This window comes from Urocitellus parryii, unplaced genomic scaffold (assembly GCF_045843805.1).
Source record: "Urocitellus parryii isolate mUroPar1 unplaced genomic scaffold, mUroPar1.hap1 Scaffold_37, whole genome shotgun sequence".
In the NCBI taxonomy this organism is placed as follows: domain Eukaryota; kingdom Metazoa; phylum Chordata; class Mammalia; order Rodentia; family Sciuridae; genus Urocitellus; species Urocitellus parryii.
The window spans coordinates 7421528-7493616 of record NW_027553327.1 but is presented as its reverse complement, the minus strand read 5'-3'; the positions used below and the strand labels follow the sequence as shown (position 1 = coordinate 7493616).

At 34.3% G+C, this 72089-nt stretch overlaps 1 protein-coding gene across 1 annotated transcript; it reads left to right on the top strand.

The window, feature by feature from the left end:
* Positions 1-17020: 17020 nt before the first annotated feature.
* Positions 17021-59480, top strand: LOC144252109 (cysteine-rich secretory protein LCCL domain-containing 1-like). Its single transcript, XM_077794662.1, is given in 14 exon segments — positions 17021-17278; positions 39903-40021; positions 40354-40486; positions 41483-41598; positions 42270-42370; positions 43973-44113; positions 44296-44355; positions 44464-44531; positions 44744-44874; positions 46929-46972; positions 47069-47141; positions 52550-52625; positions 56779-56915; positions 59429-59480. Coding segments are annotated over 14 exon segments (1509 nt in total).
* Positions 59481-72089: the final 12609 nt, after the last annotated feature.

The following is a 72089-nucleotide window of genomic DNA, read 5'->3' as shown; positions in this document are numbered from 1 at the left end:
TGAGTTTTGATAGCAGCCATTAAGAATTCTAATTCTTGGGGCTGGAGTTGTGGCTCAATGGTAGAGCACTCACCTAGCCTATGCGAGGCCCTGGGTTTGATCCTCACAATCATATGCAAATAAATAAATAAAGGTATTGTGTCCAACAACAACTAAAAAATATTTATTTTTTAAAAAAGAACTCTTGATTATTTCTATTCTGTCTCCCCCTCCATCACACTATCATCTTGTCCAGCAATGTTGAAGTACTCAAGAGGTTGGTAGGTATACAGGAGATGAGTTTTAAGTTATCGATCGAGTTTAGAATTACAGGGATATATTTACAAAATTCACATTTCTTCTAGGTATAGTAGATAATTGCCAGCTGTCTGCATTAGAAATGGATCATTTGATCAACCTTGCTGGACAAAAAATGAAATATCTTTCTATTCTCTGCTTGGGAATTATTACAATTATTATTGTTGTCATATAAAAATGTCATAAATACTATTCATTCAAAGAATAAAAGATCAGGTATTATAGAAGTGTTTCTTGTAGTAATCAATAAATATGTTATTTTTCTAAATCAGCCTGTACTCCTTTGCAGGGTGTATTAGTCCTTTTAAAAGTGTACTGGTCAACTTTTTGTCACTCTAACAACATACCTGACAGAGGCTTCATAAAAAGAAAAGAGGTTAATTTAGCTCACAGTTTTGAAAGTCCAGGGGCATGGTGTCTGAATCAGCTCGGTGTCCCTGGAAGATGGCAGATGGTGGACATCTGTGGTCAGAGTGCTTGTCTGGGCAAGCAGTTATATCTTGAGCCAGGAAACAGAGAGAAAGAATGGGAGAGGCAAGGCTTGTTCCTTTTATATAAACTTTCCCATGAGAACTCAAGGGGTTGCATGAGAGCTATCTTCCAAGAAATCACTGCCAATGACCAAGGACCTCTTACTCAGCCCCACCTCTTTTAGGTCTCACCTCCTTCCAGTAGCACTAACCCTGGGGACCAACTATTTAACACATGAATCTTTGTGGGGACACTGTCAGACCATAGTCAAACCACAGGACAGGCTAATGTATTTACATGGGACTTTGATCAAGAGCTGGCATTTCTGTTGGACTTCTAGTCTCCTGCATGGCAAGGTCAATATACTGTCAACAAATTTTAATTGAATGCTTGTTAGGTTCAAGACACTGTACTAAGAAGAAATGGTGACTTTAGGATTGCTAGTCCCTAATCAGAAGAAATTGCTTTTTTCTTCTAAAACAATTTGTAGCCTTGCATAAACCAAATTATATATATCACATTTGACCATCATGACAACTCTCTGCTGGAGGTGTTACTGGACCTCTTCTTAAAATGAGCAAATAAAGACTCTGCAAGCCTCAGTGAGCTTATGGGACTTTGTGAGTTCATGATGCTCATGACTCGAGTAGGCCTCCTCCTCAGACTTCCCACCACCATCTTCCTTCTGATAAAACAAGTAGGAGGCCTTTCCAGAAAATTTCTTGGAGTGTATCAGGTCTGGCTGACTCTCTCAGTTGCTAGCTTTGAACAAATCTATTGGTGCCTCTCAGTTTCTGTTTCATTGCATGTTAAGTGGAATAATAACCATTTCCTCAATTTTCTGTGAGCATTTATAGCAATACTAAGAACAAGACCTCTGGGAGGACAGTGCTACGAGATGAGGGGAAAAAAGGCAAAAAACACCCAATGTAAAGGCTATCCTCTTGGACTGGATCTCTCCACCTCTATATTTCTGTGTCTCAAGTTAAAGGGTCACAGATGCTGACAATCTTCTTGGTATCTATCTTCCCTTATTGCATTTTTCTTTCTCTCTATCATCCTTCTTAAAAGTAAAATCTATTTCAAGATGATGTGTCCTTCCCATGCATTTTTTAATCATTTATTTACCCATACATAAATTTATATCAGTATTGACATGTTCTTAGCAGAGTTCTTGGTCTGTAGCATGTCTCAACAATGTCAGTGTGAAAATTCATCTTTTCTACCTTCTGGTCAAAATTGATATCACAACCAGGTGCAGTGGTGCACACCTATAATCCCATCAGCTGAGGAGGCTGATGCAGGAGGATTGTGAGTTTAAAGCCAGTCTCAGAAACAGCAAGGCACTAAGCAATTCGATGAGACCCTGTCTCTAAATGAAATACAAAATAGGGATGCAGATGTGGTTCAATGGTCAAATACCCCTGAGTACTTCCCCTCACAAATTGATATTGTCAATATATAGATTAATAACGTCCTCCATTATCTTAATTTTCATTTCTTTCATTAGTAACAAGGCAAAACATTTAATAAGTTTATTAGCTATTCAATTTTCTCACTCTGTTTTTTTTTTCAGCATTTGCCCTTATTAGATTGGGTCATTTGGGTTTCCTCTAAATTATTTTTGAGATTATTTGCTTATTCTGCATAAAAATCTGTCTGTGATTTGTCATTTAACTGTATTTACTTTTTAAATTAAACAAATTATACTTTTTTTTCATAGCTAAGTAGATCAAGTTTTCTTTTGGGTATTATGCTTTTTTTCTGTCTTGTGCAAGAAATTCTTTCTTTGCTTGGTATTAAAAAGATATTCCCCCATATTTAAATTCTATAAGTTTAAGCCCCATTCCCATACTAAGGATATTTAATGGAAACAGCATTGTTCTTGTGGTATGAAATAAATATATCAGTTCATCTTTCCACAATGAAGACAATATCTTATAGCACCATTTGTTGAATGGTCCAGTCCACTTCTTTCTACAAATGCCACAACTGTTATATATCAAGTTTTCAAATACATGTATGTTTATATTGTGCTGATACATTGGTCAGGTAGCCAATCCCTGAACCAACAAGCATGTTTAATGACAGATAGATAGGATGTTTTTAGTGGAACATAACTAACAAGAGGTTCTACAGCCAACCATGTGGATACCATTGACTGTTTTTCCTTCAGATCATACTTGAGGGTTGTAGACACATCACTCTGGGAGAAACTATCATGAGATAGTTTCCTAAAGACTATAAAGACTGACTCCCTATCAACTTAGTGGCTTTTCTTAGTCTGACAAGCACTTTAGTGGGCAATAAAATACTTTTAAAAGGACACCTGAAAATGATCCATCATAGCTACCACATCACTAGTCATGGTGCTCAGTTAAAAGGATGATTTCTGAAAAAAGATAAATTTAGAGGGGTTATAATCATAAAATATCTACTGGAAGTGCCTCTAACTAAAACAAATTCCACCAAGCTTTGCTGGCTACAGTGCTCCAACAATGGTAGAAGGCACTGCTTTTCCTAATAGTTGACCTTTGTTCATGACTTGATCAGAATAAGAGGAGTCATACAAGTTGTCTACTTTTTTATTTATTTCATGACGCAACTTGTTTTCTACTTTATCTAGAATTCAAAATTCTGGAATTTTTTTGAACTCACAGAATCATTCCACATCTTCACATCCCATCCAGAACAATCCTAGAAAGGGAGAGAGCTGATGTTTGCATGGATGCACTTTGTTTTGTTTTGGACTCAGAAGGTAAAAAGAGTATGTATTTGATATATGAAAAGAATTAAAATCCTCCAATACATTATGAAATCTCTACTGTCATGAACTAGGGTAAATAAAAACCAATTGATATATCTCGGAAAACCTCTTGCCTACACAGAGCAATGAAGTAAAACCCATTGGCTCAAATTTTAGAGTTAGACATTAATCTTATCAAAAGCTATATTTCCCTAGTGATTGCTATGACCCTTATCATTTTCTATAAGCACTTGTGGAAGTTGAGGTATCTGGTCTTTATAGTAGTCAAAAGGCCATCATTCTATCAAGACTTGCCTGAGAACTTCATCTGACATATCTAAAGTTGAATCTCAGATTTAATTTAAAATGGTAAAACCATTTAATTGGAAGCCAAATAAAACAGAAGTTTCTATAATTATGATTTTAAACATTCAACTTTTAGATGCAATAAATACAAAGTTGATAGGTTGGATTTCATTTGTAAATGTATTCCTCCATTTAGAAAATGAATGATTTGACCATAAAAACACAGAAAAGGGCATAGAAATCTCCATGTGTGCTGAGTTCTTCATTTTTTAATTCATTAAGTTATAGTGGTTAAACTGTGACTTTATCAGTGTGGAGTCCAGAAGTAAAGGTTATTTCTTGTATTGGAAATCTAGAAATAGCAAATGAGCTAAAAAGAAAATTGTGTTAGTGAAGTTGGCAAAATAGATGGAAATAGTTCCTCAGAATATGGAACCAAAGTGGAGAGTTGTCCTTTGCAGGCATGATGGCCTTTGAGTATACCATATTTAATTAAATGGGCATAGTAATGAAGTAGATATCCTGAACATGTTTTGTCTTTGGAGATATTATCTTCATTGGTTAAACCTCAAGACTAAACTGACCTTTGGCTTTTACTATTCTCTCATAGTTATGAAAGGTCATGATTCCAACATTTGAGAACAGACCAAGTCAAACTAAAATTTCCTGACAGGAGGTTCTTAAAATTAGTGAAAAATTTAATTTTTAAAAATTAACAGTGTTTTATCATTAGTATATACATAAACACAGTGGTGAATACTCATTTCTTTTATCTGAACTTACTTTTAAATAAGCATGAATAAAGAAAAATTACTTTTAAATGTGCCTTTTTCATCTATGATTATGCCAGTAATAATTTGGAATTGCTCATTTTTATAATCACCCAAAGGTATTTACCATCTTATTATAAAATGGATAAATAAGTAAAGGTTAAATGATGAATAAAATACATTTCCAGAGGTCTGTTGAAACTCTCTGTAGGTATTTTCATGCTGTTGATTACCAATGGAAAACAACCAAAGTCATGAAGACTTATGAATCAGTAAGTCATAATTACAAAGTATTCATCAATGCCAAGACAGAGCTACTTCTGTATAAGGACATTGTATTCTCCCTTCAAGGGTCACAGTGGCACAATGATGCCAGGTTTATGCCACTAAATGAAGATCAATTGCAAAGGAAATTTGCCCAAATGAAATAGCTAAAAAAGAAAAGAGTCCAGAAAACAACTCTTAGTTAAATGAGGATTTAAGGTCTAAACCTGTTAATATTAAAATTAACATGGAGGGTCAGAATCAAGACATTGTCTTTCAAAGAGGATAGTGAAAAGGCGGAATAGTGGATAGAATAGTCAAAAGGAAAAGAGAGAGTACACTGTATAGCTTTAAATTATTTTTCTTCATGTTTGCATTCCTCTAATTCTATTCCTATCCTTGAGGTTAACAAAGGGAGCCAAGGGCAGACTTCAAACAAATTGTGAGAGGCCAGAAGTGGAACAGGAAATTTGGCTTGATAAAGTAAAGGCAATTTGTTCAACATGTGGGACCAGTGCTTCTTCTTGTTAATGGATGGTCTGTGAGCTGAATTGTTTTGAACAGATAAGCTATTAATTTAAAAGAGAAATTGAATCTGTCTTATGGGATTTGCAGAGGTAATCATTTTTCTTACATGTTCCTTTCCAGATGTTCTTTTTATAACTACAGGCAATCTTAATTTTCACATATTCCCAATGTATAATTAAAGTTACAGTTTCACCTCAATTTGAAGTATTAAATATTGAATAAACTTGGATCGATTACTGCTTTGGCAAGCAGGGAAACATGTCTTGAATTCTTCTGATTCCTCCTCCAGCCGTGCTGTCTGCCATCTGGATGTTAGCCACTCTTCAGGTCTCAAAACACATACACCTACTTCGTCCTTCCTGGCACAAACTTGACCCTACTTTTCAGAACACAACTTCCTTTATATAATATTCTTGAATGCAGAAAGTCTTTGTACTTCATTTTGTCTTTTCTATATCAAGAAATATGTCTCACATGGATTTGACACTATATAATTCCTGTTGTTTGTTTCTTCATACAGTGAATATGCCTTTTGCACCCCCAGACTCTTCTAAATGCAAGAATCCTGCTCATTGAACCATTGAACCATTCTTTCAAGGTTGTTTTTTTCTTCCCTTAATATGTCTTCTTTCTTAAAATACTGTGTAACAATAGCTTAGAATTGACTTAACAGAGAGAGAGAGAGAGAGAGAGAGAGAGAGAGAGAGAGAGAATTTTTTTAAAAAAATTTTTTTCAGTTTTTGGTGGACACAACATCTTTATTTTTTATGTTATGTGGTGCTGAGGATCAAACCCAGCGCCCCGTGCATGCCAGGGGAGCACATTACCACTTGAGCCACATCCCTAGCTCCAAAACATATAATTTTTAAATCAAGAAATTCATTATGAAAGTGATAGAATTCTTCCAATGAAGAACAATCTCTAGTCTTAGATAATTATGGTGTAGCATGATACAACTTTTTACCCACCATCTTCCTGTTATCGTAAAAGTTGGATCACATAGGTATAATTATTTGTATTAATTTTGGTAAGAGACACCAATCAACATTTGTAAAGACTTATAGAGAAAGAATGAAAGAACAAAAAATTAAAAGAAAGAAAAGAAGAAACATTCTCAATTGACAAGTCACTGGTGAGGATATTTATCCATGAGTACAATTTAAAAACATTGAAACAAAATGCTTGGCATACAGGTTCTGTATTAGTTGGCTACTTCTCCACTTCTCCTTACTTCCAATGTCCTTTTTGCATTTACAAAAGATTTTTCACTTGCACCTTAAAAAATAGAGCAGTGGGGTGGGACAGGTGTGGCAGGGATGGAGACATTCTGGTGGAAACATTTGCTCTGAAGAAAAGATTTATCATCAAATTCTGTTCAGTTAATCTCTCTGAACCCCAATAATATTTATTTCACAAAGGCAATATAAGTTTGGTACATTAAATATAGTATTTATCAGTTAGCCTTGGACTGAGCTATTTTGTAAGGCAGACAGCATTAAACTCTTAGGAGCTTAGAGAAATGGTATTCAGGGATCCGAATAGTCTTGGCTGACCTCAGGTAGAATAGGTTGGACTCTAGGGTTTAGGTCAATTCAGACACAAACAATCTAAAAGAGCCATAGCTACCTGGAAATGTGCTTCTCATGACAAAAAGAAATTCCAAGTACACAAATGGAAACTTCCCTGTCCCCAAAGGAATTAGTTTGATAGACAATCCATCCCTTCTTTCCACATTCTATAATGCAAAGCAAGTTACAAGGCTGAGCCCTGCCCCTTGCGAAGTAAATGGCAAGATAAAGAAGATTTGCAGGCAAATAATTCAATCTATGAATTATTTCATGAATACTTTAAAGCTACTTCCTTAAAAAAACATATTTTACCCATAAATTCTAGCAAGTACATGTTACACCTAATTGTGCTTATTATGTGTTTAGATTGCTAAAATATTTATTCTAGGGCTCAGTTGGTAGAGTGCTTGCCTTGCATGCACAAAGCCCTGGGTTCAATCCCCTGTACCACCAATAAATAAATAAATAAATAAATAAATAAATAAATAAATATTTTCAATAAAATAATTTCTATTTTTAAAATTCCTAATATCTGGATCCGCTGTATAATATAAAATTCCAATGAAAGCCTGGATTTTCTTAGGTCTAAAAAACATGGTTTTAATCTCTAGCAATTAGAGAAATGCGTATTGCAACTATACTGAGGTTCCATCTCACTCCAGTCAGAATGATAATTATTAAGAATACAAGAAACTATAAATGTTGGCGAAAATGTGGCGAAAAGGGTACACTCATATATACTGGTGGGACTTCAAATTGGTGCAACCACTCTGGAAAGCAGTATGGAGATTCCTCAGAAAACTTTGAATGGATACACCATTTGACACACTTATCCCACTCTTTGGCATATACCCAAAAGACTTTTAAAATCAGCATAATATAGTAATGGGCTATGTCAATGTTCACAGCAGCTCAAGGAACAATAGCTAAGCTATGGAACCAACCTAGGTGCCCTTCAACAGATGAATGGATAACGAAAATGTATTATCTATACACAATGGAATACTCATAAAAAGAATTACTTTTTTACTCAACCATAAAAAGAATGACTTTTGTTGGTAAATGAATGGAACTGGAGACTATCATGATGGTTAAAATAAGCCAGTTCCACAAAATCAAAGGATAAATATTTTATCTGATATGTGGATGCTAACACACAATAAAACATGGAGGAGAGAAGGGGGATAAAAAGAAAGGAAGGGGATGGGATTAGGAAAGAAAATAGAATGAATGAGACATAACTTTCCTATCTTTATATATGAATACACAACCATTGAAACTCCACATCATGTACAACCACAAGAATGAAATCCTAATTAGAATAGGATTATATAGGATTATTATACTCCATGTATGTATACTATGCCAAAATACACTCTACTGCCAAGTATATCTGAAAAGAACAAATATAAATAAATAAATAAATAAATACAAAATTTAAAAAGTGAATAAAAACCCATAGTTTTACAGTTAACTTTGGCTTTCATTGAGTGTTTTCAGGTTTATATAGATTTTAGAGTATAGGTAGAATACTTCTAAATAGGTATGTTTCTTGGGAGAAATCAGATTGTAGATGCAAAGAAAAGGAAAAGAAAGAGAGATACGTGCAGCAATTAAGAGAGATGTTATAATTTGGGGAAGAATTTGGGCAAACAGCACAAAGTTAGGAATATTTAAGAGGCAGAGAAATAGTGAGAATGGGTATCCAAATAAGGGTACAACATGAAGTAAGATGAAAGCAGAAGTAAAGGGCACGTTCTGCAAACTACACAACTGCAGAGCATTGAGTTAAAAACCATTTCAGATTCATGTATGAAAGCGTGTTTAAGCATATTTTCTATTTATTCATGTGCTTATTACCTGTTTATAAAATCATTAGTTACCAAAGCTTTTATTTTGTAGTTATTTCATTCTTTTAGAACCAAAGAATTTCTAAAGTCTGTGTTAATTCTTGGGCTTTTCCTCAGGAGGATAGTTAGAGGTAACATTGCAAATATAAAGTTGTCCATTTTCTTCCACATTTTCCGTGTTTTCCCTGCAACCTACCTAGTTAAACTTAAATTTTCTTAATCTCTCCCCTGCTATCTATTAAAGAATGAGTTTAAGGTTCAAGTACTACATGAACATGCACACATACAATTTTTAATTGGAGAGGATATATATTTGCTAGACACTAGGAATTCTCTTTCACTTTTGGTAAATATCATTCTTTAAAATCATCACTAAAAGTGAGCTGCAGGGGTTTTCTTCCAACTGTTTCTTCATGGGCTAACTAATGACAGTTGAGAAAGCTTTCATCTTCCTTATATTGGGATGAAAAGCCCGTCTGACATTAATTCTGCACATGAAAAGGTGAGTACTTTTCCATTTACAATGTCTGCCTTTCAGCTGCCCTTCTTGGTAAACCTGACAGGCAACCTCTAACCCAAGTACATTGTCAAGTCCTTTTGTGGGTCCAGAAAGAAAAGCGATCATCAAAAGATAGAGCCGCTGCTAGATTTCTCTTGCCAACTTGAATGTATTTTAGAAACACTCCTTAAATTTTAAAAGGTTTTATTATTACCAATTGTTTATGGTATTTGGATTGGGAGAAATTAAAATATAGTTCTTTTACTTTTTTAAAAAAAAGTTTTTAGTTATAGATGGACACATGTATTTATTTTTATCTAGTGCTGAGGATTCAACCCAGAGCCTCACACATGCCAGGCAAGTGCTCTACCACTAAGCTACAACCATGGCCCCTAAACATACAGTTCTTTAACCTGGACGGAGAATTTCATATCACTGAATAGCTCTTTTCAGTTTTCTATCTATGGCTTTTGTTATGACTTAAAATCTACAGAAATTAACACTAAGAAAATGGCAGATCTTCATATCAGCCATGAAGAGATGTGTGGCAATATTATCTATCAGCTGATAAAAGATACATTTAAAAAAAATCAATGAAATAGAGCATCATTCTGAAATATAATTTGATTCTTCCATCAATAGGAACCATTTTCTTAGGAAGAACGTATAGAAAAAAAGATTTAGGAAAAAAAGACTATTCCTTTCTCTCTCTCTTTTTAGAGAAGTATGTATATTTTTTATTTTTATTGATTTTTTAAAAAATAAATGACAGCAAAATGCATTACAATTCATATTACACATAATATAAGCACAATTTTTCATTTATCTAGTTGTATATAAAGTATGTTAACACCAAAATTCCTGTCTTTATACATGTAATTTGGATAATGATGTCCATCACATTCTACCCTCATTGCTAACCCTCTGCCCCCTCCCTTTCCCTTTCACCCCTCTGCCTTATCTAGAGTTCATCTATTCCTCCCTGCTCCCCCTCCCTACCCCACTATGAGTCAGTCACCTTATATCAGAGAAAGCATTTGGCATTTTTTTTTAATGTAAAAGTAAGTTTAAAGTTGTTACTTCTCTACACACTAAGAAATAGGTTGAGTTTCTAGCTTGTAGCATCAACGTAGGTCTCAGCACTCACATTTTTTTAAATAATTCAATTGATGAAGCATCATTATATCTCTAATTGCAAATACCAATGATTTTTTTTCTATCTTTGAATTCTCAAATTTGACTTTAAGCATAAAAATAATTCATGAAGAGTTTTACAATGATGATGGCAAGTAATGTAGACTTTTTAATGTAAACATTGTAATCTTAAATATTCTTTGGTTACATTATAACACAAAAAATTCATTACAAATGGATTAAAGTCTTGACTTACAATGTAAAATAATAGAATTAGAAGATAAAAATGTGTACTTTTTTTCATTACTTTTGGATAGGCAAATGTTTCTCTGACAGATCTGACACAGCACTAACTATAAAGAGAAAGCTTAATAAATTGAAGTTTCTTGAAATTTGGATAGATATTCTGTTAAGAGACAGAGTAAAAGGCAAAAAATGGAGAGGAATAATAATAAAATACATGTACCCAACACTTGCAAAAAATTCCTACAAGTCAATAAGAAAAAGCTATACAACTCACTTTATCTACTCAAGTTCTAAATAAGCATATTTTAGCATCCAGCTGTTCTCCTCCTAACTATATAGCCAATATTAAAAAGCATAAATGTGTGTGCCAAAAGACACAATATAACAATGGTCGTAGAAACATTGTGTTTAATTATGTTTAACAACCTTAATATTCAACAACATAATGAATAAATAACTTGTGGTATGGTCATCAAACAAAAATAATAAATTACTGTTATATAAAACAAAATGGATATATCTTACAAATATATTGAATGAAAAACTCTAAACACAAAAGATATACAATGGAATCATCTGCTCTATTTTTTTTGTGTGTGTGTGTATGTGGGTGCACACATAATACTGGGGATTGAACCTAGGATCTTGTACATTCCAGACAGGTACTCTATTAACTGAGCTACATCCCTGGTCACAGAATTACTTGCTCTGTGATTTCACTTATATAAAGTTTTAAAGTAAGCAAGACTGGTTTGCAAAAATAAGATTATAAGTTATCTTTGGAGAGGAAAGAGGCATGAAGGAGGGTTCTGGAGAGATGGTTATGTTCTCTACCTGTAACTGAGTGGTCTTTATACAGGTGTGTTAAATTTGGAAAATTTCATTAACTGCATACTTAAGATTTTTTTCACTTTACTGCATGTGTGCAACATTTTAATAATGAGCTTTTAATAATCAACTATACATTTTCAATTAAAATAGAAAGGCTTTGTGTGTTAAAATTTTGTCATGTAATATAAATAGAACATTCTAAAATATTGCATATTATATACATTCATATATCTTAAAATGACTGCTTTTAATAGGAATGAAAACTGTGTCCTACAATATGCAGAATTGAAAACTGTTTTGGTTGTGAGAATAAATTCACTACACATGACCAAAAATTTTAAAGATTTGTTAAGAATCATGTGTATAGCCAGTTACTTCTATTCAAAAGTTTAATGCTTACAACCACACAACACTTTTATTAAAGCCCATTGACTTATAAAATAGCAAATACAAAGTCTCTCTTTAGTTTTGATTGTAGTAATACTTTTTCATTATTGAGTACTTTCTACTTATGTTATTGTTTTAAGTGCTTCCACATATTAACTCATCCTAATACACAAAGTGACAATGTGAGATGGCTATTTCCCTTTAAAAACGAAGAATCTAAGGCTTACAGAGGTCAAGTATCATACTCAAGACCCCATGAATTTAAGTAGCTTAGTTTACATTCTATGTCTTAATATATTGTGCTACACTGCTACCTCCTCCCAAACTAACTACCATGAGGATTTTATTCTCCCTGTAGAGATGGACTTACCAACTATGTGGTGAGAGAAAAGTCTTGATGTCATAAAACTATATACAATGAATGAAATGTTTAAAAATGATTATATGCTCACTTTTGTAAGTGCAGAAATTAGAAAACACACATAGGAAAAAACATATTTAAAAATAACATCTAACTGTGCACATAACAGCATGAAGAAAATATGATGTTGATAGAGGAAGAAATCATCTCTGTAGAAATGTATTCTGCTAGAATGCTTTATGCTGCAAATAACTGAATTCTGAAATCAACATGCTTCAGATGTTCATTAGCTCTTACAGCAAGAACATGGAGGGAAGGTGTACCGATGATGGGTTAATGTCATAGAGATTCAGGCTACATCTGCTTTCATGTTTGAGCAGGGTGATATGTCTCTGCCTTCAGGTTATCTCTCTTCTTGGTATACTGCATCTTTAAATTTCACAAACTTATATATAAGCATCTAAAAAGATACTTTCTCTTTTTGCATTTCTTTTTATTATTTATTTATTTGTTTGTTTGTTTGTTTATTATTTATTTTTAATTAGGTACATATGACAGCAGAATGCATTTTGACTCATTGTATACACACAATTGCAGGACAACTTTTCATTTCTCTAGTTGTACATGATGTAACACCTACGATACTAATGAACATCTCATTCCACCATCTTTCCTGCTCCTATACTTCCTCCTCTCCCCTTCCTCCCCTTTGCCCAAAGTTCCTCTGTTTTTCCCATGCCCCACCCCACTCCCTGCCATTATGGATCAGTATCTACTTATGAGAGAGAACATTCAGCCTTTGGTTTTTGGGGATTGGTTTACTTCACTTAGCATGATATTTTTCATCTTCAACCATCTACCTGCATATGCCATAATTTTATTCTCTTTTAATGCTGAGTAATATTCCATTGTATGTATATGTGATATATATATATATATATATATATATATATATATATATATATATATATATATATATATATCACAGTTTCTTTAGCCATTCATCTATTTGACCCAGTTATCCTACTCCTACTCCTAGGTCTATACCCAAAGGACTTAGAATCAGCATACTATAGTAATGCAGCCACATCAATGTTTATAGCAGCTCAATTCACAATAGTTAAACTGTGTTTATCAAAACAAAAATTTGAAACTATGTCAAATAACTATATAATTGGGAGCACATTTATTTTCCTTAAGGAATTAATTTTGTACTAAGGCAAACCACTGTTATGCATCAACTGTCATAGAAAATTTATCATAGCTAAGTTAATTTAAAAAAAAATATTTAATTGATGATTTTTTCTTTTCAAAATAACATCAGGAATAACAAGATTTATCACTGAAATGTTAATGTTTAACATGGGAATTATATAAAATCATTATTTTATATCAAAATATGACCTGTATTACCCCAATTGAAAGCCAATAAAAACATTGAGTTAAAAGTGTCTTTTTTTTTCTCTTGCCTGGAGAAAGTTTGGAATTAAAATCTTAAAACTAAATTTTATTTTCTTTAATGCAAGCATTTTTGAGTCAGGTTTGTCCATTGTGTGGAAAGGTTTAAAACTGAAATTTTCAAGGATTATACTTCATTTAACTTAATTTCCGTATTATCTTAATTTCCTTTTTCCCAATTTGAGTTTTCTTTGAAAGTACTTCAAGTAATATTATTACTTTTAATGCTTTTTACTCAATACTTGTTTTATTTCCAATGCCATGTAAAAGTTGCAGTATAGAAACAGGATCTTTTACTGCTGTAACAAATGATTGCTTTTACAAATGATTTTTTTTTAAACCATGGACTTTGGGGATCTTCCATCAGTTTGTAGAAGGATATCAAGTTTTCTGAACCTAGTGCATGAGAACTAAAAATAATCATTTGAAAAGTATACATTTAACAGTCCTTTTGTCCTTAAGTTGCTATAAAATTGTGAAATTATACCTATGGAAGACTTATGTGCACCAGAACCTGACACCTTTCTCACCCTTCAGATAAATGATGCTTCCTCTTTCTTCCTGTGAGAAGAAGCAAAGTCTCATGAGGCTTAAAGCTGAGCTTTTCAAATTTAATTTAAAAAGAAGTGTAGTTGGATGGTGAAGACAGGCAGCCATTGAGGTATGAGTTACTAGAATGTTTTACTTTAATCATATGCTGGATACTCCTGTATTTAGACATTGAGATTATAACTCAATACAAAACGGAGAAATGGTAAGTGAATTAGAGCTAGAGAGGCAGTTCACTAATAGAGTGCTTGCCTAGTATATGCAAGGCTCTAGATTTTATCTGCAGTACCACCCCTCTTTCCAAAAGTAATGGGATGGTGTATTAAGAATTGTAATGCAAAAATAAATAAATAAATAAATTTAAAAGAATAAAAGTTACAAACTGTTTTTGCACTTAAACAAACAAACAAACAAAAATCGTGCCTGTAGAAATCACTGTATTCAGCAGGGTGAGCCTGTAACATTATGGATTGTAACCTATTAATGTTCTTACTCTAAATTACAACATAGACAACAGGGAGACTCTCTTTCATTGTCTATTCTAGGACTGGAGTTTGAATTTGTGTCAACCTAGTACTGTTTAAATTAACTGCTGGTACCCTTTATATTAACTCCATAAGTATATACATTAATAGGAAGAAAAAAAATTCTGCTGTCACCGTGGGAAGGCAGTGATGCATATATGATGGGTGAATTGTGGCTCAGTTGTCAGGCAACCTTAACCACCCATAGCTCCATCATTTTATGAAACCCATTCTCCATCTGGACCTCATAAAGACTTAATGGAGCCAAAAAGAATAACTTCTCTATTCTAGATACTAGCTCCTGAAACAGATGCTGACCCCTGCAGAAAATGAAAAAAAAAAGTCTTCCTTTCCCCATCCCTCCCCCAGTTCTCCTTTGTGTCTCCATTTAAGGTGTGGATAACCCCCCACCTCTACCCGCTGTTCTCAGGCAGGGCAGCTACGTTTCTGTAAAGGCTATTGAAGCATTTTAGAATCTCATCAGAAAGGAACTAAGAAGAGGATCTTTGAAAGTAGAGGAGTCCATAGGGGCGGGAGGAATTGGGGGGCCTCCTCACACACACACCTCCCAGGATTCAGTCCGTTCCCCTCCTTGGTCTCTGAGGTCCAAAGCTCGCCCACGAAGGCTGGGCGCCCTGGTTTCCCCGCTCCAGGAGAAGCGGGGCGGGCTGCTGCTGTGCTGCAGCGGGCTTTGGGCCAGGGCCGGGTGAGGTGGAGGTGGGATGGGCGAGGAGGAGCGCTCACATCACGTGCGCACGCAGGGACCGCAATAAATGCCCGCGAGCTCGAGGGAGGGCGGAAGTGCTTGGCGCCTGGCTCTGCGCGCCCAGACTGCACCCGGCAGGAGCGCGAGGTCGCTGTGAGCCCTGCTGGTGTCCCCGCCCCTTGCTCCTGCAGATAACGCTTAGAGACGCTTGGGCGCCCACCATGGCAAGTTAAAGAAGCAGCTCTCTTTCCGCCCCAAAGCTCTTGCTCTAACTTGGAGCGCTTTGCCTGCTACTTCTTCCAGGTTTAAAGGGAACCGAGGAGTCAGAGTCTCGCGTCCCCCTGTAGTCAGCGCCCTCCTTGCTCAGGGACTCGCTGTGTCCGGGTCTCTCCCGAACAGGGCTGTGTGTTTGCAGTGGAGTGTGAAGACTGGATGCGGCTGCAGAGGCCGGCTGTCCTGCTGTGCTCAGCTCCTGTAGGAAACTTCACACTGGAGAGGTAAGGGCGTTTCTAAAACGCATCATTCACTGGTCATACTGCTACCTTTTTCAAGCTCCCCTTTTCTTTTTAACTCTAAGTAAGAATAATAAAAAGCCAACTTGTTAAGAATGGTTCAGCATGGAGGATAGGTAGGCTACTGAGAAAGCAGTGGCTGTGGAGATGAGCGGGATCCTGTTCTTGTAAGTGACTTTGTTGGTTTCACCACCTCCCCTGGCGCGCGCTCTCCATTGGGTTAAGTGTGCGCCTTTAGTATAAGGGAGGAAAATCTCTGAAGTTGCTGGCTTTCTTGGATGAGGTACAGGTTAGGCACATACCTTCCAAGAAAGAGTGATCGAGTTCTTGACCTGTGCGCGGATAAGAGACTTTCCCCAGTGACCCTAACCATTCATTAGGTCCTCTCTGTGTGCCCACGGATACAAGTATGAATTGCATTTTATACTTCTTTAAAACATTCACCCTCAATTTCAGAAATGTAATGGACATTATGAATGCCTCTTAACAAGAAATGAGACACTGGAATCAAATAATGCCTTAATTTTAAAACAAAAAATACCTTACAAGTCACCAAAGAGGAACACTGAACCTCCAGATGGAAATAAACATTCTAGATAGATAACACCTTTTTCAGGGGCTATGTAATGTGTAGAAGTTTAAAGTCTTGTATTTAAGAAAGAAAAAAATTTTTCAAGCTTAGACTCTCCTGAACTACTTTTCCCATTCGTTTTTGACCTCGTGGTTATCTTGGAAAATATAATTCTCTATTTTATGGAAATGGTGCACTGTTTAAAATAAATGGATTGGAGATAATTAATTTAAGAAAGTAGATAACTCATTTCAGAAAATGCAGGTTTTATATAGACAAACTGGCACATACCCTTTGTAACTACTGTTTTGCTTTTGTTATTAGAGTATTAATAATATCTACTGGTACGTTCATCTTAATCACGTGACATGTCGTTATAGCCAAAAGGAGTGGAAGAGCCTGTCTTGGAGATTTTTCCGGGGAAATTCTGAGGTCATTCATTATGAAGTGTACCCTGCAAGAGTGGCTGAGAGTAACCACAGTGCTATTCATGGCTAGAGCAATTCCAGCCATGGTGGTTCCTAATGCTACTTTATTGGAGAAACTGTTGGAAAAATACATGGATGAGGATGGTGAGTGGTGGACGGCCAAGCAAAGAGGCAAAAGGGCCATCACAGACAATGACATGCAAAGTATCTTGGACCTTCATAATAAATTATGGAGTCAGGTGTATCCAACAGCTTCAAATATGGAGTATATGGTAAGGATGTCTTTCAAGTGGTAAATACAAAAGAAATGTTTATTGATGCTTTCAGCCATCATGGTTAGATTTCTTCATACTTTTCTTTAATCTTTTACCATTGTCCTGTATGAAATTAAAAAAAAGCTTTTTTTCAAGGATATCTTCCTCTGCACATTCTTTATTAGTGTTCCTCTTATTTCTAAGAGCTCTTTGAATTTCAGAGAATTAAGTACCTTTAAATGCAACTAAATTGCTCCAAATTCTACTCTCACCTGAAAGTCTCTATACTGCTGGACAGCAGGGGCATTGGCTTATAAGTGACTTAATAGAATAATGACATTCTAATATCTGATAGAACCTTATGAATGGTGGTTGTGGAAAGTTCCAAGATAATGAATCTGAAGAAGCTTTCTGGATTCCATATATATATATATTTTTTTTTTTTTCTAGTGGGCCTTTGACATTATAAAGGGCATATTTCTGTGGTTGCTTTATATGTTACAGTGCTTCAGCAATGACTTTCCCCTTCCCTGGATTCATTTTTTTGTGAACTTTCAAGTATAAAAATAAGGCTGGGCAAAGTATTAAATAAAAATATCCACCTTATCCTTGATAACCTTATATTTACTCAGCATCAATTAACAAGTTTGGAAAACTAAATAACTTCTGTATGAGTATATTCTCCATATTTAGAAAACATCAATTATTCATGATATTACTTCCATGAATTAGCTATGCACTAGCAAAGCCTGATAGTAAATAGCAGTTGGTGACACCAAAGATTCTTTAAGGAACATTAGAAATAATATTTCTCCTTTCCATACATTGCAGGGTGTAGTTATTTTTAATGCATTCTGGTTTTTCCTTTTTTCTACATTTACATTAGTTGTCTTGGGTATTCTTCATTTAGATAACTTTCAAGAAATATAGAAGTCTTAAGTTTCCATTACCCATTAGAAAATATTGCATTATATTGTTTTGATTTTTACTGGGCAAAATATTTTACCCCAAAGAAGGTAGGTAGTACTCAAGAGAAATTGAGAATTGGGGACCAGGCTGTGTGGATTTAAATTTTGGCAATGACCCCCACTAGTTGTGTGATGTGGGGCAGTTTCTCTCTACTTCATTTCCTTATGTATAATGCATGTACTAATTTTAGATGGTTGTTGTGAGGATTAAATGAGATAGATAACCTGTGCAATGTGTAGCTCATTAGCTAGTGAAAGACAGCATGACTTCTTCATCTACCAACTTTCAAACAGGCTCCCAATTAGGGAGCCTTTCCAAGTAGGCCACTGTATGCTTATTACATGTGTCTAGGTATTCAGTAGCTTTTTCTTTAAAATAAAAGAAGACCTTGGGAGTTCAAACCCACAAAAGGAAATCTGAAAATATTTGTGTGTGATTTAAGAAATTTATGGAAATCATGAAAGAACAGTTCTGTGATTCCCTTTCATGTCTGACTTCCAAAAAAATAACTGTCTATTGTATGATGTCTGGTCTGGGATGTTTATATGAGTTTCTTTTTAGTTTCATTGGTTTCATTCTGTCCTTGAAATGTAGATTCAGAAACCAGCCAGGGTTTATGTTGTGTTGCCCTTAGATACTATTAGCACTGGGACTGTGTCTTGGCCTTTAACCAGGCTTCAGAGGAGTTCAGTGCTTCACTGTAATACTGGGATACAGGATTTTTAGAATACACATTCAAGGGGAAGTTTAAAAAATATTACTTGTTGGAAATACTGTTGATTTATGCATTTTATGATAGTGTAAGTAATGATATAGATCAATCTTGTAAAATACAATTGATTCAAATTGTTATTTTCTGAGAAAATACTATTAAAAATTGTCCAAAGAGCTGTTTTCATAAAATCTGCCATGTCCTATGATAGATGCCACCACTTTTGGCCATGTATACAATGTATGTCATTTCTTATTCCATGTTTGAATAACCAGTTACCTTATTTACAATTAGTGCTTATTTTAGTGCCGGGGTAGCCAAGCCACATCCACACTTATTAGCATCACATCCCCACCCTACTCTTATCCTCATTTAACTTGAGGGTTAAACATTGACTCTGGAAAGCTGCGTCTTCCCTTGCAAAACTTACAGGTTGATCGAGAAGAAGGAATAGAAATACCTGAAGCTTTTCTAGTAAGCCAGAAAACAACATTCTTTCTTTATGGACAATTCCAAGGCAGCATAGAGTGGTGGAATGTTCTAACTGTGAGTTAGAATGATGAGCTGTTTGGTGTTTCATGAAGGTGGTCAGCATCACAAATTCTATAAGAGATTGGAGAGCATATGTCAATGAGAAGAAGAGGATCAGACACATGCAGGTGGCAAGGATTGTCAGGCTGATTATCAGGAACTAGAAGCACATTGAGCTGATGAAATCACATACATGTGGCAGAGTCAGGAAGGGGAGAAGTGAGTTATTGACGACAGGAACCAGTAATACTGAAGAGAGATTTTCTATATTTAATTTAGGGCACATTGAGAAATGGAATCCTTTTAGTCATCAAAGGAAACTCTTGCTGAAGACGCAATGGGTTTTAAAGGAAAAAATACTGGCTTTGGAACTAAATAGGGTCATATTTTTTCTCTGCTGATTGCTGGTATTAACTCTGATGGTTGGCAACAATTATGGATATTGTTTCTTTCATTGGTAAAATCAGTGAAAAAATATAAAGCCCACACGTTCCCTTGAGAGGACACATTGGAGTCTGTTGAACAGGTTTGCTTTCTTCAAGCCTTTCAGTCCATGAGCTGTGAGACCTCATTGTTTGGCTTATACATTCTTATGTCCTTGTTTCCTCCTCATCCTAAAAATTTGTTTCCCAGGATTTTGCTTTTTGTCCTTCTTCCTTCTATGGTGACTTTTCTCCCTGACTTTAAATACCCTCTGATGTTCATGGCTTCGTGTTCCATATCTCCATCTGAGCGCTCTCTTTGTGCACATCTTTCTCATACTTCTTCCTGTCCCTTGCATGATCTCTATGTGATATTCTTCCACAGAGATTTCAAGCAAAGGATTCTGAAAAGGAAACTAACTACCTTTTCTTTCACTCTCATTTGCCCACCTGCATTCCTTCTTGACATCTTTCTCAGTGAATGTCACTGATGTCTGTCTGCTCAGTCCCAAGAAACAAATGAACCAGCAGGTAATTAGACCCCTCCTCAAGTCCTGCCACCCCTTTCCACACACAAACATGAATACCAACTACTTGACTAGTTCAGTAGAGTTTGTCTCAGGAATATTTCTGAATTTGTCTCAGAATCCCTTCTATTTTATCCTCTTGTATATCATTTGCTCATTGCCTCACATCTACATGGGTAGTAGAGTTTTCCACCTGCCTAGCATACCAATCTGTTCTTAATTTACTTCTGACTTAATCCACCCTCCTCCCTTTTAGGAAAACTGACATTTTCATTAAACAAATATATGCTCCGTCACTCACCTATACTCTTGTCTCCTCCTAGCAAACTCCTATTTATCCCTCAAGGCTAAGTTGAAACATTCTTTCCTATGATGTTTTCTTTGGTGTATTGATTTCCTTACCCTGCTCCTAAAGCACTTCATTGTAGCCTGTTAATAGTATTTAAGTTTCATTGCAATAAAATATTTGCCTCTCTGTTTTCCTTTCCTAGAACATTAGGGATCATACCTTATTTATCTTTAGCATCCAATGCTTGGTGCATAGAAGAGGTATTCAGTAAGTGTTTGTTAATTAAATGCTCAGTAAATATGTGTTGAATGAAGGGATGGATAAAAGAACAAGTAAGATTATATGTGGGATAGCTAAGAAGGTCAGGTAATAAGAATTAAAATTATTATTAAATAATTAAAGTTCTGGAAAAAAGAATATTACCAACACCAGAGACACTGAATGGAAAATAGAAACAACTTGAGAAGAAGGCATAAATACTTCAGATAATTCAGAACCCCTCAAAATTTGTTTTTTTCAGATACTCAGGGGATGCTAAAAATTATCAAGTGTCCTGGAACTTAAATAGCAAGAAGTAGTAATGGGTATTTGCATCTTGTTAACACATTTTTTAACATGTGTTCTCTTAAAACATTATATAGATCAACTAAAATCTAAAATCATTTACTGTTGTACAAAGTGCAGCTATGTCTAGAATGTGCCTTAGCAATCAAGCGCTTGACCTAAAAACGACACACTGCCCAATTATATAAACCATTTCCTGCTATTACTACTGTTTCCATGTCTTCCTGAGACCTGTTGGCAGCCATCTGGGAGAGTTGATGGCTGGATGTGTTTACTCTCATCTCAAATGTGGGTGAGGATATGGGCAGAAGCTTGGCAGGACTGTATTCCAAATGTGAACAAAATACCACTGAAGGCCTCTCCTTTTGCTAAGCAACCGGAGGCTGTGAACCCAGTGGTACTTACAATGTGCAGTGTGTGATGAGGCAAACAGTGGCTTGGTTCCAGTGTGTCCCTTGCATTCTTTCTAAGGCCATGCTTATAATTGGAAATTGGGTTTTTTCCTTATGTGTTTCATAGCACATAATTCCAGAAACTTAACATGGGGCAGCCTTGTTTTTTGAACAGGGTAATGCTAATCTGGGATGTACAAATGATGTGCAAAAGTCTCTAGCTGTGGGTTGCTGTTTGCTATCATAAATCTCTTATTTGCCCTCAGCAACATATATCTAAAAATAAATGCAGATGAACACGTGATGGCTTTAGACTCATTGACCCATAACTCAGTGTTTACACATTTCTTACTCTAAAATAGTATCCTCAGTTTATCACAATGAAAGTTTCATTGTAATTCTTGATTCCTAATGCAATAGTTTTCTGTGAATAGTGCTTCTCCGGTTATTTTCAAAATTTAAATATTGTTAACTTTATGCAGTACCTACATGCACTTAAAGGTACATCTCCTTTATGTTTCATATAATATTATTATTTAAAGTAACTAAAATTTCTTTATTCTAAATTTAAAATAGCTTTTTTTTTTATATACCAGGATTGAACTCAGGGGCACTTGATAACTGAGCCACATTCCCAGACCTATTTTGTATTTTATTTAGAGATGGGTCTGAGTTGCTCAGTACCTTGCTTTTTGCTGAGGCTGGCTTTGAACTCACCATCCTCCTGTCTCAGCCTCCTAAGCCACGGGATTACAGACATGTGCCACCATATCCAGATGAAATAGATTCTTTGATTTTCCCAAAGTGTTATTTCACTTCAGTAATGCTTAAAATAATATATATATTTAAAGCAAATAATATTTTGATTTAAGTATCTTCATTTACAAGATTTTAAAGTTTATGAAAATTGTATTTAAAAAATGCATTGACACTTTAAATTTTTTTCTTTTGGAAATTGCTATTGCTTGTAGAAATAAAGTGACCTTATAGCCCAGTTCTACTGAACTTTATAATAACTGTAGAGGAACTCTCTGGAGTTCTGGGAGTTACTAAATGTAAGCAACTGAAGTAGGGCTTTAGACAGGCAAGACATGGCATGGAGTTACAATGAAATAATCAGAGTTAGAAGAATACCACAAAATTCTGCAATTGTAATAATATTAATTCTTTTGTTCAATATATGTTGGTGTTTACCATGCACTGTTTGAGGCCCAGCACTGAACCTAGCAAGCGTTCTTCCTAGCAAGGAATAGATGTGAAGCCCCTGAGTGTGCAGACCTGGCAATGTGCCTGATAAAGCTGGGGAAGTGTAGAAAACGAGGTTGAAGAACTAGTTAGCAAGGAAAAATACAGGTCATTATAGAGATTCTCCCTTTTAGTGATTAAATTTTTTTTTTGAGATTTGAATAGAGGAGGAGCTTATCTTATACTTACTCAGGACTGTTTGGATTTGTTGAAAATCATATTTAAGTGGTGAACAGAGGGGCAATGATGGGAAGAGAGACACAGTGACTGCAGTAATCACAGTGACGGTGGCTAGGAATGTGGTGGCAGCTGTGAAGGTGTTGAAAAGCAGCAAGAGTGTGAATGTAAACCTTTTTGTAATCATAACATTGATCCTGAAAAATTCAAGAAAGCCTTGTTGCCAGATTATGCAATTGACTTTGCTTCTAGTAGGCTGGGATTTTCTGCATCTAGTACAAGATCTAAATCTCTGTATGCCTAGGCTTCAGGTTTTTGAAAACTGAGGGCATTATCCATTCTGGTTTAAATATTAATGGAGAAGTTTCTGGATCTGTCAACTTGCAGGGTCTTCCAGAGTGGTTACAGAGATTCCAAATATCACCAGTTACTTGATACTCATGTTATCAGCACAATCCTAAAAGTTTAAGGTGGTAGAATTTACCTTGCCTTGTAACTTCCTTGAAAAAAGAAGTCTGTTGTTTTCCTAATTTATCTCCTCCCCAATCCCTAAACCCAGCCATTTACCCTGTTCCATGCATAATAGAAGATGAGAATATTAGCATGAGATTCAGAACAGGACAGTGTATTGCTAATGCTCTGCTAACTGTAATTTTTCAACTTAGTTTTAAAAAGGAAATTCAAGAGGGAACAGATCTCAAATTACAGGCAGTCATATGAAAATGCAATTTCCTTGCATTTTTTTGTTATCTTTACTGAAGTCCTTTATGAAAGATTGAAAATATATATTTGTAGCTATATATAATCACGGTTAAGAGTGATAGTTCAGGATCATTTATTCTTTGTTATCATTCAGGTTGTATTCTCTTAGATATTCCTTTTAGGAATTCATACAACCAAATAATTGGACATGATTTAAGCATCTGTTGACTAGTCCTGTTGAATAGTAGCAGAGGGTTTCTCTGAGTTGCTGGCTTTTGAAATGAAAACTGAATTACAAGGAGTCAGCTAAGCAGAGATACACAGACTATTATTCTAGGCAGAAGAAACATACCGAACACAAAGTCTTCAAGTAATCTATTGGAGCTTCATAAAGAAGGTCAATGTGACTGAATGTTCCTCAGTAACAGGGGAAGTGAAGATGAACTAGATACACAAGCATGGACCAGAGAACTTTTGGGTCTGGTTGGATTTTATTCCTAGTATGGTAAGCCACTGGACAGTTTCTTTTAAGGAACTGATGTAGCCTTATTGCCAGTGTCAATCTCTGTCAGCCTTTCACTGAGTTAGGAATCCATCACTATATTCTAGGGAAAAGATAGTGGTGACTTGGGCCAGGGTGAGACTGATAAAGATGGAGAGAGGTATGTGCTTTCAGTGAATGTTTGGTAATAATATTGTTGACTAGTTTTGTAAACAGTGAGGTATAAGAAAGAATATAGAATCTTCTGAGTTTTTTTTTGTGTGTGTGTGTGTGTGCATGCACTAAGGATTGAACCCAGGGCCTTATGTATACAAGGCAAGCATTTTGCCAATTGAGTTATACCCCCAGCTCCTGTTCTGAGGTTTTAAAAGCCCCTTGGTGAATAGTTGAAGCATTTGATGAGACAGGAGGAGAAACAGCAGGAGAAGGTGAAGGTGAAATCAGGATTTTCATTTTGGCTAAGTTTAGTTTGAGGTTCTGAGCCATCCTCAGTTGCATTTTAAGGTCAGTGAAGAGATGAAAATAATTTAGATAAGAGTGTGGGGATCATATAGATATTGTTAGGAGCTATCCGAACTCAACTTGCTGAGCAACATCATTTTAGAAGAAGATTTATTTACAGGGGTCGACACCTTAGATTGAGCCCAGGGGCATGGTACTATGAAAAGATCCAGCAGAAAGGAGAAGCCAGCAAAGAAGTTGAGAACAAGTGGCTGGCAAGCTTGGAGGGAAAGACAGATTAAATTGGTGTCACAAAGCCAGGAGAGGAAAGATTGACAAAGGAGAGGTCACTTTTTTCAGTATTGCTGAAAAAGCTGTAAGATATGAAGATAAGTTAATTTTGTCAATATGGAGGCTGTTGGTAACCTTCTTACGGGATTTCAGGGGTGAAGTGTGCCCAAAAGCCCTGGTGAGGAGTAAGAACAGATTAGAGGATATGCAAATGAAGTAACTTACCTACTCAAGATACCATTGCTGTGAAGGAAATTGGAGAAATGGGAGACTATAGCTATAGAGGCATATGAAAAAGCTTTGCTTTAATTTTTTGTGAACGTATTTATAGGTCAGTGGAAACAAACAAGTTGAGAAAGCCCTTGGTGTGGGAGAGAGAAAATAGAACTACAAGTCAGTTCATTTATTCAAACAGCAAAGGCTGAGGCTGTTGACACAGAAGTAGGTCATTTGGTGTGTTTGATAAAGAAAAGGAAATTTTTATATGAATGCTTTTATTACTTCCAGTGAACTATGAAGCAAAATCATTAGCTGGGATTGAGTGGGAGGGAAAGAAGGGGGTTTAAAGATAGGACTATTATCACTATTATGAAATAGTGATTCTGGAGATTCTGAGTAAGGGAACTTATGGAGTCAGACATATGGGAGGTGTTGAGATACTTCAAGTTCACTTTTCTCTCATTACTTTTAAGTTCAGAAGTCTATTAGGTATGGGAGAAGTTTACTAGTATGTCATGATGTTACTAAAAAAATCAGATATGGTAAATAATGGTGCCTTCTCTATTTTGCCATTGTTCAGATCACTCTGTCCAGCCACTGCCCATAGTGCCATGGCTTGACTAGGCAAAAAAGAGATAATTTAAGTCATCATAGGAGGGGATCCATTTTAAAATATCTGGATATCAGACAATACAGATCAGGATACACAGACCAGATAGTATATTTGAGGTTTACATTGAAAACTGAATGCTAAATATAGATATTTGCATAGGAACTCTAAAAAATACAATTAGGTACCATTGACCCAACTATGTAACTTGCATTCATGGGTTACTAACTGGCCAAAGATAGGAACCTAACACTGTGATCTTGTGAATCTTACTGGTTTTCTTTAGTCTATACTGATTAATAGAATCAATAAGGTATTACTGTGTCAACTACCTACATGTAGCTCATTGGGGGAAAGTCAACAGATAGCCTGTATTAGTGGCTCATCAACTTCAAAGGCAAAATATGAAAACCAACGCAGTATCTTTTGCATAAAGCAGTTCATGCTTTATATTTTACACATTTAACTAACACATATTTTGAAATCAGTTACCAGGATATTAAGGGTAGAAAATATTTTTCATTAAAAAACCAATGAGATATGGTTTGTTGGGTAGAAATAGGGGTACTTTATTCCATTTCCCTCAAATTTTAATGTGCATAGACTTCCCTGGGTTCTTGTTAAAATGCAGATATTGACCTAGTAGATCTAGGGGTGGATCTAATATCCTACATTCCTAACAAGGTTCCAGGTGATTATGGTAACTGCTGGGATCCCCATATGAAGTAGAAGGAAAGCTTGAAGCAAGGTTTAAAAGCAGACATGAATAGCTGACTCCAGAATTCAGTTTCTTTAATTTTCCCTCTCAATGATTTCTTTCTCCTTCTCTCTTTTTATATTTAGCAAGTGTAACAACTGATGCAGGAGAAGAGAAGCCCCTTTCCACCCTCCTAAGTATTTAGACTTCAGAAATGAAGAGGCTTGGACAGCATGTCCAATATGTCGGCCTACTGTTGAGCTCCATCTGAGGAGTAGGAAATGCAACATCAAAATTTGGCAATGACCCTGCTCTACAGGATAGTGAAAGTGCTGCCAGTGACAGGAGACAATTCAAAGGCATATGAGTGAGAAGGGAGGAAGGCGAATTTCAGAAAGGGCAGGTCTCACTACTAGGTGAGACCTGCCATGAACATGGAGTTATTATTATGAGCTCTCCCTTTTATGTTGATGGTGTTGCAAATCCAGCATTAAAGAGCAGTCACCCAAATACTGACATGATAATGCATTGGGGTGGCTCTTGAATGAAGATGGAGTAAGGACATCAGATCTTATCTGTGAAGAAAAGACCAAGAGGTCTCTTATGCTGAGATTTTTGTGAACAAAGTGAGTAAAACCAAAACAATAAAAAGCAGTGCTATTACATGGGAACATCTCTGTACTCATTCTGTATGCCTTGGGGTTTTTATGCTGATCAAGCTCATTCATCCCAGCAGATTATTTTTCTTTAAGGGGTTTCTACTTTTCCTCATAATCAGCTTTTGAATAAACCTTCCCTCCAGAGTCACATGTTGCCTCCACCCCAGTTCTGGTCTCCATAACCTCCTAGACATGCCTCTGCCTCTTCTCTATATGTCCCTCCTCCCCCCTGTCCTTGCATTCCTTTGTGGTTAGAGACTGTGCTGTAGTAATCTTTGTAATCCCCAGCTTAGCAGCTCACAGGTGCTCTAAGCTCAGTATTATGCTAGTTGGAAGGAGAAACACTGTGATGAATGAATACAAAGATGACTAGATTTTTCAACAATTTAAAGTGGACTGAATGCAAAGGATTTGATTCTGTTTTGACAAGTTAGTTCCGTTAGAAAATTGCAAAGGCATTCTTCCCAGTGAAGTAGAGAGCTTATGTTTTACTTAATTTTCCATTTTTAAGTGCAGCAGTTTTTTGATTAGAGGGAAAAACTTCTTTAGTAAGCATGATGGGTTTTTAAATTCTCATGGATTTTGTGATTTTCAGAGCTGCAATGGGTCACTGACATCTCTGTCATGTGATGTGGGGTGGTCAGAACCTCTCTGAAGGCAGGGAGGGGAATCTTCCTGAAGATAGAATGATCACAATGCCAGGGCTTTCCACTGAGAACTGTCTTCAAAATATAAATCACCATGTGGTAAGAAGAAAACATTAGTATCTTTTAAACTGCATAAGCATAACAAATTCAGAATGAAGGAGTGGCTAGGGGAGGTATATTAGAATAGGTATATTTTGAAATGCTATTTGGAAGAGGTTATAGTGATCATGTAGCAGGGTCTGTAGTAGAGAGCATTTGGATGGTGAGAACTTTATCTGCAGTTATTGGTAGGGAAATATGAGTGCAGCTTTGAAGGGGAGAGTGTGGGAGATGTGATCTGTGTGAACTGATCTGGGCCTCTATTTTGTAGATATTCAAAGGGATATTTTCCCAAATAATGGAGAACCTTGTTCTATTGAGTGATACTCATGGCAGACTTGAGCAAGAGCATATCACTATTAATTTTTTCTCTGCTTACCTGTAAAGAAAGATGTCATTGGGAGTAGTTTGGCAGCATTTAGTTTGGTTTCCGTAAATCAATACAAATTATTTTAAAACTTTGGGTTTCTTCATATTTTAAAAATATTTGTCTTAGCATATATAGATACATATGCATGTATATATACAAACATGTATTTCTGTGTATGTGTGTGTATATATATATATATATATATATATATATATATATATATATATATATATATATAGTATTGGTATCACCTAAACTCTTTTATTTAGTTTTTCTGTAGAGCACATGTTGTTGTATCATTTATTTCCTGAAGTTAGAAGCTTTAGAAGAAATGTAATCTTGGGAATTTAATGTTAGCAAGGTCTCCAATTATTTGACTATTAAGAGATTCGAAGCAATGCTAGGAATAACTTACTCTAAATTTTAATTCATATTCTGTGATTATTCTTTCATTTGAACTTTAGATGGCAGTGATTATCCTGTGTTTAGATCATTTAAAACTTTGGATTTAGGGAGCTGAGGGCATAGCTTACAGCAGAGTACTTGCCTGGCATGCAAGAGGCCCCGAGTTTGATCCCCAACACTGATGAAAAAAAATGGGTTTGAAATTCATCCTTGGTCATGTGAATATCAAGGTTCCAAATGGAAATTAAAAGTTTATATTAATTACAGCAGATTCTTAGAGTCTTGTGATTCTTAGAGTAATAGGAAGAAGAAAACATTTATTAAGATCTGGTATGTGTCAAATAATATGTTAGTTTGCTGATATAATTTTGAGATCCTTTTATACTCAGATATTTGTTTCTCAGGAAACAAATGATACATTAATATGTGCTCTACAGAAATAGAATAATAAAGAGAGGTCTATAGGCAGAGTGTGGACTGGGTTAAGGTGAGAGATGTACAGGAGATGGTTGGATGTCCAGCCTTGAGTGGTGGAGCCACAACCTAGTGGGACTGAAACCTGGAATTGGACTGTGTGAGAGAACACCATCACCATGGACAGGCAGAGAGGAGAGGACTCAGAAGGCATAATCAGTACTTAAATTGCCCTGATTTGTCATCCGTGTCTTCCATTGGCCAAAAACAACCAGAAGCCAGAGAGCCTGAGGGGACTCTAGGTAGTTGAGCCTTTTGAAGCATAGTACATGACATCAGGGGCTGAGATGACTGTATGGGGACAAATGAAGAATAACATAAAGTTTATTTCTCAGGTTTTCAGAAAAAGACTTTGGAAAGCTGTATGTGCATATTTACCATCATGATAGTCATTGTTTTAAATGTCAGGAAGAGGATGCTGTAGGCATATTCCCCAGTAAAGTGAAGAATCTGATAGAAATGCTATTGTTATTAAAATAACTTTCAGCTTCTTGGCAGTCAAGAAAACAGAAGACATAGAGATTGCATGGCTTTCTCTGGAAGCATAGAAACCTGTCATTCCTGAGGCAAGAATCTTTGATAATAACACAGAATTCTCAATACAGTGAGAGAGGTAAAATGAATAGTGTTATACTGGAGTTTCAAAATATGTAACATGCATTTAATGTTTCTTATATTAGTCATTGATTTAAGTGGGAAATTTGATGTTAAATTGTAGTGTCTGTTTCTATCTGTCCACCAACTTTTTCTTTTACAAAATTGTCATGTTAATGTTTGGTTTTAAAGTAGGCATCTCTAAGTGCAGTAAATTAAAGCAAGTTTTAATTAGTTTCAAACCCTGTTACTATTATTTTGATATTAAAATATAAAATATATGAAATATTAAAAACTGAATACTGAGGTCTCCTCAGATCTTGAGAGCTTAGTCCTGAAGAGTAAACGACTCTTCTCTTTACATGACAATGAACAGAGTAATGGCATTACTGTAGCCTTTATGAGAAAGTCTATAAAAAGTTATGACATTTACAGAAAAATTCAACTTCAACTGATAGGGACTTACCCCTATGTAACGGACGTCCTTCCACCTAAATTTAAATCATCATGTACGTCTGAGGCTGGGAACTTAGGTTCTTGTATATCTGACCTAAGTTATTGCCCAGTCTCAGGCAAATAGGTGCCATGGAAAAAAAGTATAAGGCACAAATTTTGAGTTAAAATTCTGGTTTGGTAAGACTCAAAGCAATAGAGAGAATTAGGAGAATATGTAGTGTGGTAGACAGCTTTTCATTCATGTGATAAATATTTGAGAAAATCAACTGACAGGAGGAAAAATTTATATTGGCTCATGGTTTCAGAGGATTCAGGCCATTGTGTGCTGACTCCAGTGCAAAAACATCATGGTGGAAGGAAAACTGTTCAGCTAGCTCATGGTGGCCATGAAGCAGAGAGCAAGAGAGTGAAAGAGACAGATAGACAGTGATAGGAAAAAAAGAGAGTGTGTGAGAGGGCGTGGGAAAAGGGGACACGAGACATGATATACCCTTCCAGGACATGTCCACACTGACCTACGTCCTCCTACTAGGCTTCACATTCTATACAGTTTCCACCACCTCCCAATAAAACCCTCAAATTATGAATCTGTCAATGAATTAATCCACTGGTGAGATGAGAGCCTTCACAATCCTGTCCTATCTCCAGATATCCACTTTTGAATGTTGTTTCATGGGGACCATGCCTACAATACATGAGCCTTGGGGGACACTCGAGATCTAAACCACAGCACATACAAGCTATAACATATAGTAATAGGTAACTTATATGTTTAAAAAAGATTCAGAGGAGGGTGAGATAAAGGGAGTTTTGTGGTTGCAGTTGGTTCCAAGAGAAGGGACTTTCCAAGAGGAAAAAGGATAAGGTTTAAGTAGTTAAGGAAGAGAGGATAGAGAGAACAGTCCTGTGGTTATCTCTGGTGTGACCAAGAAATATGAATGGACAGGTGTTAGAACCTTACTACTGAAAGCATGGCTTCTCAGCACGGTCCTGGCACCAGGTGAGACTTAGCATTTCTCTCCTGACCAACTGAGTCAGAATCTATATTTTGACAGAATTCCCTAGTGGTTTCTAAGCATGGTTATCTAAGGCTGGGAACTCAGGTTCTGGTACATCTGACCTAAGCTATTGCTCAGTCCCAGGCCAAATGTGAGACTCGAAATAATCAATAAGTGTTTATTTGTGATCTATTCTAAGCCAAATTTTATATAAGGAGCCATCGTAAAAGTTTATTAGAGCAGCTGTAAAGGGCCCATGTTGAGAATGGTTGAGCCACAAGGGCCTCAATTGTACAATGAGATGAGGTTAATTAATAGAAATGCTGGACAAAATGTAATGTAAGTGTTGTTTCAGATTAATGGCTCTATTGCACCATGAGGAAAGTCTGCCCTATATTATGCATCTGTTATAATATTAAATATAGTACCCGTGGACCCAGTGGTATGTGCCTATAATCCAAGTGGCTCAGGATGCTGAGGCAGGATGGTGAGTTCAAAGCCAGCCTCAGCAAAAGCAAGGTGCTAAGCAACTCAGTGAGACTCTGTCTCTAAATAAAATACAAAATCGAGCTGGAGATGTGGCTCAATGGTCAAGTGTCCCTGAGTTCAATCCCCTGATAACTCCCCCTCCCCCCAGAAAAAAAATATATGTATATGTATAGTATTAGTATAATATTAAAACATGGGTGTTTAATTGGAATTCTGATTTCCATATCAGAAATTAATTAATTTTAGGCATCTCTCTCAGGGGTTACATACTTTTCTTTTAGTGATGTGGCTTTGTTTTAGAGTCAATTTTAAAGAAACCTTGCCTGGCCTGCCTCACAGTCTCTGCAGTTTTCTGGAGACCTCACTGTGTGTATGGCCTTGAGGTGATCCTGCTCTCTAGCTGGCAGTGCCTCTGTGCTGGTGACTTAAGTGCTTCCTTTGAAACCTGAGCCTTGTGCATTTTCCCCACAACTATAAAGTCTTCTCAGGACAGGTGAAACAGAGCAGTTGAATACCTGCAGTAACCTCAAATGGCCAGGGGCACATTGCGGCTCTTTTCCATAGTGCTTTTTAATACCAGGTGACTCGCTAACTAAAATATCAGATGCCTTTTCAGCACAGAATTATTTATTTATTTATTTCGAAGATGTCTGTTTGGAAGAAAAGAAAGTTGCCTTGAAGACTTAGAATGAAGAGTTGTATTTGGAATTTGAATACGGTGACTTTTAAACTGTCTGATGTTGCTTCCATAGAATAATGAATTGTTGGGATATCTGGGTGATCCAGTTAAAGAAAGGATCACATGGACAACACATTTCATCTGATTATTTTTATTGCAGTTTCTGATTTAAATAAGAAAAAACAAGTGATTTGAGGAGGTATTTAATTTTTGAAGTAAGATGATTAATTTAAGAACCTGTCTTTTAGAAGTGGTGAGATAGCAAGAATAATCTCATAAAGGTGTTATTATAAAAGATAATTATATACATATATATATATATATATATATATATATATATTTAAATTACTTTGATATTCATGAGTTGACACAAAAATCACTGTGTTCCTGTTAACTTTCAGAAAAATTACACAAAGAGGACTGTGCCTTATTTCAAATATATTACCATTGTGTTTTCAGAACAAGGCTAAAGAGAGGCCTGGTTTTAACTTCTTGATTAAAAATATCTTCTTATTCCCTTAATTGGAAATTCGTACCTTTTGTTATATATATATCTATTTTGAACAGTGTTAATACAAGTGGCTCAGAAACCATTGAGCTCTGCTTTAAAAATTACTCATAATTAGAACATCTGAAGTCTACTTGGTTATGTGATCTTGGAAGTCACAAAACTGCTTTTGCCCCTTAGTTAAGAGAATCTCTTTATTGTCATCAGAAGTATTATTTTACTGTTATTATGTTCTTATGGGTGCTGCAAAGTACTACAGGCCATTTCCAAGGGAACATAAGTCCAAATAATAGCATTTAAAGCTAAAAGGAAGGAAAAAGATATTTTCCATTTCTCTGATGTTACAGATAAGAAAAACAGAAACCAAACTTGACATAATCAAAGGGATAGAGATGAAAAGGTACAATTTTAATAGTATTTGATTTTTGGGTTATTTAATTACCTATGGTTGAGTAGTTTTTACCTTGGTCTCAGCCTATACAATAAAATGGGAGGAAAGTGTGTTACTCATGCCCTTGAGGTATTTGTCCAGAACACGAAGCCCTCAGGAAGGGACATTTTAGCCTCACAGAAAGCTGCTCTCATTGGTTCTGACAGTATGCTCAGAAACGGGGTGGGTAGTATTGGAGATACAGGAGTGGTTTTCCAAATTATGTATGTCATGGGACCCAATGCAGGATGTTTGTGAAATTAATTAGTTTTCCTCAAATTGAAGTATTCCCACCCCTTCCATAATCACTTTTAAATTTTTATTATTTGTTAATTTTTCCTATATTGTATTGGTGCATTATAATTATACATATGTGCCAATGATAGAACCATGTAATCTGGTCAATATCATTCTATTATATTGAGTATATATCATTCTGCTATATTGAATAAATCCCTGTTTTCCTCCCTTTCTTCCCCACGTGGCCTCTTTTTCTATTCTACTGGTCTCCTTTCTACTTTTATGAGATCAAAGACTCATCTTTTCCCCCCTTTTCCTTTCTAGCATCCACATATGAGGAAAAAAAACAACATATCACCCTTGACCACAGAATTTATTTTTCAGAGTTTATTCCAAATGCTCAAACAGCTTTAGAAAATAGTTTTTTCATGTTACTTGAAATTTTCAGTGGTGGGAAGGCAAGGCCAGAGCATCCAACATAGATCCAGACGTCCAGCATTACTGCTTTTTTAATGCCACTGTGCTTATGTTAGATTATTATTTTGCTAGAAAGTAATGCATATTTTAAAAGTCCACATTAAGTTGTAAATTATGTCATGGACTTGTGTTTGTCATTTCATTAGATTACTTAATAGGATGATACTTAAGAACCGATTATGATTTTTTTTCACATTCATCTTGGGAATACATTAAAGATATATCACTTTTGTGAATACATACAACAAATTTAGTCTTATATATGTTTATGCTATTTAAAGTTTTTCAATAATTGATTATAACATGTTCTGTATGAAATGGATGTTTAACTTTTACATGGAATATGGTCTGTCTTTCACTGTAGTTTTTAATACTGTGTTAGCTTCACATTACTAAAACAAAATACTTGAGGCAATTAATAAAGACAAAAGGTTTATTTAGCTCACAGCTTTTGAGGTTCAAATTTAGGATTAGGTTACCCCATTGCTTTGGGCCTTTGGTGAGGGCATCCCATGGCAATGGTGGGAGCACATCATGAAGCAAGCAGTCACATATCAAGCAGAGAAGAAAATGAGTAGAGCCCACAGTCCTATGAGGGTATGACCCCCAATGACATAAGAACCTCTCATCAGGCCCTATCTCCTAAAAGTTTCACAGCCCCTCTTAACAGAGCTTCTCTGGGCACCAAGTCATCATATATGTATTTTTGGAGGACAACTACTCATATTCAAATCATAGCAACTACCAATTGCAAAGACTTAGTTATCAGATAATGCTCATCTCCAAACAGTTCATAGTGACTAATCAACATTCATCTTAAACTCTTGTATGACACAGTGCAATAAAAAATTTGAAGCTATGAAGAGTGAATTCCCAAAACATCAATTTCCAAATTATATAAATCTGAAAATAGCTATAAACTTACTATGCTCAAGAAGATATAATTGAAAATACTTAAAACTGTTAAAGGGAAAACTTCTCCATACTTAAGAGAGAGAAAACACTAAATTTCTAAGGAGTCTTTTTGCCTAATATATAGTGATATAACTTACTGGTAAGCTTGTAGTCTTACCTCTACTAAAGCCATCTTCTTGAATGATTTCCAACTACTATTGAATACTCTATTTGAGCAAGATAGCAGATATCCTGGTGGGAATATGAACTGCTCATATTCATTCATATTTCACAAAGGATAGTGGTCAAAGTTTAATGTTAGTCCAGATAACTATGAATTTCTACTTTCTACAAATATAATATTTTAATACGAAAGTCATTATGTATTCAAAGTCTTTTGTTAAGATTTAAATTTGTACACACACATACTTGGAATAAGTAAGCCGCCATATTGGACTGGCTTAAAAATGTTAAGCTGGGAGTGTAGCTCAGTGGTAGAGCACTTGCCTAGAGTATGCAAACTCTAGGTTCAATCCCCAATACTACAGAAACAAAAACCAGAAAAAATACAATGAAATGAAATGAAGAATGTCAATAGTATTCTCAATGTTTCTTTTATTAATAAAATTTCATTGAAGACATTACTATGTTCTAAGAATGAACAACATATAAATGTTGCTGGAAAACAAAGGTGTTTTCATTTCTATTTATCTCGGGATCCATTTTATTAAATGGTAATTTTAGTGTAGTTTAATTTGAATGCTGGGTGAATAGTTCAGAGAGGAAAGAAACAAAACCAAAGCCCCTTAGGCCATCTTGATTTAATTTTCAAACCTGAATTTAAATAGCAATTCTTAGAGACCAACCTTAATTTTAAACAGAATGGGTACAATGAATTATTGATAGTCTTAAAACCTGAAATAACATGTTGTAGTATGAAAATATACACATACCATACTGTCATCATGTCATGACAGTATTTCTTCCAGAAGTGTTATATTTCCAGTACCTTGTGTTCTAATAATCTTTTTGATTTGTATTATTGAATCTGACCTAAATACCTATTCTTGATTACATTCTTTAAATAATTTATTTTAAATTGTCACTAATTAATATTTATTAAATATTGATAAAGGACTGAATTTTGCTGTATGCCCTCTCTGCCTCAGCCCTTATGTTAAAATAATAATGACCTTATTAGTGATATTATAGTTTATTCAATGTATTTTCCTTCTATTTTCAGTGGGCTAACCAAAAATTGAACTTGCAACTTAGAAGCAACTTACACATTGTGTATACACAATAAATGAATTTAGTCCTCAAAGTTGTCTTTCTGAGTAACCAAATTTCAGCTGACATATTTTACAAATTAAAAAAAATTAGCCTAAAGCATATGAATGCAATATTTTAGATTTGATTTTAAATTCTATATAGTATATATAAACAAACTATCAAAATTTACAAATTTATTAATTTGAAGCTAGTTGTATATCTTCTCTAAAAAGGGTCTATCTTCAATTTTATCCAAAAAAAATAACATCTAAGATTATAGAACCATGTGAAACAAGAGCAAAATGACCTCAAATGACGGTCTTCAGGACTCTAATGCAGGTTATCTGGTGGTGCTCCTTTGGGGTCCTACATGTTTCCATGACCTGGATCACCATCACCTGAGGGCCTGGCTGGAGCTCAGAAAGCTGGATGAAATTCATATGGAAAAATAAAAGACCCAGAATAGCAAAAGCAAGTCTAAGCAGGAAGTGTGAATCAGGCAGTATAGCAATACCAGATTTCAAAGTATACTACAGAGCAATAGTAACAAAAACAGCATGGTAATGGTACCAAAACAGGCAGGTGTACCAACGGTACAGAATAGAGGACACAGAGACCAATCCACAAAATTACAACTTTCTTATATTTGATAAAGGGGCTAAAGGCATGCAATGGAGGAAGGATAGCATCTTCAACAAATGGTGTTGGGAAAACTGGAAATCCATATGCAACGAAATGAAACTGAATCCCTTTTTCTCGCCATGAACAAAAGTTAACTCAAAATGGATCAAAGAGCTTGATATCAAATCAGAGACTCTGCATCTGATAGAAGAAAAAGTTGGCTCCGATCTACATATTGTGGGGTTGGGCTCCAAATTCCTTAATGGAGCAAGCTGTTCTTGATCTCCATCTCTGTGTTATCTCTCCACATTGTCTTTCCAGCTATCTCTTTGCTGTGGCCCAACTTTTAAATTATTGGCTCAGGTATTCAAGCTGTTTCTTAAAATTGAAAATAAATATAAACCAAAAGCAGATAAAAGCTCTGTTTCCTAACCTAGCCTTAAAAGTCTTACAACCTCATTCTGTTTATTAGAAGTCACTATGCAGCTCAGACTGAAGGAGAGAGGGGGGGATTCATCTATACCTTGTGTGGGGAGAGCATTTTAAAACATCACTAGGCATTTTTTCCCTAGCCATATGTATCTGTGTGTGATCTTCCTCCAATTCCTGTCTGTTCCTGACAGGCGGTTGCTGGACTGGACACCTTAGGATAAGTGTAGTTTTGTAGTATGACTTAACAAGATGCAAGTCCCTGATTTCCAGCATTGTGGACAATTTGTCCTTTAAGGACAACCTATTTCTTAGTTCTGCTTGGAAACATGAGAGGTGATTATTTCTTCAACATTCTAGAAACAAAAGGAAAATCAGCATTTTGCCCATTTTCTGGGACTTTAGCCGAATTCGTTAGTTTTAACCTAAATTTTGTTTAGACAGATAACTATAGCAACTTGCATTATATTTTCATATAATAGATAAAATATGTAATTATAAAGTTAAGTCAAACAAATTAATTAGTAGTTACAAGTTAATGAATAGTATGCCCATATTAGCAAAGAGTACATGTCTGATAGATATTTATTTGTAGCATGCATTTCTCATATTTGTCATAAAACTGGTTATCTTGAATATTTGACATTAATTAACAGTAAAATTTAAGTTTTTATGAAAGTCTTACAGCTCCTAAGATTTTAGTTGCATGTAAACATATGTCCCTGTGTATTTTTCTGGTTAATAAAAGTGTTCAATAATAGGAATATACTTATTCTAACTTTGATTATATTTTACTTTGTGACTTTGAAAACATGATTTTCTTTATGTTTTCATAACATAAAGGGAGGAATTATTATCTAGGGAAAATTATATGAATGAATTATGAGACTGTTCCTCACACTGGTGTGTGTGTGTGTTTGTGTGTGTGTGTGTGTCTGTCTGTCTCCATGGTTTCTTTCATTTTTTAAAATCAAAGTAACAAATTCTCCCCACACCCTGACATCCTCCCTTCTTCAACTTCTACCTCACCTCTCTTCCTTCTGTGCAAAGCATTAATTCACCCATACTTGCTTTTCCCCACTTTCTTTCCACTTAACTTTTTAAGATTTCTCCCCATCACTGATCTGAAATTGCTCTTAATCCTGAATGGGTACTTAGCAAACCTCATATTTCTCAACCTTTATATGGCACTGGGCCTCATTGCCCATTCGTGATTCCTCAAATCTCTTGTTCTGTCATTCCTGTAATCTAGTCCTTTTTAGATTCTCTCAATTTTCTGATCATTTTTTTACACAATGTACAATCTTAATTGTTCTTCCTCCCTTTTGATTTTGGTAACCCTATAATTTTTTTTAATTATGCTTATCATTCTACATCTTTTTTCCTGAATAAATTAATCTTTGGGTGAATAACTGCATAATTCTTCACATAGAACTCCAGAATTCCAATTATATATTTCTGTGCTCTACTTGGCAGATATATAGTCCTTGTACTGCCTGCTGAGATTCTGCCAGGGAAATCCACAGACACATACTTCTATTTCTCTTTCCCTTTTTTCCTTTCTCATAACATGTCAATCTTCACCTTTTCTGTTTCTTTACCACTTACTTTCAGTCTCCCATCAACTTTGAGGAATTTAGATTCCTAAATGTCATTTCAGTTCATCTACTCTCTGAAATCTCCTTGCTAGTCCTTTAGTTGTGCTCATGTTCTCTTCCCTGAACTCTTTCCCTGTCTTCATAACACTGAAGTGGTAGTGCCAAGATCAATCCCCTTTCTACCTGACTTACTATCATGTTTAGCACACTGCCTATTTTTCAAATTAATACCAAGTTGAATTCTAAACCCAGAGCTTGAAAAGTTATTTCTGTAATCATTTTATAATTTTAATAATTTCCTTATAGATTATTTTAAAATGAATTGGTTGTCATTTAATTTAATGTATAAAAATCATACATATTTTATAGGAATCAAATTTATTATTCATTCATGTTTTCAACCAGCATTTATTGACAGACTCAGAAAATGCATGAGGTAAACTGCCTTGTGACAACTTTATGTCTCAGGAAAATAATCAGACATGCAATCAGACATTAATACTATAGTGTCATAGGTGCTAAATAAAGAGTCTTTGAGAGCTTCAATTTCTAAAAGAATTGAAAAGGTATCACAGAGACTGTGTTATGTAAGGTAGGATAGGAAAAAAAGAGTAGGGGTGCATATGACCAATAACTGAAGTTTAAGGCAAAGGAAACAATACCAGCAAGGAATAGCATGTCATCATAAGGAACAAAGACCATGGGTTTTATGTGTATGGGAATTTATTGGGTGTGTTTAAGCAGAAAAATATATTTGTGATCACTTTAGTAGCTCTCAACATTTGTAAGACAAATTGGCTGGAGGAAATACATAGTCAAGGAGATTAATTAGATGACTAATACAAAAGTCTAGATAAGAAAATCAAGATGATACGACCAAGATGTTGACTTTGTAGAGAAGGAAGAAATCCTAAGGACTGAATAATGAATGCTATAAGCCTAAGAAATGTCCACACTCTCCATATGCACACTGTATTCTTGTAACTGTATTTTATTTCTGTTTTGAATTGTAGACATGGGATGTGGAGCTGGAAAGATCTGCAGAATCCTGGGCTGAAACTTGTTTGTGGGAGCACAGACCTGCAAGCCTGCTGCCATCCATCGGACAAAACTTGGGAGCACATTGGGGAAGGTAGCTTAAAAATGTGAATTTTTGTTTTCAAAAACATAAGTGCTAGAAATGAAATACTTATTAATTTATCATTGCAGACTTTCAAAGCCTTGATGCTTAAAAGAATAAAATATCATAAAATAAATAACAAAAATGAAATATCATACCAGAATTGTCAGCAGGTTTTTAGGCTTGTTTTAAATAATTGATACAATATAATGGACAGAAGTGCTTAGAATGTGCAACTTACACGGAACTATCTTTCTACCAAGTTTTATATATCTATTTTGCCATATTTTGTTTTGAAATTTTTCCAACTTTACTTATTCTTTGTGGTTATTTGCTTCTAATAGGTATAGACCCCCAACGTTTCATGTGCAAGCATGGTATGATGAAGTGAGAGACTTTAGCTACCCATATGAACATGAATGTAACCCGTATTGTCCATTCAGATGTTCTGGCCGTGTATGTACTCATTATACGCAGGTATGTTTGGGGTATGTTTCTCTTCATTTTTTTCAAATTTAATTAAGCAACAGGAGGAGAACAAAGTTTACTGAGTATGTGTCTTTATTATGTTATTTGAAATGGTTATTGTTTTAAAAACTCACATCATTACTGATTACATGAAACAGCCTTATAAATTTCTTTAAATAATAAAACTAACAATCACAAAAAGTCCAAAAGACTTAAAAAGACATTATTTCCATGATTTTTCATATGAAACATCTTTTAATATGGCCTTAATAAATGCATATGGGGAGCAGTTTACTATCTTTAATGTCAAAGTTTTACTCTAAAGTATAGAACTTTCGTTTTATTTACCAGTAACAATTCATTTTATAGGTTTATAGAATTTATGTATATTTTTTATATTTTATGTTCATATTTGGTATTGAATGTGTTCTAAACTTCTAAATAAAATAATAGGCAGATTTGACTAGACAAAACTCACCACTGATTTCAGTTTCTAGAATTCCTACAATCTATTATCAGTGAGACTAATAATCTACCAGTGAGATGAAACCTATACGTCTTTGCCATGTGATAAGATTTAAGATCAACTTGGAACTTCCTAATTACCAGTGGCACAATGAAAAGATCCTGTCGTATAAGAAATCTCAACACTTCAATTTTTTTCTGAGTGCTTTCTGTTTAAGATGTAAAATTCAGTTCATAGACATGTTAATATGGCAGACAGGTTTGTGAAGATATTAAATTTTGAATTATTTAGTAAGTTTATATTTCTTAAATGCTGACATTTTATTCAAGAAAGAATTATTTACCTTTAGATTCCCTGTAAAAGTTTAATTCAGCAGAAACCAAAGTCTTGGGGAAAATACACTTTTTGATATTGTCTCATTTCATGTTGGTTGATAAATATTGGTTTCTCCAGTTCAATTTTATTCATTTTTCTCCTGGATATGTCATCTTAGTCCATCTTAGCCTGCTTTTTCTGAATCTTTCTTTTCTCTAATGTAGGTGGTGTGGGCAACCACTAACAGAATAGACTGTGCCATTAATTTGTTCCATAACATGAACATCTGTGGGCAGATATGGCCCAAAGCTGTCTACATGGTGTGCAATTATTCCCCAAAGTGAGTAGACAAAACATTGCCTTTAGATGTAAATTTTTCTAAGAACATGAAAATAATTTATATTTGTGATTTTTTTCTCATTTTCAGTATATATTGAGTAAATCACATTGTTTTAATTCACTTTACCTAATATAACAGTGATTATAGTTGCATAGGTCATAAAATAAGTTCTTAAAGTGTTTATGAAAATTAAAAATATGATCTTTGTGAAGTCAGGAATCATATATTTATGTCTTCAGTTTCACTCATTGAACTATTCTGTTCCATAGATGTTTAGAATTTTGATTAGAGAAAATGTATTTTTATCTTTATAAAGACCATTTGAACATACTCTAAAAAATTCCACAATCATTCTTAGGGACAAATTTAAATTTGTGAGCTATTTTGATTAAAGAATATGGGATATAGGTGAATATTTCATTATAATATTTAGTTTTCAGTAAAAAAATTAAATTTTTAACAGTAATATAGTAAATTACTTTGATAATTTTCAGAAGAATGAGGTAGAAATCTGTATTTAAACCTAGTAAACAAAAGGACTGCTTACCAAAATATATACATGTAACACATCAAGATCATTACTTGGAAGATTCATATAGGGTGATATGTTGCAATGTCTTATAAATCATGCCGTTAGACTACCTCTTAATGGAGTGTATCATATCTTTAAGGGGAAACTGGTGGGGCCATGCCCCTTACAAACATGGACGACCCTCTTCTGCTTACCCACCTAGTTTTGGAGGGGGCTGTAGAGAAAATCTGTGCTACAAAGGTAAGTGCTATTTTTTTGTAATATTCACTTTGATTTATATTTTAATTCAGTCTGCATTAATTTGTACTTAAAAAAAAAGTAGGGCTAGGAGTATAGCTCAGGGTAGAATCCTTACTTAGCATGCATGAGGCTCTGGGTTCATTCCACAGCACCACACACATTAAAATAATAATAATTAATTTAAAAATGTACTTAATTACACAAAAGTACACTTAGTTTCCATAGCTGTTTTTGGATATATTGTTGACTAGAGTGTTTCCATAACTGCTTTAATTTTTTAAGGTTTTGACAATTTAAGTTTATTTTTAGTGAATTTAGAGTTTTTGCAAAACTCTCCATGTACCTTATATACAATGAATTATATTGATTCTACACTTTTCACTGTAGGCTGTACAATTCTTTATGCCAAAATATCCCAAAACATATATAATGGTACTATAAAACTGTTATAATATTAATGCATTTGTTGTACTACAAAACAATTATAATATTAGTACACTCAAATGCATTTGAAATCTTAAAAAGTAAATATAAATATGGTGTCACATTTATAGTACACAGAGAAAAATTATATTTAACAGAGCTTTGTGAAAGTCATGCTTTTGAGGATCCAAGGGGATGCTTTTTATTGCCTTGTACATTCTTCTTAATGATGATTGGTTGAAATGTCTTACTTTCTCTTGATGAATAAATGCTCATTTGCTATAATGAGCAGTCAAGAAGTACCCATCTATGTCAGATTATTTTTAAATTCCCAGAAGTATTTGCACCATCTTTTCACTGTGAGTGTGTGTGGCGGGGGGCGGGGGTTGTTGGTTTGTTTGGTTTAGTTTTTGTTTTTTATACTCTACCCATGAACCTGCTATGTCTCTGCCCTTTACCAAGGATCATTTTTCTTAAAGTTGGCTTTCCTCTGCCTTCAGACTTCATTTTTCCTAGGTTTTGAGTTCTGGAACACACATGAAAATAATATACTGCTCTATAACGTGCCACTGATAAGCCCTTGATATAGGACAGTCTGAGAAAAAAAAATATATTTAAAGCTTGAAACTATCTCCCATTGTCAAGATGAAATTTTTGAACACTGAATTCCTTCTTAAAAAATGTTTTCCATGGAAATGGATATGGTAGTAAATAACAAGGGCACATCAATCCTTCTTTAGGCACATCAGTCCTTCTTGTGGGAGAATTCTAAATGTGATCCTGCTGAAAATTCTAAAAATATGATTTCATTTGGGAAAGCAAAACTTACATTTCCTAATACCTGGCATTATTAAATCACTATGCATATTTTCTGATGTCATTATGAAAACCAAACACTGATAACATACTGAAATACAAGCAGAGTTTAGAAATGACTCCACTGAATATTAGCCAGATACTCACACAGATGAATCAAGGGCTCAAAGTCCTGTATGTGTATTTCATTTACTTCAGTGCAGTACATAATATTATGGCTTTAAGATAAAATCTGTGCCAAAAGAGTACTGATTTTTGTAGTTTTAAATACTAAACATTGTATACAGGCATTTCATTATTTAGTAACTTTTGCTCATGTAAACTGGGATTAATTTTTCTCAAATATCTCTTTCTTTCTGACAGAAGGGTCAGATAGCTATTATCCTCCTGGAGAAGAGGAAACCAATGAAATTGAGTGACAGCAGGCACAAGTTCATGATACCCACGTCCAGACAAGATCAGATGACAGCAACAGAAATGAGGTCATTAGCACACAGCAAATGTGTAAGACCTCTGCATCACTATAAGAATTTAAAATTTGTCCTAGATGGCCAGGCCATGTAGATTTTGTTAATTTGGTTCATTTGGGAATGAACCCAAACTTGTCATTGTATTATACATAACAAATGTAGCAGCTTTTACATTATCTAGATGATTTTGGTGATTTCTTTTATTTTCCTTTTTAGCCCAGATTGTTTCTTGTGAAGTAAGATTACGAGACCAGTGCAAAGGGACAACCTGTAATAGGTAGTACTTACTATCATTCTCAAAATCAACTGACAATATATAAGAAATCTTTTTATTTCAAACTGATGTACAGAGAAGCTAAATTTTGTTTCCATTACTTTCATTTGGGTATGAATGTCCTGCTGGCTGTTTGGATAGTAAAGCTAAAGTCATTGGCAGTGTACATTATGAAATGGTAAGTATCAAAAATGTTAATTTTATGGAAATAGAATCCTTCCCTATAATTTTTAAGATTTGCATGTGGGATATAGCAACTTATATTAAGTATATTTTTCTTAGACATAGACATATTTATTTAATTTAAAGTCATATCAGTAGCAAGTAGTTTTATCTTAGGCAGAGATTAAATATTTTAACATCATGGTGTCTCCTCTTTTTTCCTTCAAGCAATCCAGCATCTGTAGAGCTTCAATTCATTATGGTATCATAGACAATGAGGGTGGTTGGGTTGATATCACCAGACAAGGAAGAAAACATTATTTCATCAAATCCAATAGAAACGGTGTTCAAACAATAGGGTAAGTACCCAGATGATTTTAAATTGTAAAAATGAACTAAAACATTTTTTTTAGGGCAAAGTGTAGAAGCATTTAATTAATGACGAGAGAAGTTGGTAATTTTCAAGATGTGTTTTAGCTACTTAATGTCCATAGATTAGAAGAAGGAAAAGGATCTAAATTCAAAGTTGAAACCTTTTTGCTTATAAAGGGCATGATCTGAATTTTCAACATTTTCATTAAGAATGTGTAAATTTACAGTTTAATATAAAGCAATGAATTTTTAGCTATGGCAAGTGATACCCCAGAGAAGACTAATTAATTTGCATATTCTTTCTGCTCTGTTTAAGGAAAATGGTTTATTTTATGCAACAGCAATTTTTTAATGAATTAAATCAGATTACTTGGTAAAGAGCATTTGGCTAAGTCTATAATATACTATATTGTCTTCCATTGTCAGTCTAAATACAATTCAATACCATAAGAAGCACTGATTACTGTTTTCAATGTTTCTCATGTTATATACACTAAGTACTTTATTCTAAAACACTACAGTTTTGTTCATTTTTCTATAGGAAATAGAAATAATATTTGACATATTTTTGTGTAGTGTCTTTTGAACCTCAGAAGAATTGTTGAGCCTCAGAAGAATGTTTTTCTTAGCAAATGTAATTTCCTTTCTTTGTAACTATACAATTTAATCTAACCAAGCTCCATAGTAGGGTTAAGCTGGAATTCATAGTTATAGAAAATAAATTATTAAAATTTGCAGAATGAACTTTAATGTATACAGTTTTTTTTCAGAGGCTTGATATGTAGGTTTTAGCTACTTGCAAAACTCTCTTTAGTAAAATATATTTGTAGAAATATTTATTAGCTAATTCATTCAGCAAAATTTTATAAATTACATCAATAAATAATTACTAGTTATTATCTTTATTAAGCCAAGCTCTGCATATTGTATTAAAGAACATTTATATTTTCTCTTAAGTTTAAGTTTTGCTTGTCTATTGTAGAAATTCTCTTGAAATATTAAGTGTACTACATTTGATAGGTTATATATACTTTGTGACTCAAATAATGTTATTGGGAGGGATGTCACATTGCAGATGATAAATATTAAATATTAAATTTGAAACTGAAATAAAATATTGTTAAGATTTGCACCTTCAATACTGAGCTAACATGTTCAGAGGGTGAACACATCATATCCATGCTAAAAATACCATCACATGGCTGGGTGTGGTGGTGCACCTGTAATCCCAGCAACTTGGGAGGCTGAGGCAGGAAGATCTTGAGTTCAAAGCCAGCCTCAGCAAAAGTGAGGAGCTAAGCAACTCAGTGAGACCCTGCCTTTAAATAAAATACAAAATAGGGCTGGGGATGTGACTCAGTGGCCGAGTGGCCTTGAGTTCAATCCTCAGTACCAAATATATATATATTTTCACACACACCCACAGACATACACACACATACCATCACAAAAATCTTTACCTTCTGTAACAGGTATTTATCTCAAAATCTGGACATGCATAAGCAATTAAAATTTTGACATACAATGGTGTACCTAACTTTATATTCCTATTTTTAATAATTCATATAATGAGGCGAGATTCATTCATGTGCTGTAGACACTTCACTAGATATGAGGATAAATAAAAATTGATTAATGCATACTCCTTTAAGGGACATATTATTTGTAGGCTTTGTACAACATTGTCTTGTGTTTATCTCTGTGGATTCCATGGAAACTGGGAATTAGTATTTGAGAATTTTAATTTTGATATGAAACCAATGTGTAGATAGTATGTTCATTGTTTGTGTTTTTATCTATTTTTGAGATTAATAATGAAAAGAAACCACCCTCTAATGTTAAGAAGTGAAGCTAGTATGGATTTAGCCTAGGTGATGTATTCTTATATCTCTACTTACATAGGTATACTTATATCTCTTCTTACATTTTAATGAAAAAGATTTTAAAAATACAGTGTGCATGGATCTGAAAGGCCCTAGCAGTTACACTTATGATGATGCCTAAAAGCAAATGATTGATATTACTGTCTTTTTATCTTTAGCAAATATCAGTCTGCTAATTCCTTCACAGTCTCTAAAGTAACAGGTGAGACTTTTTTTTTAAATTTCATTTCCTTATTACTGTGTGTTGAGTTTTCATCTCTAGCAGAGTCACTTATTGTTTTGTGCTTTTATTCTTCAGTTCAGGCTGTGACTTGTGAAACTACTGTGGAACAGCTCTTTCCATTTCATAAGCCTGCTTCACATTGCCCAAGGTAATGTTTTCTAAATTTTCTTATGTGTGTATGTATATGTGCATATGTATGTTTGTGTTTGTGTGTGTGTGTGTGTGTGTGTGTGTATGGCTTTAGTCTGTTTTTACATGAAATTCTATGTCTCTAGGATTCAAATTATAGTGGAATTTATTGACTAAAAAAAAAAGATCATATACATACGATCTTGAACTGCTAAGCAGTAAAAAGTGATAGGACTTCACAAACTTCACACACTCCTGGCCCTCCTAGTATGTCTTCTCCAAATTCCAGAGTACTTACTGCTATTCTTTAGCAACAAAGATGGTGCATGTGATTTGTATGTTCATATTTGCTACAAAAGAGTTCTTTATCAGTCTGCTTGGGCTACTATAATAAAATGCCATAGACCAGATGGTATAAACAACAAAAATGTTTTCCTCACAGTTCTAGAGGTTTGGGATGTCCAAAATCAAGTTGCCGTATAATTTGGTTACTTATTGGGACTCTTCCTAGCTGTCAGGTAGCATAATGTATTTTGTGTCCTCACATGGTGGCTGGAGAAAGGGCTTACTCCCTTGTATCTCTTCTTAGAAGGTCACTAATTCTTATATTTGGTAAGGGGCCCTCCCTTATGTCATGTTGTAACCTTAATTCCCTTCATAAAGGTCCTATCACAAAGTCACAATGGGGTTTGGACTTCAGCATATGAATTTTGAGATACAAAAACATTCTTTCTATAAAATGTTCCTCCATAGACACTGAAATGATGTAGTTTTAGCATTGCTATTCAGTTTCTAAATTAGATTAATCTAATTGCAACTCATAAGTCAAAAGGCCTATGTCTGCTTTTCTTTTAGTTTTTAATATGTTCTTAAAAATTATAATGAAATTTATCTACTATAAAATAATGAAGAAAAAGTCTTCACTTTTCTGAACCAAGCTAAGATGAACACTATTAGAGGAACAGTACATCCACAAGCCATCATCAACACTGAAGAAAAGTAAACTATGTGCCTACACATACTGTCTTAATCATAGACATGCTACTTCCCAAACTCATAATGAGATTTAGAGAAATAATGGTAGTTTGATGACAGAGGTTGAGGTAGGACGATCATGAGTTCAAATCTAGCCTCAGCAAAAGTGAGGCCCTAAGCAACTCAGTGAGACTCTATCTCTAAATAAAATACAAAATAGGGCTGGGGAATGTGGCTCAGTGGTCAAGCATTCCTGAGTTCAATTCCTGCTAACTCCCCCTTCTCCCCCCCCCCGCCAAAAAAATTAAGGAATCTAATTATATGGTAAAATTTATTTACTTAGGAAAACCCTTTTAAAACTGAAGTAATATCTCAGTTAAAGAATGAGCTTGTTGTTGACAAAGTAACAGAAGACTATGTTGTTGATACAGGAAAGCAAATACTTCATCTGTCAGAAGGAAGATTCTCAATTATTGATGTGATTTAAGGTATCAATTCTTTCGCACAGGAATATCTAACCTGTTTCCTTTTGAACACTAAATCCTTTTATTTCTACTCTAATGCAAGAATACTGTTGTAATGTTTTTGGTCAGCTAACTTGGTGCATACTGATTTGAGACTTCTGGATTCTTCAGCGTATGTGTTTTATTAAAGTCAGCAGATTACAAAATGGATGGAATACTTTGAGGATCCCTTACTGTATGAAATTCTTTGTATACTTTTTCACCATCTGACCACAAATGAACTATATGTTAAACATTTTTTTTAATATTTTTATTTTTTGGGGTACTGGAGGTTGAACTCAGGGGCACTTGACCACTGAGCCACATCCCCAGCCTTATTTTATATTTTATTTAGAGAAAGGGTCCTACTGAGTTGCTGAGCACCTCAATTTTGCTGAGGATGGCTTTGAACTCATGATCCTCCTGCGTTAACCTCCCAATCCAGTGAGATTATAGGCATGTGCTACTTGTTGCCTGGCTATGTTAAAAATTTGTTATAATAAAATAATCTTCTGTTTCTAGAGCTTCACCAGTTATGCTATTACAAAGCCTACTGATTTGATTAAGTCATTATGTAATTTTAGAAAATTTTGCAGGATTTTTTTCAGACTAGTCCTGTATTTACAGTTACATGTTTATAGGGAGAAGTAGAGATATATTGATAGGTGAAGTTGATGAATTTTAGCATCAAAATTCCACATTTATAAATATTTATTATTCACCATATGCCAGTACTATGCTAGGGCCCATGCAGCTAAATGAGTAGGAATAAATAATAAGCATAATCTCCATGAAGCATAGACTATAAAGTCTTTCTTTAGTAAATACTCAACAAATGGTAATTCTGTCTCTCTCACAGTATGTATAAAAATATTTTTCCCATAGAGAAAAATCATTCAAGTAAAATATTAATTAATGAGTTTCCTACTTCTTGTCTTATTCCAGGAAGGGAAGCATCCAAAAAAGGAAAATGATATAAATTTTTAAATTTTAATTTTATTATGTTTTCACCAAATAATAAAACCATAGAGTTAATAATTTATACATGATTTTTACCTTATGTAGTTTGGAAAGTACCTCCTTATACACTTTTTAACTTTTTGTTTTATTGAATAGTGAAACCAAGATTATCTTTTCTCATGTAAAATTTTTAATAGCTCATAAATTAGGTCATAATTGTATAACTGATATAATAGTTTATAACTTTTAGGGAACTATATGATTGATGTATCTGCCTTAGAGTTTTATTCACTTAAGGGTATATCCTGGAGAACAATGGCAAGGATAATATAAATAAAGTAGCTAATGAAGGATATGAAGGACTGCTTGCATAGTCATGTCCTTGGGAGGTTTCATAGATACAGAATAACCTAAAATAAACTGTAGAATTTGTGTGTGTGTGTGTATGCACGCGTGTGTGCACACACATTTGTATTACTAGAAATCTTATCCTGCTTTACATTTATCTATAAATAATTATGTCTTTAAAGTTATTGAATACTTAAGATGTAAAAGTGTCATTAAAATGTGTTAGCATTTTAATTCAAGGCTTACAGGCAAAATATAGATAATGGAATGTTTACTAGATCACTGCCTACCTTCTCTGTAGAATGTAATGAGATGTTAAAAATAGATATAGGATATAAGCAAAAAAATTGCCCTGTCTTTTCTGCTTTTACCTGAAATTAACTAAGTAGATATTAACTCACCTCAAAGCTATTGACCTTGGCCTTCTGTAAACCAAGTGTTAAATATAAGTAAGGTAGAGTTCACACAGCATGACTTTAAGGGCATAGCAGGTAGTTTTACAACCAGTGGGAGGGCAGTGAATGTCCAACAGTTCCCAAATATAGTCAGCTCATTTTCCAGTCTATGGGACACCCTTCGTTCTTTAAAACCCCAGACAATGTATTTTTTTGGGGGGAGATGGGGCTACCAGCTTTGAGCTTAGGGGCACTCCACCACTGAGCCATATCCCCAGCTCTATTTTATATTTTACTTAGAGACAGGGTCTCACTGAGTTGCTTAGGGCCTCTATAAGTTACTGAGTCTGGCTCAGCCCTACAGCTACTGGGATTGCAGGCATGTGCCATTGTGCCCCGCAACACTGTCTTTTATAATAGTCAGTTTTTAAATTCAAAGTTATAAAACACTCAGATTTATTTATTTCTTATTGTTTAAATAGTTCTGGTTTAGATATTTAAATATGAAATATGTACAGTCAAAAGTATACAGTGTTATGCATATTTTAGAAATAAGAACTAGAGCTATTTTTAAAAGCTATCCTGATGAAGAGCTGCTTAATTGGTTAAGGTAGTTTCAATGAAAATTTTGAAAATCATTGATACCACCATCCACCAGTGATTTTCATGTAGTTGTTATATTGAGAATCTCATTTAATATGTAAAACTTAATTGTAGTTTTTCCAATGTTGATTTATATTTCCTTTTAGTGCATGAATATGTGTTGGCATGTATGCTTGCATGCATGTGCATGTGTGTACATGAGATAGGGGGAGAGAATAAACTAAGAAGAGCAATTGATCTTTAAAAATGTGCTATATGACAGTTTCTTGAACTCTAGGAGTAGATTTGAAAATATTTTTGATTAAACACTGATAATTGAACTTTATATTTAAATAAAGTTTTGGGAAATTTGTTTTACATGAACTAATCCAGTCAGATAACAGGAAATAGGATATCTGGGGAAAGAACTTTTTATGCAAAGAAGAATATGATTATGTCCCAATGTCCCAAGGCAGAATCACATTGTGTTTAAGAAATATCATGTCAAACCATCATGACTGGGGCAGAGTGAGGAAGAAAAAGAGGAGTGTTTAGCTCAGAAAGTTAATGGTGTACTGAATATGCAGGGCTTATTGGACATTCTAAGCATCTTGTCATTTCTTTGAATGAAATGGAAAGCCCCTGGAGTATTTGAAGCAGAGAAATGATGTGTTTGGACTTATACATATGGATATAGATTGGAGAGAACCAGTAATGAACAAGATCATCCCTGGAGAGCCTGTTGCGGTCAATTTGACAGTAGATGATAGAATCCAGAGTCACTGAGCTTGAGATGCTTAGGGATCTCTGATCTTAGATATATCCTAAGGTGTAGCCAATAGAAATGGCTGGGTTGAATGTAAGGTGTGAGATAAAGAAAGGGACCATGGGTAGAATAAAGGTTTTGGCTGAGACTCCTATAATAATGAAAATACCATGTATTGTGATGGGAATCCTACAAAGAAATAGATTTGGGGAGTAGAGATTAGGAATTTTTATTCATACAAAATAAATTTGAGATATTAATTAGACCTCAAACTAACAGGAGGGTTGAATAAATGGCAGGAGATATATATATAGAGAGAGAGAGCCTTGCTTTTGCTGAGGCTGGCATTGAACTTGACTCAGCCTACTGAGCCTCTGGGATTATAGGCTTGTGCCATCTCACCCAACTATAATTTTTGAATAAAAGAAGTCCCAACTGCAGATACAAATTTGGAAATCAGGTGTTTGTAAATGATAATTAAAGCCATGAATTGAATATAAGACAAAATATGTAAACAGAAAAGGAACTATGAGATGTTATGACAGTGACTCAGATTTTCCTAGTTGTCTGTTGACTACATTTTTCTACAGACACAGTGAGTAGCAGATTCCCCACTGCATAGAGGTGCTTTTGATATTTTCTTCTGCTTTGAATCCCCAAGTTAAATGTCTTCCTGACTAAATTTAAGATCTCACATTTGTGCTGAAACTTAGATGTGGATAAAATAAACAGAAGCAATTGTGCAGATTGCCTGCTTGTACAATTGACCTACTTCAGGAGAGAAAAAAATAATAGGGTTTACAATGTTGAGTTTGGTTCTGTGTATGAATGCCTATGTTCTTATTAATAAGAATGACTGAAGTAAACCACTTACATTACATGTTGTTTTTTTTTTCAGAGTATATTGTCCTCGTAACTGTATGCAGGCAAATCCACATTATGCTCGTGTAATTGGATCTCGAATTTACTCTGATGTATCTTAATTAATACAGATCTCAATATTCATGCTTATATAAAAATATATACATGTATTTAAATGTATATATGTGCCTTTATGTAGAGAATAAGAAAAGTTTCTTTACCCAGAGACTTACTCTTGGAACAGTTACTCAATAATATCACTGAAAAATGAGTATATTCATGTGCAAATATGAGTGTAAAATAGTTTATTTTGCATAAGTTGTTATGTATATCTTTCCAGTATGTCTTTTCACCACAGTTTTTGTTATTGCATTATAGTTATACATAACGATTGGATTTGTTGTTACATATTCCTACATACACACAATATGACAATATGATTTGGCCCATATCACTCCCTAGCATATATCTTTTTCATGTATTTTATATCAGGCACTTAAAGGAATAACCTTGGAGGCATTATTGGGAAGGAAAATGCATTTTTATTTTTTCTTCCTTTTAATTCATCCACATCTGAAGTATAAATTGGATGGTTACGGATTTGCTAAACATATAGAATTTGCTAAATGCATAGAAAGTATTCTAGTGGTTACATGACTATATGTTTGACAAAGTCACTGAACTGTATGCCTTTTTAGAAAAGGTTGAATTGGTAAATTTTATTCTATGTAAATTATTCCTTAATAAACTTAGTTGAAAAATTTAAAAAGATCTATTTGAGAAGTAGCTTAGAATACAAATCAGATCATTCCCTAAAGTGCAAAAGGAAACTAATTGCATGTATGCTGTAAGTAGATGACTTAAGAGGGTTGAACAATGAATATTAACTATGATGGTTTCCTTATGGATAAATGTACTTTGAGCAAGGTTTAAAGTGTTGGTTGGTAGAGGAGATTATGGAACATTCTGGGTGGTTTGCATGATATCTACAAATACATGGATTAAAAGTGTTGCTCGTAGCCATACCTTGAAAATTGGAGCTAAGAAAGGCCACAGCCAAATTAGTCTGAAAGAGAGAGAGGAATCTGCTCTGGGAATGTATAGGTGAAGACGCTGAAAGTCATGCTGATGAGTTTAGATTTCATGCTGTAGACATGTAGAAACCATCACAGATTTCTAAGCCAAAGAGTTACAAAAACAAATTTAAGAATCTTCTTGTTTTGATTTTTTAGTTTGCTCTAATTAGTTATACATGATAGTAGAATGCATTTTGACACATTGTACACAAATGGAGCACAACTTTTCATTCTTCTGGCTGTACAGAGTATAGGGTCACACCAATAGTGTAGTTATGCATGTATATAGGGTAATAGTATCCATCTCATTCTACTGTCTTTTGCATTGCCAACACCCCCACCCCTCCTCTCACTCCCCTCTACACAATCCAAAGTAAGAATGTACTTATTCAATAGAATACTACAAGAATCTGATTGTGTAAAGAAGCCTGAAATATGCATATTACCACCTTGTCTCTTTTGAAACATTCATTTGAGTCCAAGGTTTTCCCAAATTCAGCTTTGAAATTATTCTCCCATTCTAAGCATTACAAGCTTTAGATTTGCAATTTGCATTATTACTGTCAGCTGCTTAAATTTCCTACAGATACCTGGAATTTGCTAGCCCTCACATTTGTGTTTATATTCTTATCTCTTTGAAATACACCCTTTTTGAAATTTTTCTGTCAAATTCATGGCTGTTTCTTATATTCCAAATTATTGCTACTTTCTCTGTGAGGTACCTTGCTGGCCCTCCTAATTCAATCATGAATTCATCCTGCTTTCATCTCCTATTGTGTTGCCTTTACCACTTTACCTATTTTGTTAGGTATCCTGTTGGTTACCCTGTCTGTCTTATTAGTTTGTGAGTTCCTCAAGGGCAGCAGCTGTGCTGTCCATCATTTCTACATCACTTCTTTGATATCTGCCAAGTTATGCTTGTTCCTGCTCTGACAGAACCTAGAGCACACAGTGTCATCCGACTCTAAGCAAATATCTTACACATAAATATTTGCTGAAAACAACTAATGAATGTGTAGGAATGTGTCTATCTGGACTCTTCAGAGACTTCCAGAAGCATTGTTTCTTCCGATTTTCCCATTAAGCATCAGAACTTTTAATTTTAGTCATGCCTGTAAAAAAGTCTTTCAGAATTGTCCATTCAATTCTATACCTTGAAGCCACCATTTTCTAGAATTAGAGTTTGTTAGATCTTGTATCCTGATATCATTTTATCTTCCTATCTCAGTAAAGTGGGTAGATAATATGTATCATTATTTGGTTCTTTAGGGAGTAAGTTGGCAATATAAAAATTACAGTCACATGGGGAGTGCAGAGTCAGATTAAACCAATAATTTCCAGGGTTCCCAGCTCCTACAATATATATAATCCCTTTAAATAAGGTTGATATGGAAAGATGAGCATTAGTCAACCAAATTGCCTCCCTCTGGCTTTCTCTTTCTCTCCGCCCTCTCCTACTTTACACTGTAGAGTTAGAACGTGCACATTTTACTGCCTTGAATTTTTATTGGTAGTTTATTACAGATTGTTAATTTCACATTCATTACAAAATTCCACTATATGCATGGAGAAAATTCTTATTTCTTTCAAATAATATATTCTTACAAAGTATGGATATGAAAAAAAAAAAACTTCTGACTTTTGAACTCAGCTGGAATGCCTGCTGACTGCAGAGCTGTAAGCTAAACAATAGTCTCAAAACATAGTAAAAGTGTTTGGATTTAGTGAATGTTATCATCTAAGCACTTTTGTTGCCTTGGGGGAAAAAATGCTGATATTACCCTTTTAACAGAAGAGCAAAAATATGTGTACAGAACTGTTTCTATTTCCATGTGTTATGAACTGTATTTGGATACGATTATGAATTCAGTGTGGGCCTTTCATATGGTCAATAAAATGCCTCCTTAGAGTCTGGACACAAGGTTTTAGATGTGTGGTATTTTGGTGAGATAGGAAAAGCCTGAGAAGGATTAAACAGCCTGGCTGAAGGCTCTTTGAGCTAATAAATACTGACTGATGGCACAGAGTTCAGAGCACAGCGAGAAAGCAAGGTCATGTAAGATATACACGCTTATGTGAAGTTTAAAAAAGCATATTCAGTCACCCACATGTGCAGAGAGATAAGAACAGAACATGCCAATGAGACTGGGAAAGACCCATGGGGATTTGAGGTGGGTGGCTCTATACTGAAACAGTTCAGGCATTTCCTGTTATGGGATTTCCTTAGGCTGCACTCAGCTATCGACAAATTTTGGTAGAACATTTGGCTTAAAGCCAATAGTAAAATCTAGGAAAGACTGTGATAGGCCAAAAGAAATTATTTGACTTTTAGGATTCATTTAAAAATTTTGAAAGTATTAGACTTGAAACAGTAATTTTCTCCTTCATAGAAATTGTATTAAATTCAGATTATGTAACTGGTACATTGTAAACAAAGTCATTTTTCTAATACTCATGTCAGGTGCTTCAAACCAGAGTAATAATAACCGTTGCAAATCTAAGTAGAAGCTATATTTTTTTCTTTTTTGTCACAAATATTTTTATTAGTGCATTATAATTACACATAATAGTGGAATTCATTGCTACATATTTGTAAATGCACACAATATAACAGTGTAATCTGTAATCTGGTCACTTTGTGTTATTCTGTAGGGTAAAACATTTCTGCATAGAATTTTATTATGTAATAGGAAAAAAATCCCCATTTAATATATGCCCATATTTTGGCAAATGGACCATAGAGATATAAAACTAAGGTTATATGGAAGTCAAAAGGGAACATGAATGAGGCACAGATAATCCAACCTATGAACATTTCAGCAGACTGATTTCAGTATGCATCAGCAAAGGGTAAAATTTAATAATGACACATAGGACCCTGAGGAGATAAAAGGACCTAACTTGCTTTTTTATTGCTTTGACTATAAAAGCCTGTTTTTTGTACAGCACTAGTGTTTGTAGATTAGATGGTGGAAGGGTGTTACCATGGAAGCCACCCTCAAGATCTTCCTTCAGACTTTCTCAGGATTGGCTTTGACTTTGTGCCTTTTGAAACATTCCTTTATATGCCAAACATTGTCCAGGAACTCCTAAATGGCTGCATAGACAGATGTCAGAAGTAGAAGAATAGGCTGTGCAAGTTCCGCAGTACTTTCCTAATAGTGGCGCGTTTTTCTCCTTGCCTCCTCAGCTGTCCAGTATCTGCGGAGCAGCAGTACATGCTGGAGTGGTTCGAAATCATGGTGGTTATGTTGATGTTATGCCTGTGGACAAAAGGAAGACTTACACGGCTTCTTTTTCTTCTCAGAAAGGTAAAAACAAGCATGTGTGTATGTGTATGTGTAGTGTGTGCAATTGTTTTCATGTACCTACCTTGTGATGTATGGTTGCTTCACAGCAGACCCACTTGCACATGATTTCATTAGGCGACCCAGCTTGGGTGTTTCCTTTACATACTTGTGTAACGACTGGTTTTCCAGGGGTGGGAGAATCTGCAGTACCAGAGGTGCCTGTCTCCTGCAGGCTTATAAAAATCAACATGAAAATCTGATTACAAGTCAGAACCATTCTTTTGTTAATTGCTCTTATAATTAGGAAATTTCTTTCAACCTCTTTTGGATTTTCTAGATTAGGTTTTATACTTAATTCTTTCTCGATGAACAAGGCACTGAATATTTCTCTAATCCAGTTATCTGACAAAGTATTTGACAAAAATAATGAGTCTGATTTTCCCTAGAACCAAATTCTCTTTTGCACTGGAACTTGGATGCCTTGTATGTTGTAAACGAACTCTTTCAGGTCCTCTCATGGTATTTAGCTCATTAGTGTTATATATACCTGGGGATTTGAGAAAAATTCATGTGGCTCACCTAATCATGTGTTAATAAATAATAAGATAAATGAACCCTCAATGATTTTTTGAAATTATTGGTACTTTGGAAGTAATGTTATGTCCCACTTATTTGTATAGACACAGAATAAAATCCCTAACTTTTAGATGTTTCCTGGGATTTCCAAAATTACCAATGGAGGATTCGTATATCAACTAGTTACTCTAAAGAACACCACAGGATATGCCATGCAGGATATCTAGATTGTCTTTCACATAACTTTCTGGGTATCAGCCTCATAAAAAGACAAATCTGCATTTAGTATCTATATTCAGATGAGATCATATCAAGAGGCCATTATTGAGAGGGGGATTTCTCAATAACTTGCCTCCTGGCCTCGAGAATCAGATATGATATGCAAAGTGAATTCTTGAGTCTATGGAATCTGATATTTCCATTATAAGCTAACCTGAGTGATATGATTCCATTCACTGCTTATATTTCTTAAATTCATCTTGAAGCTATAAAATGGCATTCTAACAAAATTGAGAATAATAATTTTGGAGTATCTGATATGAATATTCCAGACACTAGGCACTACCATACTCTAAGTATTTTCTCTCAACTTCACCAAAAGCCCCATAATGTCTATTCAGTTCTGTAAACTCTGATGTATACACATGTTAACTGTTGTTCCAAGTTGGTTAAATAATTGACGTGCCCAAGGTCACATAGCTTAATAATCCCTGAACTCAGACTCCACACTAAGGCTATGGGCTCAGAGATAAACCTTGAACTTGAGCATTTGCTTGTGTGAAAAACTTGGTGCATGCGTGTCCATCCATATATTTTGTGTGTGTATGCACATTTGTGGTTTCTGCATCATTTTTCTCACTTTAAAATTCTCTTCCAGGGCTGGAGATGTGGCTCAAGCAGTAGCGCACTCGCCTGGCATGCAGGCGGCCCAGGTTCGATCCTCAGCACCACATACAAACAAAGATGTTGTGCCTGCTGAAAACTAAAAAATAAATATTAAAAAAAATTAAAAGAACTCCTAAAATTCTTCCTTTTATTACATATATATAAAGAAATACATGAAAGCACTTACACTTTATCTCTTTCTTAGCATTCATTGTATTGATCATTTATTGCCTTTAAAATCTTTTAAAATTATTAAGCCAATAGAACTATGTAAAAAAGCAAAAACTTTAAAAGCTTCTAGTTGAAAGATGAAATAATGATTAATGATCTTATCAGTATGTTTTAATTTCTAGAAATTTAAGCAAAATGTAGTTTAATCATTGATGCCAAATAAAAAATAAACAATTTAATAAAGAGTAGAATTTATGGTTCTCATTACTTTTAACTCTGTTTTAAAAGTACCTCCAAAATGACACTGCATGCTTTGTGGTATGTGTGTGTGTGTGTGTGTGTTTTCCCATTTTGATGAAGAAATTTTTGAATGTTTTCAGATTTCACCATTAAATTTTCCTGCTAATATTTTCCTTGAGAATGTGGATGTTATGAAGAATTAATCTATGCAATAGCAATATAATTTAAATTCTGTCAGAAATGATACTGACCTAGTACTCCACAATATTGCTTAAGTATCAGACATCTTTTTGACTTGGAGTTAACTTTTGTCTATAAAAATCAATTGTAAACTGAGTCTCCGCATTACCTCAAAAAAGTGGAGTGATGAGTGCCTATCTCTGTTTTATTAGAATCAAAGGAAATAAAATATGAAAACTTGATACAGACTTTGTGACATTTTCTAGAGACTACTATTACTCCGATTGCACATCTTCAATTTCTTTAATGAACTTTCAGTCTAGCGTACAACCAAAATTTAAAGAATTATGTCATCCTCACTCACACATTCCAATAGCTACAAATTATAGTGGCCTTAGAAAGTTAATCATCTGGATTCATATAACTGTCATAAGACAGCATGATTTATTAGAAGGATTATGTTTAGAGATGACATCAATATTTTTTTCATTTCTGCAGTTTACAGAATCCTCCAGGAGGAAAGGCATTCAGAGTATTTGCTGTTGTGTGAAATGGAACACTTGGAAGGGTATCATAAAGACTATTCCAAATGTCATATTTCTGAAGTTTGTATAAAACTGTAACATTACTGTACAGAAGATAGCAGCTATTTTCAGCCCCCCAAAAGTGCCAACTGCATAAAAATTGATAGACAAAATCTATAAAATAAAACATGGGACATTAACTTTGAAAAAAGTAATGAATATGTAATGGTTTTAGAAATCCTGTGTTAAATATTGCTATATTTTCTTAGCAGTTATTTCTACAGTTAATTACATAGTCATGATTGTTCTACATTATATATGTTATATTATATGGTGCTTTGTATATGCCACTAATAAAACAAATCTCAACATTGAATGTGAATGGTCCTCAGAAAATTATCTGGTGCATTTAAAAATAATCAACTCTAAAATGAAAAGAAATCTTTTTATCACATTTTCCTCAGCTATTGTTACCTGCACTAAATCTCAAGTTTGTTTTCCATTGAATACCTGAACAGTTTTTTTTTTCTTTTGTTAAGTTTAGGAATATAGAATAGTAAATCATGTTATTACACTCGCTATTTTGTTTAAAATAATTCTTTAATATTCAGATGAATCTATTAAAATGTTTGGTTTCTTGGGAATGGCTTTAATAGTAAATGGAATAAGGTAAAAGTAGTGGTATGAAAACATTTCTAGTGATCATGTCATAAATATAGGTTAAGCATGGGTAGCTATAGCTTCCTGTGCAATGTTTAAATTGAGGTCACAACATTGTCTTTTATATCGTGGCAAATACTCATGCAGGCCAGGAAGTATAATAGCAAAACATTTAACAAAGATGAACTAATGTATTGCATCATCATTGCTACTGATCTTCATAGTGGCAAATGGCCTTATGTATAAATGTTGTCATATTATAGTACCAATAGTGGTGATATATTTGTTTCTATGAAAGATGTTTTGTGCGTTGAGACTAAAAAAATCTGTAAAATGTTACTTTTGATATTTTTTCTGCTGGTGAATTTGTGCATTTCCTATAAACATATTAAAATTAATAATGTTTCAAAGTATTGTTTTCAGTTCTGTTTGTATGGTGCATGCTTTGATTTAGAAGTACTATTGCAATTAATGAGCACAATTGGTAGAAGTTGTCTAAATTTGAGTTATTAACTATTTTAGTTAGTTTTTGCCTCACTGTGACCAAAATACCTGACAACAACAGCTTAGAGGAGGAAAAGTTTATTTGGGGCTCACAGTTGCAGAGGTCTCATTTCATAGAGTTCTCTGTTGCTCTGGGCCCACGGCAGTACATCATGGGGGAAGGGCCCAGTGGAGGAGAGCTGCTCTGCTCATGGCTCATTCTGGAAGCAAAAAGTGAGGGGGAGGGGAAGATGTGCCCTTCCAGTGACCCACCTCCTCCAGACACATTCTTTCCTGTGTACAAGTTGCCACCTATTCAGTCCATTCAAACTAGGATGAACTGATTAGGTCACACTCCCATAATCTAATCATTTGACCTCTGAATACTTTTTTCTGCATTAACAGAAGTTTTTTTTTGGGAAAACTCATATCCAAACCATAACTTTGGTATTAGTATAAATAAACATAATAATAGAAGGTTGCAAAGTCAGTGTAATTACTTAGGTATATTTAAAATGTGGAGGAGAAAACACTTTTTTTTTTTTTTGGTATCAGTGATTGAACCCAGAGACATTTAACCATTGAGCCACATCCTTAGTTCTTTTTTTATATTTTTATTTATTTAGAGACAGGGTCTTACTGAGTTGCTTAAGGCCTCACTAAGTTGTTGATATTGGCTTTGAACTCACAGTCCTGGCTCTCAGCCTCCCTAGCTACTAGAATTACAGGTGTGCGCCACCAGGCCTGGCTACAGTCATGTCATTTTAGAAGTATAATCACAAGAAAAAAAATTTGAATAAAATGAGAGAAATGTATTCTTAAAGTAGAAGAAAAGAGCTCAAAAGATATGCAGTGACTGAAATTATGAAAGATTTGGCAAGACAATAAATACCTAAAGAATTTTTAGAGAGTAATTGAGCAGTGTTTAGGTGCAGATAAATGGGAGATCATTTATATGCAGGGGTCAAGGATAGCAAGCAAGCTGGATAATTAAAAAGAAAAAAAGAGAATCATATGACCACAGAAAGGCAAATTTGTGAATGAGCCAAAATTTCTTATTGGAGAATCAACAGGCAGATGGCTAGTTCAAAATATAGATAGCCAAAAGTTCTTGATTTAGACATTAAAAATTCAAAACTTAAAGCAGATTTTGTGGGAGCACTTTTTCTAAAACATACATGCTTTACCACCTTTTAAAATAGTGTGTTATGAATTTATTCTTCTGTTTCTCACTTGTTATCCCACAGTAGGGACTTCCCATCAATTTTGTTAGTTACACAGTTTCTTGAATTTGTCCCTAGTTAGAGCTCCATCATGCACTGTCACTCACTGGAGCCCCTTTGTTTGGTCCCTCTCATTTCCTTTCAATGCATGTTTATTTTTTCATCAATCTTTCCCTTTCCTGAGTTTCCATTGTTTAAGAAAACCAAACTCCATTATAAAAGCATTTAAGAACTTACATGGTCACATTTATATTGTCTGTCTTCTACACAAGGCTATGGACTTGGGTGGGTTATTAAACTTTCTATTCTTCTGTTACCACACCTGAAAAATGGATATATAACCTCTCAGAGAGAGTGCTCTCAGAATCAATTGTGACATTATGTGTAATGTACTAAGAAGAACTTTACACAAATAATATATGGTCAGTGTTCATTTTTATCATTATTTTGTTATTATTTACCTTGAAAAACTATGTACCTATCATACTATACTATTCATCCTTTGACACTTCAGTAAGTGTGAAATCTTCTAGGAATTTTTCTTTAATTCTTTTGGTAATAATTCAATGCTTCCAATATCATGCCTTTTTAATTTGACCCTATTAATTATTAAATTAGCTTGTGTTATATCTAGTTCTTTAAACTTGACAGTAAGTCTTTGAGAATGATAATATTCTTATCTCTCTCTACCTGAGAGTACAATTAGCTGAATGAGTTTGCACTTATTGCACTCTGCAATTACCGAGTCTATATTGTTGAATGAATATTACAAGGATTCCTAATTTGATTGTGGATTACATAAGTGAATATTTTTTTTGCATATTATCATAGTAGAAGGTCAACATTAATGTAAAGTATTATAGCTCATGGAGATGATAGACATTCTTTATGTGGATTTAAAACAGGTCAATACTTATAGAATAGTATCAGCATCATTATTTTAGCTTTCAATTTTTAACAGAACACATGTTAATTGCGTTAGTGTCTTCATCTATTAAAAATAATTCCTAAATTTCAAGCAAATGAGAAAAATACAAAAATAAATTTCTCTCCTAATCCATTAGTTAATTTTCATATTAGTGTCTACTTTCCATTCAATATTCTATTTTGAAATCTCTTTAGTAGTTCAAAAATGTTTTTAAAAGAAATTTCAACTCTTCTAAATAATATTATGAACTAAGCAAAGAAACATGCTATCATTTTCACAAACATACCAATCTTCAGATTTGGAGTTTATTTATTTCACAAAGAATTACATTGTTTAAGTTGATTTAAAAAGAAAAACAAACAAACAAACTTGTATGAGGTGATATCTTCACCCTGGCACCATAACATTTAGGAGAAATGTTATTTATAGTTGAATGAAATAATCTGATTCTCTTTCATTTATTTGTTGGAATTAAGGCTAAATTATATCAGTTTGAGATTAAAAAGGCAGGCACTCTCCTTAGAACTGCAATTACCACTTTGCAATTAAACATTCTTTATTTATTCTTATCCTCCAATTCTTATGTATGTTGCACAAAATAATCAGTGTAGAAAACAATGCTAATAACTAAACATCCTTGCACTAGACCATTAAGTTTTGGAAACTAATATTTCCATGATTGCTAAAAACTATTTTCTAATTAAAACCATAATTGTTGTCAATTATGTTTATGACTATGTTCATGAATATGAAAAGCAGAAGGCTCACACAAGATTAACTGAAAAGCTCAATTTAAAAAGACACATGCACAGAAAATGAATTAGAAATCCAGGATTTATATTTAAAAGGCAAGAACTGATTTAAAATATCAGGTTGCTAATAACAATCAGGTTGCTAAAATCCAAACTGATTGAGTCCTGAGGGTTAAACATAAAAAGAATTTTTTAAAAGCTATGTGAAAACAGCATGCCTAGGAACAATATAAGGAAAACAAAAACAAAAAACAAATACAAATAGCCTCTCCTGAAGCTTTCTGCTTTGGGGCTTCATTCATTCAAGAAAAATATTGAATTTCTACAATGTGCTGTGGACTGTTGATCAATGTAGATATGCATGCCTGTAAGCAAAAATGTCTTCAGGAAACCAGAATCTAGTGAGGGAGACATATTAATTAGACATATTAATTATAATCACACCAACAAGAAAGAAGGAAGGAAATACCATATTGCAGTAATAGCAGCAACAACAACAACAACAAAAAAAAAGGTCAGTATGTTTTGAAGGCATAGAACAAATAATGTGCTATATGAGTCAGGACCAAAGTGGGGGAACAGAAAAGCCTGGATAGAACCTCTCTAGGATTAAAATGCACTATTGGAGCTCAAAGAGATGCCTAGATTGAATAAGTAATATGAAGTGACAGGTATCAATACACTCAAAAGGCACTCAGGTATTCAAAGTTTGTGCACAGAAGGAAAAGTAATGAACACATTCTATAAAGAAATCAATCTTAGAATTCTCTATCACTTTACAATAAAGTGTTTTAATACTCTGGGAACCTAAAGAGTTTGACTCTCAAGTAATTATAACGTCTGTCAGCCGTGGGTTGTGGATGATTTTATGAGCAGGGAGAAGTGATGACATGTATTGAGCACCAACTATGTGTTAGAGAAACCACTATACACTTCATGTTGATTTTTAAACTCAAGAGACAAGATTGTATTTCCATTCTTAAATGTTAGAATGCAGATTCTCAAAGGTTAAGCAAAATTGTGTCTCCAGTTTGAGAAAAGTAATTCACATCTCCATTCTCTAAGCGCAATATCCTCTCTCCTCTATTGGATCACCCTCACAAGATTTTTCTGCTGGGACTGTGAATGAACTCAAGAGTTCCTCCCATGCCAGGGTTAGAAACATAGAACATTTTATAATCCTTGGCTATTCCAGGAATTTGGTAGATGTAGGAAGGTCTGTAGAAGAGGAATAGAGATAATAGCTTTCTTTACAAGTGGACTATAACAAAGATAAAAAGAATATTGGTTCAAGAAACATCAAAGAAAGCTGAAGTTTGTGTTCCACAGATTTTGAATCATTGGGCTACTTTCCCGAGGAAACAGACTGAATACCCCTCCCCCAGTTCATAAAAGGGAAAATAAAGAGAAACACAAATGTGCTCATAAAAGCAAGAATGTCCTGAATATGGATGGCAGCTGGAATTATACTGGTGATTAATTCAGAGCACAAGGAGACTGGGCTCAGCACCCACAGCAGAGAAGACTGACACTGAGGTGAGGGGTTAGTTTGTGAATCTATGGTAGTGTCACAGACTAAAGTGACCACAGAATCTCCTTTCTAACATCCAGTTGCTGGCAGCTGGACTTCATTCTTTACTCTCTGACCCTAACCCTGCCCACATAACAGCAAAAGAGGCCAACCAACCAACATGTCACCAGGTGCATAAGGGAATCTTAGGTCAGGCCACCACTGATAACAAGAGATTCCTATGTTCATGAATCAATTTCTTCAAACATTAACATAAAAACTAAAAGGGTCATCAGAGAAAGGCACAGATAAATGAGCATAATGTCAAATGATATCAGAGGAAACCAGTGTTTTAGGTAAAAATTCCTCTAACAGTATTATTAATATCCGCAAAGGGGAGGTTAGAGGACAGTACACAAGTAAACAAGAACAGGATAGTATATAAAAATATCCGAGGACAAAAACAATATTAGACTTTGAAAATCAGAGGAGGAAAGACTCAGCTACTTTAAGGACTGAGAATGAAGACAAGCTTATACATCGTGATGGGGACTAAAAGTCAGAATCTTAAGGGTAGCTGTGGAAGTTGGAATAGAAAAATTTCTACTTCAAGATAAAAATATGCAATATAAGTAGTCATCCAAGCACATTGATACTATCAGTAATCATGTAAAATTAAGGGTAAGGCATGATATAGCACAGAATTTCTAGCGAGAAATGTATTTTTGTAACAGTTTTGCCTTTTTCTAATCAGATAATGCCATATTATTGAGACATTTTATCAAACTTCTCCAGTATAGTTTGTTTACATATAATGCTGGAATGATAAATTCCTCACAACATTGATATGAGAAATTAAAGAACATAGATGAAATTGCCTGGCACTTGCTGAACACTAATTAAATGATATTACATACACACACACATACACACATAGGGGCACAGAAGGAGATTGTATTCTCAGAGGTTACATGGATTTTCTTTCAGAATTATTTTATGAAATATATTCAATTATTTTAAATCAAATTTATTAAGGTACAATTTAGACACAAATAATGTGTGCTACATTTTGATGGGTTGTATTAGTTTCCTAGGGCTACTAGAACAAAGCACCACGGATGGAATGGCTTAAACAGTAGACATTTACCGTCTCATGGTTCTGGAGTCTAAACTTCTAAGACCAAGGTGTTGGTAGGGCATGCTCCCTCTGATTGCATGTGTGATCTGTCCCATGCCTCTCCCCTGTCTTCTGCTGGGTTGCAGGAAAGTTTGTGCATTCCTTGGCTTGTAACTTAACCTGTATTTTCACAGAGGATTCTCCTTGTGTGTGGGTCTGTTCAAAATTTCTTTTTTATAAGGATATCAATCATATTGGATTAGAGACCTACCTTACTCCAATGGGACCTCATCTTAACTAGTTAATCTGTGAGGTCACATTCTGAAGTACTGGTAATTAGGACTTACACAGATTAATTTTGGCAAACACAATTTAAACCGTTACCTGAGTGATGACAAATATATACATTCATATATACAACCATTTATATATTCATATATACAACCATTATAATCAAGATAAACATTTCCACAAACTCCCCCAAATTCCTTGGCACTTGGTCCCTGTCAATCCCCAAATGCCCTCAGATTCAGCAACGACTGTTATCCTTTTTTCCACTACTGATTAAATTTATCATATAAATTTAGTGATATGATATATACTATCTTGTGCTGTTATCTTTTGTTTTGCATGTTTCTGTGATTTATTTATGCAGTTACATTTATAAGTAATTTTCTCCTCTTTTTCAATGCCTTGTATTTATTTCATTGTATAAATATACAACAAATTGCCTATTCACTCACCCTATTTACAGGCATTAAAATCATTCTAAATTTTGGCTAATAGGAATAAAGGTGCATGAATCTACATGTCCAAGTCTTCAAATATATCTTCATTTTTTAAAATTTTTTGATAGCAGGGATTGAACTCAGGGGCACTCAACCACTGAGCCACATCCCCATCCCTATTTTTTTTAAATTTTATTTAGAGACAGGGCCTCACTTTTTGCTGAAGCTGGCTTTAAACTCGTGATCCTTCTGCCTCAGCCTCCAGAGCCACTGGGATTACAGGCATGCACCACTGTGCCTGGCCATATATCTTCATTTCTTTTGGGTAAATAAGTAGAATTTCTGAGTAATATGGTAAATGTATGACTAAATTAAAACATTTTTCTGAATTAGTTTTCAAAGTGGTTGTGACATTTGACATTTCCACAGTGAGGAAACGTTCAGTTGATCCACATGTTTGGTAAACTTGGTATTTTTCACCTGTTAATTTTACATTTTCTATACGTGTGTAATGACATCTTATTCTGGTTTTATTTTGTGTTTATTTGATGAATGGAGTGTTAAGCTTCTTTTCATGTGCCATTTGTACACTTTGCTTAAGTATTTGTTCATATTTTTTGCCTATTTCCCAATTATGTTGGTTGTCTTTTTATTATTGAGTTATAATAATAAAAATAAATATATATCATTGCTAGAAGGACTGTGTCTAATACATGTAGTTCAAATATTTACTTCCAGTTAGTGCAAAAGTTTTAAATTCTGATAAAAACCAATATGTCATTTTTTTTGTTCTGTAGATTATGCTTCTTGTGTCATCTTTAAGAATTCTTTGCTTACATAAGAGTACAAGTATTTTCTCCAGTGGTCTCTTCTAGTTTTGATAACAGGGATTGATCAAATTCTATGATCTTATTGATTTAATTTTTGTGGATATGTGAGGGAGGAGTGAAAACTTTATTTATTTGTTTGTTTATTTATTTATTTATTTACTTATTTATTTATGTTTCCATATAAATATCCAGTTTTCCGAGTACCATTTGTTGAAAAAACTGTCCTTTCCCATTGAATTACCATGATATTCGTGTTTAAAAAAGTCTGGACACATGACTCCAGAACTATGTGATAAACATTTAATGTGAGTCACATATATCATCTTAAAATTTCTAATAGTTACATTAATAAAATGAAAAAAAGATCAAGTTCATTTGAATAATGTTTTATTAAATCCAATGTGTATGAAATATTATTATTCCAACTTATAATCTCTATAAAATATTTGGTAATAATTTTATTCTAAAGACTAGCTTATTTGTCATTCCAGGTTTTTTATGATTGTTCTTGGAACAGATTTTCATCCATCCAGTTACTAATCTTTGAGACCTAATTTTCATGCATTTTATTATATATATTGCATAATATTTAGTGTACTATTCTCTTACTTTTGGCAAATACATATAGTCATTTAGCAAATAACTCAATTACAGAACTTTGTAATGATGCTACATTGTCAAATTTGTCTGATGCTACATTGTCAAATTTGTCTGATGCTACATTGATGAAGTCAGACCTGTCTTCCACTATCAGTTCCTGAAATCATTGTCACTATTGTTCTGCCTTTTCCAGAATTTCATATAAGTAGAACCAATGTAATTTTTTGATTCTGGCTAATTTCACTTAGCATAACCAATATGAGAGTCTTCCATATTGAGCCCTTCTTCCATGGCTCATTAAGTTTTTCTGCTGAGCACTATTCCATTATGTGGCTGTACTGCAGTGTATTTATTCATCACCAGCTGAAGGACATTAAATTGTTTTCACATTTTGGTAATTATAAATAAAGCTTTATAGGGATTGCCTTGAAAATTACATTGTATATCTGACCATTTTTAAATATTCCAAAGAGTTTTCCAAAGTGTCTTGAATTTCCTCCAGCAACGTCTGAGATTTACTTATCATCCTCACCAGCATGTGTTGGTATTAGCCATTCAAATAGGTGTACAGTGAGAATGTATTATTATAGACTTACCTTCAATCTCTCTACTTAATATATTTAATAGGTGCATAGAATAGGGCATTTTCTTTTTAAAATAAGTCTGACAATTTCTTTAGTTTAATTAGATATTTAGGTCATATATATTAAATATATACATTTTTTGTTTATTATATATGTACATATTCATATGGTCAGGTTTCAACCTTCCAGCTTTTGATTTTATTTTACTTGCAATCTTATTTTACTTCTTCTTTGTCTTCTTTTGGGTTAGTTGAATATTTTTAATATTCCATTTTATCTCCATTGCTCACTCCTTTTCAGGTTCTCTTTGTTTTAATTTTTTTAGTGTTTTCTTTAGTGTTTACAATATGCATCTTTAAAATTATCACAGTTATTCTACAAAGTATGATTCTACTTAAATATAAAACACAGTAAAGTACTCCCATTTTTCCTTTCACATTTTTATACTATTTGTCACATAAATTTAACTCTAACTTACTGTAAATTTCACAATACACAATTATATTTGTTTTAAATTGTCAAGCATATTTTGATATTTTTAAGAAGTTTTTACTGGTGTATTAGAATTATACATAATAGTGGAATTCACTCACTATATCCATACATATACATAATAATTTGCTGAGTCTTCTTCCCATTACTCTCCAGCTCCCTCCCATTATCATTTCCCTGTTCACTTGCTCTACTCTACTAATCTCCCTGTATTACTGTTGTTATTTTAATTAGTACATTATTATGACATATATATCTATATCTATATATATATATATATATATATACACATATATACACATGTGTACACAGATGTGGTTCATTGTGGTATATTTGTACATTGACATAGCATATAATATCTTTATATTCACTCACAAATTTATTTTTATAAGTATTCTTCAAAAGTTTTAATTTGCTTTTTTTAGAAATATTTTCTCTAGGCATGGAATTGTAGGTTCACAGTGGTTTGCTAGCAGCAGTTTTAAGGAAGACATTTCATTGTCTTCTGAGTTATGTGTTTTGTGAGGAAACGTCTATAGATGCATTCATCTCTAAATCATGGTTTAAATTATGGTTCTTCCTCTTTTGGGGGAGGAGAGTACTGGGGATTGAACCTAGGGCACTTAATTGAGCCACACGTCCAGCCCTTTTTATTTTTTTAATTTTGAGATAGGGTCATTCTAAGTTGCTTAGGGCCTCGATAAGTTGCTGAGTCTGGCTTTGAACTTGTGATCCTCCTGCCTCCGCCTCAGGAGCCTCTGTGGTTACAGGAGTGGGCCACTGCACCAGCTGGTTCTTCCTTGGCAGCTATTAAGACTGTCTTTTTATCACTCTCTAGAAAGAGTTTAGCCTCATACTTGAGTCCATCCCAAGGCTCTGTTAAGTGTTTCAAACGATGAAAAAAGAATCTTCACTGTCCCTGATCAGAGCTCTGGAAGTAGTTTCCTCTTTTCTGCCCCAGTTTTTTGGAATATTTCTTTGCCAGTTTCTTGGAATATTTTTAAAATTTGTTCTTTGTAGTTATACATGACAGTACAATGTGTTTTGTCAAATATACACACATAGAGTATAACTCATTATATTTAGAATCCCACTCTTGTGATTGTACATGATGTGGAGTTACCCTGGTTGTTTATTCAAATCCAAGGCTAGAAAAGTTATGTCTTATTAGTTCTACTGTCATTTATATTCCCTCCCTGCTCCTTCCCTTTGTTTTCCTTTGTCTAATCCAATGGATTTATATTATTTTCCTTCCCAACCTCCTTTATTTTGGGTTAGCATCCACAAATCAGAGAGAATATTTGGCCTTTGTTTTTTGGGGGGATTTCCTTATTTCACTTAGCATGATATTCTCTCCAGTTGCATTTGTTCATTTAATGGTAAATGCCATTATTTCATTCTTCTTCATAGCATGTTTCTGGATAGGCAGAATTAATATGGTCAAAATGGTCACACTACCAAAGCACTATAGAGATTTAATGCAATTCCTATAAAGATGACAATGACATTCTTCACAGAAATTTTTAAAAAGCCATCATGAAATTCTTTTGGAAAAATAAGAGACCCAGAGCAGCAAAAACAATCATTAGCAGGAAAAGTGATGCAGGAGGCATCATGCATGATACCAGACTTAAATCATACTACAGTGGTATAGTAACAAAAAGAGCATGGTATTGATACCAAAACAGACATGGAGATCAATGGAACAAAATAGAAGACACAAAAACATACCCACATAAATAAAGTCTCTCATCCAAGACAAAGGCACCATAAACATACATTGGAATACAGATACAACAGATGGTGCTGGGAAAACAGGAAATCCATATGCAATAGAATGAAGTTGGACCCTTTACCTCTCACCCTGCATGAAACACAACTCTAAGTGCATCAAATACTTAGGAATTAGACCAGAGGCCCTATACTTACTAGAAGAAAAAGTAGGCCCAACTCTCTAACATGTCAGCTTAGGAACTGACTTCCCTAATATGACTCCTAAAGCACAAAAAATAAAATCAAGGATCAATAAATTGGAATTTTATATTATACATGAGTAGCTTCGTATTCAGCAAAAAAACTCAACGTGACGCCATGCACATTTCTTGACCTCATTCTGTGTATCGCTCCCTCTTTTCCAGAAGTCTCATCTACAATATCCAGAAGTGCCTCCTTTGAACTTTATTTTTTTTAAATTTCTTTTTAGGAAAAACATTTTTATTATTTGAAGCATAAAAAATAGAAAACTTAGTATGACATTTAATTTCTTTTTAAAAAAATTATTTTAAAAATTGGTTACAGGAGTAAACAATTTAATTTCTTTTTTAAAAAAAATTAGCTTTTATTTATTTTTTTTAGTTTTATTGATTTTATTTTTTTAAATACATGACAGCGGAATGCATTACAATTCTTATTATACATATAGAGTACAATTTTTCATATCTTTGTATATAGAGTATGTTTCCTTTGAACTTTATCCTGTCTGCCCAGCTCAGACAATCTTGCTCTGGTACTCTGCTTGGGAACTTACTCCTTGAGCCCAGATGGGATGTTCCTCAGGGCACAGAGCCAAGGTGATCATGGGAATCACCTTGCTGGCTTTCTTTCCTGTGGGCACTACAAGTGTTATCTGATGAAGTCTGAAATGAGTGTACTCATGTAGTTTTTCCATCATTTTACACACTTCAGTTGAAAAGGGAAATCTGGCCCAGTCATTCCATCATGGTGAGAA